Consider the following 71336-nt stretch of genomic DNA (forward strand, 5'->3'; position numbering starts at 1 on the left):
GAAAGCTTCCTAGTGGTGTGGCTGCCTCAGCTTTCATGAGAACATTGGTTGTGTAATGCTTAAATATTTACAGAAGCAATTGCCTTTGTAGTGGCAATAAAGTTCACACATGCCAGCCTTGCTGAACAAGACAAATCTCAAAGCCATGTTAGTTCATCTGGATGAAGATATGTCTGGCAGTTTCCTGTGAGTTGGAAATGGGGTTAGAAGAATAAATAAAACAAATGAAATTGATTTTCTTCATTTATTCTGGATCTAGAAAAAACAGCATTTGAATCCACTTGAACACCCATTTATTTTAAATCCTTTTTATTAAAATGGTCTGAAATAACTTTCAAACACGGAGACCTTCAATCATAATTGCACACAGTTTCGAGAAGAAGCCTCACAAAAAAAAACTAATGATTTCTATAAATGTGTCATTAACAGGCACAATCTGAATTTGTTGGTCACAATTCAGCCATTCTGTATGTGTTTAATCTTCAAAGTGTTAATTATGTGATTTCAACCCAGTAATGATTTTTACAAAAGGAGTTTCCTTTGAATATTCACCATGGAGAACAAAACAGAATTCTATAAATCCAAGCCGGGTCATTAAAAAAGGGAATACAGGTAATTTACTCAATATATTCTCTGAAACCTTTCTGAAACTCCAAAGCACCGAAAGGGTGATTTTCAAAGCTTTTTACTCCAGATTTCCGTGACATTGTTGGGTTGCGAAGGCCTGGAAGAGCCTATTCAGCCATGCTGGAGAAGCAGACACCCCCGCTTTGTTCAAGAAATGGCTGAATGAGATCCTTGAATCACTGAAGTGCTAACTAGCAAAAGGGCTGGATGAAGGCTGAAAGGCCTCCACTCATTCCTAAACCTTCTTATGTTCTTATGAAGTGGTGAAGGCAGGATACAACCTTCTGTAAAAGACAAGTCTTATAAACAATACAGAATTCCAAGCATGAAAGTTGTGATTTGTCATGGCAACCACAAACTTAATAAGCCCTTATTGCGTAACACAATGAGAGTGTTTGTCTTTAAATGAACTAAGGACTGTGAGATACATCCATTAATACTAAAGACATCAATTCATTCAAAAATAAAATAAAACAACACCTTCAAAATCTAAATGAAGCATTAAAATGCTATTCTGATCCTCTCTTGGGACCTGGGGTTTCTGTTGATTTTTATGTAAATGATCAGAATTAAAGCAGTTATAAGACATCTAAATGATTCTAGGCCCATTACCATTCTATACAATGACCAACCTAGAGTTACCCTGGAAAGTTAATTTACCTCTGGCATTTAAACTGTATAGACCTGCTGAATAACAACCCTCTCCTAATATTTGGCTACTGTATATGTGATTTATGTGAACTGCAGTCTAGAATTTCATCAGAACTTCATAATTACACAGTTAATTCAATCCCTTTGGATTGTCATAATATTTTGACAGTATTATTCAGTAATTACCTGCAGATGATTTTTCACTGTCCTACTGCTCATCAACAATATAACTTCTTAAGAAAAAATTAAAACAGGAAACTTCATGAAGACATTTATGTGCATGGTTAGAAAGCTCTAAGGTTTGCAAAACCCTTCAGCTATTAGCTGAATAAAATTAGCCTTAATAATCCACTATAAATGCAGTATTATAAATAACTTGTCTCGGGAGAACAAGATACAATTATTTAAATAAATCTTTCTGCAGACAATGAGGGAAGAATGAAATGAACCTGCGTTAAAGATGGAACACGGTTTTCCTCCTGTTGAGTTTTGGCGACTGAGTGCTAACCCCTTTCCAGTGGTGACCACCTGAATTTCATCTAGGGGTCACCCTGTTATAATCAATGGAGTCAAAAGCTGAAGGTAACATCCTTTCCAAAATCACCATTATCTGTAGTCACCAGTAAATTAAAGACATGCTTCTAACAGCAATATTACTTCCTGTTTTGTATGAAACCAACACCAGTAAAGAAAATTAAGCTCGTCCCAACCCTTCACTTAACAATAAATATAAGAATAAATTTAAAAGTGTTTTCACACACACGCAACTTCCAAACATATTCTGGATGGATTCTTTGAAGGTCCTTCAGATCGTGTATCTGATGATTTCTTCTTACCGTCTCATACGTCATCATTGCTGGTCATTACCTGGTGAGGTTTAAAAGTTGTCATTAAAATAGCAATGGTGTTAATGTCTTATTAATCTTATTCCATCAAACTGTGATGAAAAGCTTAATGTCATGTATTTTGCCCCCTGAATCCCAGAGAATCTTAAATTTCATATGTCTTAAACCTGAGAAATGTACTTACAGAAAACAGCACAAACACCTTTTTCTAGTGTAAAAGTAAAATGAGGTCAATTACAATGGTTAAGAATTCTTAAAAAGACAAACATTTACGGTTTGTCAGGTTAGGGGGACAAACGAGTATAAACAAAATTAAAAAAAACGAATTATTCAGCACAGTTCAAGACGGTTCTTTCAGGAAGTTAATGGAAACAAGAAGTTCATTTTCTTTCAAAAGGTTCAAGCACTAAGTTTCAGATATTTGATGGAGAAAAACACCTGCCAGGCTAGCATAGATTTCTCCATGACCACAGTCTTCCTGTGTACGTGGAATATTAGCTTTTTCGAAGACACTTATAACTCATTAGCACCGCTAATAGCAGCAACAAAATAAACGCTCTTAGATACAGCCTAAACAAAAAATTGAAGCTACTGTATGCAGAACAGTATGGTCAAACAATCTAATCACTGATTTCAAATGTATTGTTGTTTAAAGTTTACCAATGGGACAGCTGCATTTCCCTTTTTAATGCCAATAATATCAGATTAGTTCAATGCTTTTAGAAGTGTGTTCTAATATATTTATAATCATATATTAAACGATACATTCTAATGATATATTTAATTTAAAAAAAATGTAAGATGTTTAAAACTGTAAGGGAGAAAAGATTGCAAATTTAATTATGAGTAACAACAAAGTTGGTGTTTCGTAATGTCAGTACCCTTGTGTCTTAAAAAGAAAGTGGTTAACATTTAAATTAAATGTGAAATTAATGTACATTTCATTTACATTAATGAAATGTAGGTGTAGTAAATTATGGCAATTTTTTTTTATGCAGAGATTGAATTAGACTAAAAAGACACAAGTTTTGTCTATGGTCAAAGAGATTTCTAAAAAATATATTTTTAATTAATTTAATTAAAAATAATTTTGAAAATAATGTACTTTCTATATTTAAGTATATAAAATATCAGGCATTATTGCCAAAACACATAAGAAATTTGTATCATCAAACTGCAAAGCAGCTCTGTAAAGAAACTGAAACTTTCAATACAGAAAGTGCATCAGTGCAAACCAGTTGCTGGGATAAATCTTCACAAATGAAACAGCGTCTTTGTCGCCACACAATTAAGACACCCAACTTCTGTAATATTATTATTGATTTAATTCCACCAAATCAATGAAAAACTCACACACCAAGAAACCATAAAAAGCAATACCTCTGTTAGCGATTAGTCTGATGTCAGCTAAGAAGTGTTATTGCAACTTGTGTAACACAATTTGTAGAGAAGTACCCTGAATAAACAGTCATACAATATCAATGACTCTCCACATAGTACTCCATGAAGAGTGTTGAAAGAATGTGATGAAAGGTCAACGGCAGTTAAAATTTAACAAAGGTGTGCAAATTAGCCAACTAAACAAGACAAGCAAGAAGTACTTTTTAGAAGAAGTGAATTTTAAGGAGTGGTTTTACCACCTGAACACTCATGTTGCTCATTCAAGTACTTCAAGATCTACATTTTTTTTTCAAAGCATCAGAAAGTACTTGTCAGGTCTGCTTTGTCAGGGAACAGTCTGCCCCATGCAGAGCAAGTTTACAAAATTCTGTTGTGTTACACAAGTGTACTTCCTTGACTTGTGAGACGTTTTCAGAGCTACGTCTGTGGTAGACCATTGTCCAAACCATTGTCCCACTCTGTACACACCAGAAAATGCATCTAGAAAAAAAGAGATATGAGCTGTCCTTTAACACACACAAAACTTGTATAACTGTATTCAAACTTGAGAGCTGTGTGTATTAAAGCACCAAAGTGTAAGGGGAAAAAAAAGATTTGTGAGAATATATTTCCAAAACCCAGAATTTTGAAGACATCAGTGGAAGCACAATTTTAAAATCTGAAGATAAATTAAACCAATGCTTCTGGTACCATAGAATCTCATGTATTGTCATTCATTGTTAAAAGTCACTAAATCAGATTCACTCCATTAATGCCCTAACTGAAGCCAAAACACTAATTTCCCATTACGATTTATCTTATTTTACAGTTTTATACCTATTGGAGAACTATATTTACATTTAAATGTCTACTTTAAGGTGTATTCACCTTAAAGTGACCTACTGTTACTGAAAAGCATTTTTCAAAAAATGTAATATGTGCAGTTCCATTTAAATGAGCTCCAGCTGAATTCTGAAAATGACCAATTCTTTATTTCTGGACTCCAATGCAAACTTAATTCTATAAAAGTAATGCTGGATTATAAATACATAAAAGTTTTGATTAAGAGTCTTAGCTAGGGTTCAGTTCTTGTTATTGAAACTCGGACAAAGACATGCCGATACTCTTGCACTGACGCTTTCAATTAGGCAGAAAGGCTTCCACAGACTGAGACTTTAGAAACAGATGCTGAGAAGTGTTAAAAACCAGTTTTAATGTTATTTTAACTATCAGTAAAAAAGGATGTAGTTTAAATACGACTGCTGCATCCTTTCAGTTTTCTTCAGATTTATTTACTCGTACAAATGGCAGAAAAGGAAGGCTCTGCAAAGCAAACGTTTGCAAAAAAAAAAACTCCCTGAGAATGGCCTTCTAAAACAGTTTGGAGAGTTACTAGACAGCCACTCCAGAAAATGAAAAGAAAAAAGGCAAAGACAGTTGTCAGAATGAAAACGGGCAAAAAAGCAAAATAAAACCGTGCCCAAGCAAAAAAGCAGGGTCAACTGGACTGCCGGTTTCTATACCTTGCTTCTGAAGAGGGGCTTCGCCCCTGGTCCACAGTACTCATTGTAGATCAGTTTGAACAGAAAGAGGTGGAAAAGCGTGATGAGAGACGCCACGCTGAACCAGAAGAGGAATGGCAGGCCAGGGTATTGCTTGGCCATGTGATCCTCATGGGCCAGGATAGCTTTCAGGTGCAGGGTGTGCCTCAGGTCCTGCAGGTGGGTCAGGTCTGTGGAGATGTAGAGCAGAGGCGTGATGGGTTGGGTCACCATCACGGGGAAGGTGTGCCCTTTGACCTCAGAGGTCAGCTCCACGGGCTCGTTCATGCAGCCGGCCTCACAGGCAAACAGCTTGACCGGCTTCTCCTGAGGCTTCACTGACACATGCAGGAAGGGCTTGCCTTCGGCGTCAAGCAGCACCGCCAGGTTGATCAGGTCTTTGTTGTAGTGGATGCCTCGCAGGGAATAGCTGTTGTGGAGGACATCAGGGTCCGCCTGGAACTGCAGGTGGTTCTCGGTGAACTGCAGCCCCCCAAAGCTCAGCACCATGCCCTGCATCACCCCGTGAACCCCCGCCGCCACCAGCACCTTACAGCCCCGTTTCTGCAGGGTCAGGTTCCAGAGGTTGACGAGCTGCAGGATCTGGGCGACGCTGGTGACCCGCGCTGGCCACAGGTTCTCAGCGTGCATGGTGGCGTGGCCACTGAAACAGTGGTCAGCGTAATTAAGGCTGGACTCCAGCCTCTCGCGCTCTTCCACAGTGATCCTTTTGTCCAGCAGGGGCGCCGTGGAGGTGGAGAGAACGTAATAAAACGTGGTGTTCACTGTGTCACTGGACGGCGTGTGAGAGTCCATAATCTTTCTCATTTCCACCCCTGTGGTAGAACAAAACGGAAAAAAATTATACTCACTGTAGATGCCTACCATTGACGTAACAATTCATAATATAAACAAAGGCATTTATAAAAAAAAAACAGAAATCCAGTTCTTTTAAATCTACACCAGAGGAAAATTACAAAAATCATTAAACCTTTGCTTTGGCATTTCATTCTTTTACATCACACCGGACTACCCCGGGTAATGAGATGTTGACTTCAGTATGGTTTTCAATTTCAGCTCAGTACTTGTTTCTCAAGAGTACCGGTATTTATTTTGTTTCACCTTTTATTTTATTACTCCTAGCAAAAAGTCTTCCAAATTCACACAAGTACATTTCTAACAATGCAACAAGGTTTTCTAAAGTCCCCTCAAAAGCAGAAAAAGATCAGTTATTGGATAGTATATTAGATTAAATTAAAACAATTTACCATTTAATGCGTTAGAAACACTGTATCAAGTTATGCGTCTCAGAGTTTTTTTTTTCACTAGGTTAAAATGCTGAAGCAGGGATCTAGACGTCTGAAAAAACTATAACTTGGCCCATTTCCTAGAATAGTCACTGAGCCCATGTGATCCAGCACACCAGGGAGAGGTCAAACTGAACACAGTATACAGCCTATTCATATTCCCCTACAAAAGCTTTAAAGTTCTAAAAATTAAAAAGTGGTGGGTTCCTGAATTTTAATATGGTACACCACAGAACTCAAACTTCAAGATGCTTATTGGAAACGACTTCATTACTAACATCACATTTCAATTAAGTTTGTATATATGAGAATATAAATTATGCAGGAGGAATTTGTGAAGCAGATTTAATGAGCGTGTATCTGTTCTCTCTCATGATAAAGTACAACAGAAGCTTTCTTCAACAGACTTGATCCTCTTACCAGATATAAACAGGTCTGTCCAGGCCTGCTGATGGTCCTGGTAGATTTCTTCCACACTCATTCTCAGCAAATCCCCCATCTCCTTCTTAGCCCCGTCCCTCAGCCTGGTGAAGGTTTCTTCCAGCTTGGATGCCTCGATAGGCTCAGAGGTGTGGACCACCGACAGCACGTTCTCCACAAACTCCGTCTTGGCACCCACATGCAGCCGGCCAGCCAGTCTCTTTGTGGCCACTACCACCAGCACGATCTGCTTCTTCTCGGTCAGGACCCTCCCCGAGGAGAGGACGAACTCCTTGTCCTCCACCTTCTCCACGCTAGCCGAGAACTTGCTCCCGAAGGACGGGGAGGGGGCCAAGGTCTCGAAGGTGGCTGTCCTGTCGGAGGGGTTGGTGATGTGTATCCTCTGCAGGTAAACCCTGGGCCGGCTGCGGTGGGCGATGAACTCCTCTCTGACCGTGACGCAGTCCCGGGTGGCCTGGGAAGGCCCCATCAGAGTGCAGCGGGCAGACAGAACAGAGCCTTTACGGAACCAAAGCATAACTGCCTCAGCCTCTGAGCGCTTCGTGGAAGCCTTCAGGCCCACCAAGGGCGAGTACTCCGTCAGATAGACCGGGGCAGAACCAGACTGGGCTGAGGAGATCCACAGTTTGTTGGAATCAATGTCCACCAAGAAGTGTCCATTTCCAACTACAGCAGGTACAACCACCTTACTTTGTGGGGTTATAATAATTCCCTCCCCTTTGTCTGCGACCTGCTTCCATCTCTGAATTTCTGTCTGCAAGCACTGGCCTGTTGCTCCTCCAGGCTCCCCTGAACTGCTGAAGATCCGCAAAATACCATCTGAGCTGAGGTACCAGTATATAATGAAGAACAACAGCAATCCAACAAGAACTCTCCTTGCCCAGCTGCTCGACAAGAGCCCCGGCAGCCCCTTTAGTCTCTGCTGAAGCCACATTATATAATATGTTTAATTCTAAAACTTAATGCAAAACTGATTGCTTTTCTGTTACCAGTTTCTGTCACCCATCGTTTATTTTACAGGCTTCATCTACTCACGGGTATGTACATTTTTCCAACTCCCAGTATTCTTTGGTCAGCCATATAAATATATATTTTATAAATCCAATCTTCAACTAACGTGCAGCATCCTTCCAATGTTCACAGCACAAGGTACCTTGTATATCTACAGCGTTTTTCCCCCCAGTTTCGATATCGAGTTTTCTTGGAGTCGTGTGCAATCTAGTTTACAGTCTTCCGGGTTTCGAACTTGAATATAAAATTTTAGCGCTCTTTTAATATCGGCTTATTTCACGTTCACATTTGTTGAACATTCGCACCAAATCCCATAAATATCGACTGCTTTTTCATAGCGACTTTCATGGTCGGAGTACATTATAAACAAAATATATAAGCAGAGAATTTCTTACATGCTTTACCGCAGCGAACAACTTCCCAAAGTTTTAATTCTGGCACTTTCCGTACTCAGTGCAAATACTTGGTTAGCAGATTAGCTTCGATTAAACTGGAGTTCCTTGCTGGAGCCATACCTCACCTCGTTTTATTCTGCAGAAACGTTTATTTTTGTGTGCGGTGCTGTATTTACGCAGAAAACTGCATACGGATCTGGTGTAAAAAGTCAAGATCTCTCGATTTGCATGATGTAATCGATTTAAGTCCCACTATGTATTTTTTTCCAGCATTTTGCTTCCTCCGATTTTTAAGCTCTCCTTGAATCGCAACCGCCTGTCCGTTTCCCCTTCCTTGTCAACGCGTTGCTGGTTTCTCCATTTTCACCAGGCGCTGCTACTCCTCTTCCCGTCCCAGTTCCGACACTTCTGGCGTGAGTGCCGTAAACCGCGTCCAAAACAACAACCGGAAGTGTCGCAAAACACCCCCTTCCCTTAGTTTTTACAACAATGATCTTGTTTTCACAAGATGGTTTATGACCTTTGCTTCGGTACAACGCAATTCAGTGTGAAGGTGGGGTGTGAATATTATGTAGCAGTGAATGGCAGAGTGGAGGGAAATAATTATTTTGTAATTAATATACAGTAGATAAAAAAATCCCCAGGCCAATTGGAAGATGATCCCTCAGTAATAACAGTTGAAGAGTTACTTGTAACTGTCACAATTTAGCAACATCTATCTTTTCATAAAAGTTTTATAAAGCTGGAAGCCCCAATTTAAAAACAAATTGTGAAAAAAGTTGTAAAGCGTGCATTGATATTAGATAGTTTTGACAATAATATACTGAGTGTATTTTTCATGTAAATTCTGATTATGATTTGGGGAAATATGTAAAACCAATGGGGTGAGGTTCAGTCATCTAGAAATTCACATTTATGCATTAGAAAGCCTGTTGACAAAACAGATCAAATTAATAAGACGAATATAAAAAGCTGAAAAAGTGAGGAGTGTTAATAATGAAACTGGAATGTTTTACAATAATATTTTATATATAAAAAAACGGTTAAAGATTTTTTCAACCGTGATTTGCTAACAAGCAGGAGAAAGTGAGGCTGTTCTGTGGCTGCATTGTATTAATCATACAAAGTTTTAGGATTTACAGCTGCTATTCTAGAAAAAAAGAAATAGTCGCAGACATCTAAGGGTGACTGCATTTAAAAAGTTACAAACTGGAGTTAAAATATTAACTATATTATTCCAGACTCTTTTCCAGATTATTTCTCAGGGGATGAAGCTGTGCACAACTCCCACATGTTTTTTTTTTCCTTGGGCATAGGTTTCTGTCAGGAAAGCCACCCCCCTCTGGTGTGGACAGAGGTGTCGGGGTGGCTAGCGTTGCTGATTCGTGGGATCCCCGGGTGATGCGGTAACTCTCTTGTGGGTGGAGAGGAGTTCCGACCCCACTGGCTCTTAAACAAATCTGGTTCAGAGTGGGACGAAAACAGGGAAATCGGAGGGGGGAAGAACAGCTATTTTGAGGAAGAATAAGGAACCGAAAGTGCGAGCCGTAGGAAATCTGGAAATTGCCTGAAACGAAAGGGTGTAGGAAAGGAAAAAATGAAGACCGGGGTACTAATGCCGTTATGGGGGATTTTATTAACCATACTTTTGGTTAAGGTGAACTGTGAAGAGCTGCAGCCCGTACCAGAAGGTAAAGTAACGCTACCGTTAACCCGAAGAAACGTCTGGGGGTAACAGATTAGTTTGCGTGATTTCATCAGGATATGCACGATTGCATGAACACTTTCTGGAGGATGTTAATGCATTCTCGAAAGCTAAAGAATGCTTTGCAGCTAAAAGGGTATTAATCCTTTTAACTTTTAGGGAGGAATTAACCACTACATTTCCTTGCTGCTTGCACTTTTAAAGCAACTCCCCCGCTCTAACCTCAGTAATTTAAGTAGATTTTTAAAATACTGCCTTCAAAGTTTCTTTAATAAAACGACAAACAAACAAAAAGCACAACAGAATTTCATTTAAATCTTGGCACTTACATTTGACGTGCCATGTATACGTGCCTTCAGGCACGATCTTAATGGATATTTGGTATTTCAGTCAGTAGTATGGAGCCGTCAAACGTTTCTGGACTTCTTAAGAAAACTCTGTAAAAGTGCTACTGTTGTTGATCTAGATAATATAGTAGGTAATCTAGTTAATATCGTGCACAACGTTGGTGGAAAAAGCCCATGGAATATTTAGTTTTCTCGAGATTTCTGTAGCTGCTGACGTGGATGTCTGCCTGTACAGCTGAGAAATGAATACATTTTAAGCTAAGGTTGAAACGTGATCGTTTTTCTAGAAGACGATGTGTTCCAGTCAGTGTGGACTGCGCGGTGGGTTGGGTGTGAGTGGGGGCGTTTTGTGTCTGTAAACCGGGACGAAAGGTTTGCCACTGTCCGCCAGCAGCCCGGTTCTGATTTCCTCTTGCAGCAGTCGGTACATTCCAGCTGTGCGTCCGCACGCAGGGCTTTGTAGGGGGCACTATTGCTAAAGGCACTCATTTACTACCTTGAAACAGTCTGATTTATAGTTGATGAGCTGTACATGTGAGATTTTCACAATAGCAGACCTCTCTTTTGGAAAAACGCAATATTCCCTAATGAAAGAGAACACATACCGCATTTGCGTTCATACAGATTCTTCAAGGGAAATGCATGTATGCGCAGGGGAGTGAGAAGTAATGTTGCCACAAGTGACACTATAAAGTATTAAAGAAATATCTCAACACTATATCCAAAGGTATGCCGATCCGTTTTGATAAATAAGGATGAGAGGGTAGTGCGACTTGAGCGGTTTATGAACTGACCAGGTGGCTTACGAACCCCTGACCTTTCAGTTCGGTTCTTGGTGGTGGTTTGGTGAAGTATTTCACAGTGTGGTGGCATTTCGGGAGCCTCCTTGGTCTGCCTGCAATCTTGCCTCCGTGTGTCTGTACCTGTTGCCAATAGAGGTTTGCAAAGGTTCTGCAGCTCTGCTGCAAGAGGATCTTATCTTCCTCTGCATTCTGGACTGGAGTTACTTCGACATCCAGTACTTTTCTAAAGGATAAAAGACCATTCTTGGGGCATCCCAGGGAATTGGCTTGCATGCTATGACTGGGGCTTTGTACTAGATCCCCACGAGGCCATTGCTAAGATTTCTTTCCTGAATTCAGTCGGAGATTCATTCCTTCTTAGTTTCCGTTCCTACACAAATGCTGTGTTGAAGACACACCTGTATGCCCTATTCAATGATTTGAATAAGCAATGAGATGCTGAAAATGTTTTATTATGTGTTCTCCTTATTATCCCTTAAGTGATTCAAAAATGTATAATGTTTACGGGTAGAGTTTTTTATGTGAATACTGTAAATGCATCCACATTTGTTTTGTTTTTAACTTCTTTTCAGAAAATCTTTTAGTCTTGACTGTTGCCACCAAAGAGACAGATGGATTTCAACGTTTCATGAGATCAGCCAAGTTCTTCAACTACACTATCAAGGTACAGATGAACCATACGCGCTCCATTTACATTAACATTCTAAATGTGAAGCATCAGGTTTTCAGATTGTAATTAAAACAATTAGGTTTTATTGCAGAAAAGGCTGTTTCTTTTACTCTGAAGGAAAGTCTTGATGTTAAAAAAATAACGATATATACTGTAGATGTTTTTTTAGGGGATTTTATTTTTCAAGTCTTCATCCCTGAATCCACAATAATGTGAGATGATAATTATTTTAGTATACTACAGCCTGTGCAACCAAAAGGGTAGTAACAGAAACTAAATAGAATGATGCATTAGATAAATGTTGTGTAGTTTTTGAATTAGGGGGCCTTTAGTTTGAAAAGTGTTCTTTGGAAACGCAAAGGGTTTTTGTTTCATTTCGAAGGTGCTAGGAAGAGGAGAGAAATGGAGAGGTGGGGGCTACCTGACTCCACCAGGAGGGGGCCAGAAGGTGCGGCTCCTTAAATCTGCTCTTGAGAAGATGGAAAAGGAAGATCAGATCATCCTGTTCATTGACAGGTAGAAATTAAGCCTGTTTTTTTTATAAGCTCCCAGATTTTCACCTCACGGCACGATTAGCATGCTATCCTATCCCTAATTGGTATGCAAAGTATCAAACCTGATTGCAGTGTTGCTTGGTTAGGGATAAGCATAAAATATAAGGAGTGTAATCATCAGTATCAACCAGTTTATTTAAAGCCACTAATGCAAAGGACATCTTTTTCAGATTACAAGATGCTAACATGTCATACAGTCTTTCAGCATCATCAATATACCCATAAGAAAGTTTTAAGTTGACACGATGTAAACAGTTTGATTTCTTAGTGGTAAATGCATGAGATCAATGGGAGGGTCACAGTCTTGACTCAGTGGAATGATGTTTCTCCACATGTGGGCAGCTATGATGTGGCCTTTGCATCGGGTCCAAAAGAGCTGCTGAAGAAGTTCCACCAGACTCGGCACAAGGTGGTGTTTTCTGCGGAGACCCTCATCTGGCCTGACCGCCACCTCGAGGACAAGTACCCCTACTTCAGAGAGGGCAAGAGATTCCTTGGTTCAGGAGGCAAGTGTCCGGTTTTGCTCTTTAAAGATTTCCCATGCGTTTGAGCGAAAGCCATTGACCGGATTCTGGAAAGGAAGCTGAGGAATGTTCTGAATTTGAATTAATTTGCTCATAAGCTCAAATCAGAGTTTGACGTTCCTCTTATATCATGTACTTTCATTACTAGTTGAACTTTGCAGTGTGTTAATAATTGTGGCACTTTTACAGCAAAGCTCAGAGCCCATCAGTAAATGTCTGTCTTTTCAGGCTTCATTGGCTATGTGCCCAACATTAAAAAGATGGTTGAAGACTGGAGTGGAAAAGACGATGACAGTGACCAGCTTTTTTACACCCAGATTTACATCAACCCAGAGAAAAGGGTATGAAGAGCCTGCAGTTACATTAATTTTTAGTGTTAAATTAAGTTTTACCGAATGATTTTCAATGCTGTGTCTTCTAAACATGTCTGAATGTAGTTTATGAAAATATATCATATGTATTATCATATTTACTAGCTTTTCTCTCAGCATTTTTTCTGTCTTCACTTTAATTTTGAGTTTGTTATTCTTTTTGTAAAAATTGATTGTGTAGTAAATTATTGTTTTACTTTTTTCCCCAGAAAAATATAAACATTACTTTAGACAGCAAGTGCAGAATATTCCAGAACCTCCATGGAGCTTTAGGTAAGGCTGTTGTAAAGGTCTTTAACACGTTGTTTTGTCTTTGGTAAAAGCATTGCACAGATATAATTTAAAATGGCAACACTTCAGTTTAGGTATCGAACATGAGTATAAACTATCTATTAAAAAGTTATGAACTATACTATTAACAATTAGGAATTGTGAATAACAAGCTAATGTCTTCAAATCACCCTGTTAAGATTCATGTTGTTGTCAAGATAAGGGTGTTACTAACATTTAATTAATCTTCAGTAGATTTGCAGTAGATTCTCATTTTTGTTTCTGTTACTCAATTCATGTATAGAACATATTTAATTTACAAAACATTTATAAATGACATTTACAAGCCTAATCTGCAATGTGAAAAAAACATGATAAAAAAGATTTGGTAGAATTTACACTTCCTTGTGACGTTGAAAAGCATTTGAAAAAGTGGAACATTTACTAGATTTCCCATTTATTGATCCAGCTCTTTAGGAAAAAGATGTAGTTGATCCTAAGAATATATCCCTATTGTGTGGTTGGGTACAAAGTCTGACATAAAAAATAGTAAGAGGGCTGAACACATAAGCAGTTTAATAGAAGTTATCTAAGTTTTGTGTGCTAGACATGCTTATACAGTATCAGAAAAGAGCAGTTTCCTCATGGGAAACTCAAGGTTCTGCTACTTTCATTTGCTTTGTTTACTTTGGGTTTGGGCACTCCAGAGTTCCTGGGGAATGTCCGGAAACTGTCTTAAGACAAGGCATCTTCATTGAGTTATTTTTTTTGTCCCTTTTCGAACGCTGGTTTTAAGACCCTCACAGAAAAGGAAAAGCCGCATTTGTTATGACAAAGATCTGAACACCTTCATTTTTTTGCTGTGAGCCTGACTAGACTGAGCCAGCAGTCACTACTTTCCTGGAAAGCTGCCCAGCAGTGCTGCTGGCTGGGGCTGTGCTTGTGCTTGGAATTTATGAGTTTGCTGAGAGATGTGTGTAGACACACGTAGCCTTGGTGCTCAGTAGGAACCTGCTCCAGCACAGGCGTTGCCTTTCAACTTCCTTTTTACTAGCGAACAGATACTTATTATCGGTTATTGAGGAGGGAGGAAGAAACAGCTGCCTGGGACTGACATTAATTAACTTGGAGCCCACTGAGATCTTACAACTCAAGACTCTAATTGCCTTCTGTTAGCGACTAATTTCATACATCTTAGAAGTAATGAAAACTGGATTCCTGGACCCAAAATGATAGGCCTAGTGTTTTCTGCCTGAAATTAAAAAAAATAATAATTCTATTTTTTGTGGCACATGGTCAGATTTGCTGGTGCAAATTGTCTAACAATATGTCTATTATTGTCTCGCAGTATATAAATTACATAGTTCCAAAGAAGTTTCTGTGACCTATTGCTTAAGTGGCGATTGACTTGAACAAGGTATTTTTCGTAGTATAGTTTTAGGTTCAAAGACATTAGAGTAAATACAGTGAATTACAAATACTGCTTGAAAATAATCCCTTGTAGACATGCTTGTAGCTGTTGGAACAAAAGCAAAGCAGATTTTATTTTTTGTTCAAGCATTTTTAATTGATCTAGGGAAAATAAACTTGTATCCAAATATGCATGCTTATGAAAGCAGAAACAGGTATTAAACAGGGATATCAGTTAGTGTCATGCAAACCTATGTCTATAAATACATGAATTGGTAGTGGTGAGTTTGAAAAGAAGGTACTGTCATTAAATCACTTGTTTGTGCACTTAAGGATTTGTACATTTACTATCGCTGTATTTCCTCAACTTTTACTGGATGTTGTCTTTGTTCTAAAATTCCAGAGAACTTTTAACCTGAAATAACAAAACAAAGCTCTAGAAAGAAAAGCAGAACGTGTGGAATGGCCTTAGGTGTTCTTGGGTATTTAATCACATGGCAGCTTTTCTCAATCACAGCACAATAGGTATCAGCCCCTAATTATGAACCACTCCCTTCTTCGTTTCCTTGACTGCTGAGGCTGCCCCTCCTTAAATTGTGCTTTGGTCTTTTTGATGATTCCTTGGTTGTGCCGACACATGTTTACTTTGTCTTTTTAATATTATAGCATATAATGTGTAACATTTACCTTTTCCACTACCTTGTGACATTTAAGAAGACAAAATCAAAGGCATTGAACACAGTTCCACTATCCTTTTGCTTTCTTCCATGTACCTGTTTTACGTCCAGATGAAGTAGTATTGAAGTTTGAGGACGGTCGTGTTCGGGCCAGGAACGTCGCGTATGATACACTGCCTGTTGTTGTCCATGGCAACGGTCCTACAAAGGTACAGCTCAGAAGTATTAATCCCAACCTCAATCACAGTTCTGCTGTAGATATAAACTATAAAAACGATTTTGTTTCCTTCACAAAGTTGACTACTTCTTTGTTTTAAATTGTCAGTCATAAAACAGTAACACCTAATTTTCAATTGTTGCTGACACTGTGATGAAAATGAAGGTGGCAATGGCACAACTTTCTTTGCTTTGGCAGACACTTCTAAATACAGTACCTTGTTTCTGCTGAATAGTGAAAAAAAACAGTTTAGTATCTGTGATTTTATGCTGCTGCTCAGTAAACTAGAAATTCAATCCACTCACTCTGTCATTTATTGATAATAAAGGTCTTACTTTTCTGAACTGTTACCTGTGTTACTTAGCTCCAGCTAAACTACCTTGGTAATTACATCCCACGAGTGTGGACCTTTGAAACTGGCTGTACTGTGTGTGATGAGGACCAGAAACTTCTCTCTGGCCTCAAGGTAGGCATTACTAGGTCAAATAAATATTTTTATTGTGTTTCCAAAACATTCCTTGTACTGTGTACTGGCTAATGCCTAAGTATTTTTAGTGGTTCTTTTATACCTTATCAACAGAATAGTTTTACAGAAATATTATATGTAACTATTTGGCTTAAAAGAAAATTCTTTTGATTTAAAAAAGTATGAATGGATGTAAAAATTGAATTAGTTTTCATATATTTTTTAGTAACAATTTTAATTCTTAAAAGTTGATTTTTTTATAATAAAGGACTGAATAGCTTTGGGGTTTTGGTGATCTTTTCTGTAAATGTGGGAACCCAGTACTGCATGCTGCAGTCTGTTTCATATTCACAGCTTAGAAACTGCCTCATTGTTGATTAAAGCATCTGAAATTTCCATTGCAGTTATTTATTTCTCTTTCATACAGGAGAGCGAATACCCCATGGTCTTAGTAGGGATCTTCATTCAGCAACCAACTCCCTTTGTGACGGTGTTCTTTGAGCGTCTGTTGAATCTCCAATACCCCAAAGACAGGCTTAAGCTCTTCATATACAATCATGTGAGTGTACATGCAGTTTTCTACTGGAGTAACAATGTCAGATATCTTCATGACCAGAGAATTATATATATTTGCAGTCATGTGGTAAAATTCAAAATCTGTGTCAGCCTTAAGATGTGTAACTATAGTAGTACTGTATATATAATACATAAAATAATAATAATAACTGATTTTTAAATATATTAATAAGTGTTAAACTAATAACTTTCTTAACATATTTGCCATTTTATTAAGACAAATCACAAAGGCACATTTTTCTATGTATGGAAGGGTATCTGGTAAATGGTAAAGGATTCACAAATTACTGCTCAAGAATTGTCCTCCTCAGATTAGTCCCCCCAACCTTTTTTGTAAAAAGAAACCAATGCTCTTCAGACTTTATTTTCTTAGATATTAAGGTTTTTCCATATTTTTCTATACAATGTAACAATGTTATCAGTCTTCATCAATATAAGGCAGGAGTTATCAACACTGAGTCCAGTGTTTTGTTGTAAAGAAAAAAACAACAACTAAATCTTAATTGAATTAGTTTAACACTTCTTCCATAACATAAATAAATATAGAAAACCTGCTGGATTCCTAACCCCCAGTAAAGAATCGAGAACCCAGGGTCCAAATGAGTGTGATTGTAACTGCTGTCAGAGCTGAAGAGGTGCCAGGAGAGGAAAGTCCAGAGCCCTCTAGTGTCTAATTAGTGCAAACACAGCTTTTCTTAGCCTGGCGTCTTACAGTGTGAGCAGCAGTGCCCTTGGTAAGGCCTTTCTTACAGTCATCTTTAGTGGCAATACATTTATGGGATTGATTTTCATCTGTTGCATGATCTAAGATGTTACTGTTTGGACTAGGATCACAGAAATTAACCCATGCGAGAAGTGATCATGCTTTTCTCATTAGGAGTGAAAATACTCAGTTATCTGCTCTCAGGCAGCACCTTTTATTGTTTTCTGGTTTGTGGTTTAGGAGCCTCATCATGAAAAGCAAGTCAAGTCATTCCTGGAGAATCATGGGACAGAGTATCGCGCTGTGAAAGTCATTGGTCCAGAGGAAGAGCTGGACAGCGCAGCACCACGGAATTTGGGAATGTACGTTTAGTGTCAGACGATCAGTCATGAAAACATTAAATAGTTCCTAAAAGCTAAGTGATATATTGTGAGTTCAATGCCAATTATGACTTGAATCCTAAAAATATCTGTAAAATTTTGATCTTATTTTGTCTGTTTTCTAGTTGTTCTAAAAATGTGTAAAAAACTTTAAAAACAGACAGGTCTATTAAGAGCAACAAACATCTATTTGTCATCTTAAGTTCATGTCATGGTCATCCATATGGTGTGTATTTTGGTGTAATTTAGCTTTAGCTATAAAGCTTAGATGCTTAGCTAGACTTTTTTCTTCTATTAACCAGACACCTACTGTGACACCTGTATGTGCTTTCTGTGTACTGAGGTGCTCAGTCCTTAATGGGTCTTCGTGATTTCTTCCAGAGATGTGTGCCGGCAGGACACGGACTGCGAGTATTACTTCAGTGTGGACGTGGAAGTTGTTGTAAAAAATGCAAACACCCTCAAAATTCTAATTGAACAGAACAAGTAAATGTTATTTTCTCTATTTCACATGTAACCTTAATCTGAGACTCCATTCAGTTCATACTGTATGTGTATATATAGAACATAATCCCTCTTTTGGTAATTTTAGTTGGATGTCATATAAAAGCATTAATTTGTTAAGAGAACATCTGGCATCCATAAAGAGTAATTGGCTACATGTTGCACCCACTGCCCTTTACAAGTCTGCCTGTGGGTAAGAAATGATGGGTTTAGACAGTTAAATGGATGAGTGTGGATAGAGGCGATACACAAATTATATCAAAATAAATGCAACTGAGCAATCTTTGTTGTTTGTAACGCAGTGTATTTGCACCCTTTTCCCCCTGAAGGCCCATAATAACCCCGTTGATGACCAGACATGGGAAGCTGTGGTCTAATTTCTGGGGTGCTCTTAGCGCAGAAGGGTATTATGCCAGGTCTGAGGACTATGTGGACATTGTTCAAGGAAGGAGGGTGTAAGTTTAACCATTTAAATTATCTTCCTATTATCTGGTAAAAAAAATAAAAATACAGTATATTTATTATGCAGAGTGCAAATGTCTGCCAAATTGAACAAAAGGCCAGTTTCAATGTCAGATAATATTGTCAGTTCTGTAGGGGGTGCTTTGATTTAATTTTTTCATGTGGTCGGGAGGTTGTAGTAGTATACATTTCTCAATTAGAATGACATAAAGATGGCAGGATTCCTATTCTTTGTCTTAAATATCATTTGATGAATAATACAACAGTACTGACTGCTGTACTGCATTTCTCTGGTCATGTGTTTCCTGCTGCAGAGGGGTCTGGAATGTGCCCTACATCTCCAGCATCTACCTCATCAAAGGCAGTGTTCTGAAGTCAGAGCTCCTGGCCAAGGACCTCTTCAGTTCTCCCCATCTGGACCCTGATATGGCCTTCTGCCACAATGTGCGAAACCAGGTCTGTACTTCCAAGAGGTTTGTCTTAAGGTTGCTGCAGATGTACAGAAAGAATTGCTATGAGAAAGACACCCATCTTGGGATCAGTGGGAAATATAACTAGCAGTCAGACTACCTGGTCTTAATTAGGCCTTAAAAGGCCCTGTTGTCAAGCCTGTCAGCTTTCTCATTTAAAAGATCTAATTTCCTGTTCACTTTGTCACTGTTTTAAACAAAATGATTTTTGCTTTAAGAAAATGGCTGGGAGCTGGTACATGTGTTTAATGATAACTTCATGAATATGATGTGCAGAGATATACAGACCTGAGAAGAAAATGGAATAAAGCATGTCCTTACACATGTTTGATATTTGCCTCTCATCGTTCGCTCAAACATTTTCCCTCAGGGAGGCTTCATGTATGTTACCAACAGACAGGAGTTTGGACACATCCTTTCCACTGAAAACTACCAGACCTCTCACCTACACAATGACCTTTGGCAGATCTTTGAAAATCCTGTGGTAAGAGCAAAGGAACTTTCAGCACTGTTGTTGCTGATGTAGTGCTCTTAGATACTTAAAAAAGCAGAAACATAAGTGAAAGTGAAAGTGAAAAGTGAAAGCAGGTGCAGTTTTTACTGTATTCATAAAATGCTGAAATTTGGGTGAAGGATTGTTGAGTCATAGTTTGACCTCTCAACACATTCCTACAGATAGACACTTTATCACCAGTGCTTACACCAATTTGCTCTGATGTTTCTAACTTCTACTCTATATTATACACTTTTACAAAGATTACACAGGTTTTCTGGTAGGCCAATGCCCAAGTGTATATGTTTCTTAACTGCTCTTTGCTTTCACATTATAGGAAGGAATAACACTGAAGATCTGTGTCTGATAAAATCTTAAAAGTGAAACTTAATGTCCCTGTCTGTAAATCGGTTTCCTTAGTCTGACCTTCTCTGATTGTTTGACAGGATTGGGAAGAAAGATACATTCATGTGAATTACAGCAGGATGATGAAAGACAAATTAATAGAAACAGTGAGTATCTGTTCCACCCTGTTTATCTAGACTCCTGGGTTTAGATTATCCTGCATAAGCTGTATTTGGCCTCCATTAATGAAATATAGTTCATTTTTCATTTCAATCGGACTGTTGTTTTCCTTAATTGCTTGCTATGGTTGGAAGAACCCCTGTTTTCAAAATCACAACATGACAGGTGTTTATTTTTTAATCTGGGGATCATTAGCACATGGAACAAAAAGGAGTACTCATGTTAAATTAATAAAATTACAATAAAAAAAGTACTGATCTCATCATAACTAACATGTACAGCAGACAGTAGGGTTCACTATCGCAGGCATTGAATCCCAAACTGAAACATTTCTCTGTTTAACAGCCATGTCCAGATGTTTACTGGTTTCCAATCATAAGTGATGTTGGCTGTAATCATCTTGTTGAAGAAATGGAACATTTTGGACAGTGGTCACATGGCTCCAATGAGGTAAGTTGACTGGTAATGTAAGCCTAATACATGGACAGTATCAAATCCTATGTCTCAGTAGAAGCACATCCTGAGTGTGTTTTTTCACAGATGCTGTATTCTCAAAGATTTTCAATATATTTTCAATGATGGTGCAGATTTTATACATTTGTTTGTTTAACCATTAAAAAATTGAATATAAAATAGGATATTGTTTAATTGTTATATCTAAACAATTAGAGGTAAACTGAAAATCTAAAAATGACTGTAGAAAAACCTTCAGAAGCTTTTGAAAGGACTCTTAAATGATAAGTATGAATCTGTGGTTCAGTAGATCAGTAAATTTTGTTCAGAAGGTAGCACGCAGCCTAATCACTATTGTATTTTTTTATCTGTCCCTTTCCAGGATACTAGGATCCAAGGGGGTTATGAAAATGTGCCCACAATAGACATTCACATGAATCAGGTTGGCTACGAGAGGGAGTGGCACAAGTTCTTGCTAGAGTACATTGCTCCAGTTACAGAGAAAATGTACCCAGGCTATTACACCAAGGTAAGCCACCCTGAACACTGAAAATATAGTAATGGTGTGTGATAATATTCTTTGTATTCATATATTTTTTTATTAAATTCATACTTCATACAGAAATAATAGTTCGTAGTTCAGCTTTAACATTCTTGTGTGTATTTACTCAGTTTCCTTTGCAGAGAAAGAAGATCCACTCAACCAATTATTGTAATGCATCTCTGCAGTAAGTGCTTGGAGTCCCAGAAAGTTTTTAAAAAATCACTTGTATATTCTGAATCTCGGTTGAGGAGAAACCGAGGTCTTGATTAAAAAAAAAAATGCTTATACTTTTCAGTTTCACTATACTACGGAAAAAGTATGTGTTTTTCTGAATTTCTAATCATTCTGCTTCAGTCTTAGAAGGAAAACCCAGCATCCCAAGAAGTGTTAGATAATTCTGAGTTGTAAATCCAAAAATCATTTTTGTTTTACAGAACATCAAGCTGTACTAAACAAATCATTTTGCAACAAGATGCTGCCAAAGTACACTAGAGCAGTAATATATCAAACTAGCAATTCTCAGTCCTCCTCCTGGACAGGTTTCATTCTGATTCCCACTATGCCCAAAGTCTTAATCATTTATTTGAGCCAAATATTGCCTTAATTGTTTTAAATACAACAGGTCCAAAGTATTTGATCATCGAAATCGTGTGTTCACGATATAAAACCCTCAGATATTTGTGAGACTGAACAGAGTCAGTCCATGAAACCTTAAATACACGATTTCGTTACTTTAAAATGCAAGACTGAATCACCTGCTTTGTCTTGCGTTTTAGATTTTACAAAGTTATAAGAAATAAGAAAAACTGGTTTGATTGAAGAAAAACATGCATGGCATTATCAGACAGTCATGACCAGGGTGTTTTTCTGGTCCTGAACACCTGTGGATGTAGCAATATTGTGCTTGTTGCTGACCTCCATTTCTTCTTTTGGACAGTGTACCTCTTATCTCAACTTTGTGGTGAGGTACAAACCTGACGAGCAGCCACTGCTCGAGCCCCACCATGATGCTTCCACTTTTACAATTAACATAGCTCTGAACAGCAAAGACACTGACTATCAGGTAATTGAGTACACAGCTGTACCAACGCAGAGCACGTGGAAAGCCAGGGTCCTAATCTAGTGTCCAAAGATGCAGGAGGAGGTGTCCTGTCAGTTCTGTCTGTCTTTTTCTTTTCTGGGAATGCCAGTCTTGGAACCTTTGCTGGTGTGTTTTAGGTAAGGGCCAAAGCCGTCATGGCTGCCTTGCTTTCAGCTTGAATGCTGCATGTCTCCTTTTGCATTATGCTGCTGTTGTCTCTCTTTGCAGGCTCAATTTGAACTGGCGTTTGTAGTTAGGTATAAACCAGATGAACAGCCATTTTTAAAGCCTCATCACGATGCGTCCACTTTTACTATTAATATTGCTCTGAACCAAGTTGGGATTGATTACGAGGTGAGTTTGAAGCTCTGTGGTTGCCATGAGTCCATTTATCCTTTGCAAGCCCATATTCCCACAGCGAACAAGGCCGTCTCGCAGAAGTCCTGTGCGAAGAATTGACGCGGTTTGCTCTGTGCGATATGGACATAGGAGCTATGAATTTTTAGATATAATTAAGAAAATAACCCCAAGAATAGGATTGGTGTACGCAACTGGAAAAAAGAGAAAAGTTATTTACTGAAGGTGACCTGGATAGGTTTAACTACATTGGCTGCAGCATGTTTTATTAATACGTTATTGTCTGTGCTGTTTGTATATCACATTCACCACCTTAGTTAATGCTTTGGAACTCCTGTGCTTCAGTAGATCAACTCTAAGAAACATTAATGATATTAGTTCGGGTGGGTCGCTGCGTCAGCATGCGTAGGCTGCAAAGGAACAAGTAATAGGTTTATTCCATGCTGAAAAGAGAAGAAAGAAAACACGACGTTTCGGCCGTGGAGCCTTCTGCAGGTGTCAAGACACCTGAAGAAGGTTTCAAGACTTCAGGTGACACCTGAAGAAGGCTCCACGGCTGAAAGGTTATGTTTTCTTTCTCCTCTTTTCAGCATGGAATAAACCTATTACTTGTTCCAATAATGATATTAGCAATGCATCTAATATTTGCACTATACAGATTTTTTCTCTCTCAGCATTTCATCTTGTCCTGCTTTGCATGTTGGGTATATGAGGAATAAAACAAGCCTTATATTCTTAGATGTGATGTTCTTATGCGTTGTTTAGTAATACCCTGCATCAACTGCAAAGAAGACAAAATAAGGCTTCAGTGGGTTACTCCACATGTTTTTTATCTTTAGAGAGTAGAGTCTGAATTCAGCTGTAAAGTAATTGGTTAGGAGATGTTTTTTCATCTTGCCCTAGCCTTGCAACAACTTTTAAAGCAAAAGTGGTTTGCAATTTTAAGCATGCTTTAAAATGAAAGAGAAACAATGAAACTACATGATATGTGAAAATAGGGATAATTGAGCCGACAGTACTTTTTAATGACGTTCAAAATGAAACTCGGATAGCTTTTTATGACCGTCACATTGGCACCAGCAGACAGTTTCCACTGAGTTTATATCCACTCTCTCTGTAGTCACACCCATAGAAAATTATGCGTTCAAGTGCTATTTTACTTCATTCTCATGACGGATAATTCAAGGCTGCTCATATTCTAATTGGTGTTTGTGGGTTAGAACGCTGTGATGGCTGTTCCTTTAACCTTGTGGGCCAGTAGCTTACTTTTACCATTTTGTTCTTTTTGCGAAGGGTGGTGGCTGCCGGTTTCTCCGATACAACTGCTCTATCCAGGCCCCACGAAAGGGGTGGGCCCTGATGCACCCAGGACGCCTCACACACTACCACGAAGGCCTGCCCACCACCAAAGGCACAAGATACATTGCGGTGTCATTTGTTGACCCTTAAATGAACAGAAATCAAGTTTATGTATTTTTTTAATTGTCTGATGTTATGTGTTTTAATGATACTGGTACAGAGTTAGATTGAGGAATAGCGATATTCTGATGTAAAGAAACCAGATTACTAGAAACTGTTCTCCCGAGGAGATGGGGAGAGACAGGCCACTTGTTTGACCTCTATTCCACAAAATGGGTCAGACAACTGAGTGAGGCAATGTGCTTCCATTAAGAGACAGTACATAAAATACTAGTAAACCAATGAATATATCTCGATCTTTTCAGGTGGAGGCTGTGGAAAAATAGTCTGCAGTCCTTAAATAAGAGCTGTCTGCCAAAAAGTTTCAATATCATTTATATATGCTAACACCATATAAAGCCTTAAAACAGATTTACCAAAAAATTCAACTTTAAAAACAGTGTACATGTTTACATGGATTTTACTTTTGTTTACTGTCACAACTCTATTGGTGAATGAAATCTGAATTCTATATATAAAAAAACTGATTAATTTGATGACTGCCAACATGAAATATTCAGAACTGTTAAAATAACTAATTGGTTTCTGGAAATGATGCCCTTCTGTATTGTGTTAAACGTGTATTATTTTTAGACCAACCACACATTATTATCATGAATTTAACATATTTTAACCATCTGGACTTGGAGAAAGTGTTAAGAAAGTAAAATGTTAGCCTTATGTGTATTATAAGATACAACATCACATTCTTCTGGAGTGAAAAGAGGACATTTACTGTAAGACAAACTTCTTAATTTTTTAATTTTAAAAACAAGGTACTGGCCTTCCTTTTTTGAAAAAAAAAATGCAAATATAAATTTCTTTTAACTACTGAACAAAGGTTAATTTGCAAATCCTTGCCATTGTTGGGTAACATGCGCTGAATTGAACAAATGATTGTTTTGAAAGTGCTCTTAATTTATTTTTGGGGAAAAGGAAGTGTGTTCATTTTATGTCTTAACAATACTGGAAATTGGATTACACAAGTAATATGAGAACTATGCAGCATTTGACTTCATGACTTTCTGGAAGTTAATGGACTTTCTGGAAGCCACATGTTAATAAACAATATTAATATAATATCAATAATCAGTATTCAATAAAACAGTAAATCAAAAATTGCTGGCCATTTATACAATACCTGTAATGCATATTGTTGTGTTGTATGTCACATCACAAATATGATACATTGAATTTATCAGACCTATTGTTAAAATTTGGAATTTTGCTGATTCATTTTAAACTGTAACTGTAAAATCATGTGGCTTGTAAGTCTCTCATTTTGCCCTACAGCTCAGAGCAAATTGGCAGGAAAAAGGAAAATTAAAAAAGGACTCTATGAAGTTTGCAAGTGTTCTTTTTATGCATTCAATCTGTCAATAATTCAAAGTTCAAGAAGCCTTGTTGAACAGTATAAAAACGAAAGATAAACTACATGAAAACCCTCACAATTTACTGGTATTTGTCTCTGGTCAGGGCGAGGATGGTAGACCTCCAAGGAAAACTAGATGGCTGTTGTGCTGGTAAAATAGTAGGTGACAGTTGTCCCTCTGGAACTGAATTTCCACACCAATGCCCCTGACAGAGAGGTGTGTGCAGTACTGCCAGGACTGTACATAGTGCTGTTGGGGGTCCCTATAGCCTATGGACGGCTCTGCTGTAGGAGACATTAATGTGAAGTCCTGGCTACTCGATCATCTAATGAAATCCCAAAGAACCTGTCATACGGCACTTTTCTCAGCGTACCCCATGGCACACTGGTGCACTGCTGGCTTTGTTTAAGAAACAGTAAAATTTCAATGTGCCAATTTCACACTAGTGTAAATCATTTTCTGCACAATGGTAATGATGCCCTTGATGAAGCCACAAAAATGTTTTGCAAATGGCACCTGCAGCAGAATTCTTAAGTCATATGGTGGTAGGCACCAGGTTAAACACAGGGGTGTGTTAGCTCTGGTGTTTTGGTGATCTTCATTCTGGGCTTTCCATAACCTGATCTCCTTAAAGCCCCCCTTAATTCAATTGGTGAAGTAATAACTCACTTCTCCAGCTGATCTGTTGTGTGGTATGGCTGTTGGCACATAATGGCTGTCACAGCACCTAGGTGAGTGCTGAACGGTAGTTTGTATGTAAGCTGTTAGTATGAGCTTAAAAACACAATAAATTATACATCTTAAACCTTAATGGCCTGATTTTGTAGTTGAGTTTGTTTAAACATAAAACAAGAAGAATTGCCACTATTGTAGGTCATCATTCACATCTGACTCTGTCAAGACAAATTCTTAACAAGTGTCCACCTCGATTCTGCATTACATTTTTTTTCCTAGCTCCTCACTCAAGCCGAGACTGAGTTCATAGAGTTCTTCTACTGGGAGGACCTTGAACTCTCAACAGGCCATAAAGAATTAAATATGATACAGATAATAGCTAAATATGAGGCTGCAATCAGCACAAAATTGCACAGATCGCGATGAATTTGCAGACATGGTGTTTTTTTTTACAATTTGAGCAAATAAATGCACAGTTATTACAATACATACGAGGTTACACATCAGCTCAGTATAGAGGACTGTTTATTGCCGAATAAGTTCTCAATTAAAACAAGAGTAATTCATCAGAAAAAGAGACGTCCAAACCCTCCCTCACCAGCGCTCTTTGTCGCTTTTATTGAACGTACTAGCCTCCTTTTGGTGTCGCAGTTGATGACGTATCGGGCGTTAATGGCTGACAGGGAGTGAGAGTGAGGGACTGAAGGTGAAGGAGGCATGATACATGTGAAATTTCAGCTATAATTGGAAGGGCCCAAGGGATCTCTTTCGGACTTAAAGTAAAAAAAGTGGAACCAACGAAAGAGTCGGGAAAAAGTGCTTCGCCTCGCCCGCAGAGGAGCTGGTCCCTCGATCGAACCAAGTATCTACGCCAGTTGTGGGAAAGTGACCCAGCCGTAACAATATAACGATCTTCTACCAGAAAGGTTATCCAGATTAGATTTAGTTCGGCAGAGCATAACGCAAAGCTCAAAATGCAAGACCTGTGATCCACGCCTTACCCTTAAAGGTACAGTAAGAAATACAAGTTATTTCTAATATGTATAAACAAACCACGGTATTGCATAGTTGGGTCACGTAGCTGTTTAAATAGATGTTTGATTAGTTCCATGTATACAGTAATATATAGTTACTATTCGTTAAAACCTCCACCCTGCAGGATAATTAAAGGCCTAGTGCTTTCCATAGTTTTTTAGCCACTTGCTCGGCCTTTCACGATGTTACAGTGGAACAAATAACAGCTTTTGTATTGGTTGAAACAGCAGAACCTATCGGGCACCGGTGCATATGTACAGTAACTGCTTCTGTTTAACACCGCTCTCCTGGGTAACAGGTTCAGTAATTGCCCAAGTTAAATGAAATGTTGAAATGGTTATATTTTTGTTCACGATGATATCCTGCTGCCTTACATTGGTTTTTCTAAATTTTAAACAAATAGGAGCATCCTTAAGTCGAGTGCAAGGTGGATTCAAGCGAGGGCCTCAGATTTTTACTTTTTTTTCTTTTAGCAAGATCAGGGAAATGTATTGCTTGACAAGTATTTCTGATCACCTCTAAGAGTAATGTGAACTAGACGACGTTACAGCATCTACTGTAGAGTACTGCTGTGTTAAGGAAGCAGACAAGGAATCTCTTTTATTGCAGATGATACCGTGAAGTTTCACGTTAAGGTTTAAATAAACGAATCATATTTTGATATATACTATTTCTATAGAATATGAGAATTTTTATTGGGTGGGGGGTGGTTTTCAGTACGTTTTTTAAGCTTCTTGGTTGCATTTTCTAGCTGTTATTAAATGCATTTTAATTGGAAAATGTTAAGTTCTATCTGTACTGTCTCTCTAGGGGGTGGTTGTGCACTGTTTATTATTTATTATGATTTTTTGTGCAGTTCTCTTTTTTAAATACATTTTGTGAATGTATAATGGTGAAGCTGTAGTTTATTGTTTTGAGAGAATTTGCTAGGTCTTTAAAATACTCAATAAATTCATCTTGAAAAGTGCACTGTGGAATGCAGGAATATAATAAGCGCTTTTTTTCCATGGTAACTAGGGAGTTTCCAGTTGTCTCTGGGCTGACTTGCCCATCGGTGACTGCAATCAGGGAATGTGGGTGAAAGGTTGCATGGGGCTGAATATTATTAGCTGTGAACTGAGGGAAGTTTAACCCTTCAAACAGCAAGCAGAGAGAGCAGGTTGTGGTCTGTACTAACAGAATATGAGTGTGTGCATTTAACCACGTGAGAAGTAGATAACAATAAGCATCTATTTCCTTCCTTGTCCTTGCAAGAAAATAACATTTTGTGCATCATTAGTGGGTTATGCTCTAAAAGCAGTTTTTTATATTTTAATCTTTATCATCATTATCATCATGCTTACACATCTTAGTAGGAGGCCATGATTGGTAAAGGCCAGGACACCAACACCCCTACTAACTACTAACACCCCTACTCTTTTCAAGAAACACCCTGGGAGTTTTAATGATCACGGAGAGTCAGGACTTCGGCTTTTTGTGTAATCTTTTCGTCTTTCTTTGGCTGATCTTTAGATACCCATTAGCTTTGTGTGGGCTAGAAAATTAACAATGAGAAGGACATGCCGGATGTTTTGTATCTGCATTCCTTCGTGTTTGGGAGTCTCGGCCATGTTTGGAGTCTCGTCCACAAAGCTGTGCCCTATGCACCGATATTGAACAGAACCTGTGCATTCTGTAGCTTCATATTGTTTCCCCAGAGATGTGTGTGGTGTCTCTGAGGAGGTGTGTCTGCAGTCACTTGCACAAGAGGGCAGACAATTGGATGTTTATTTGACCCAGCCTAGTGCATGTCAGAAAGAGAGGCCCGGGCAAGTTATGCTGTCTGAGTGGTCCTGCCATTCTTACAGAACTTTCACCTCCCCTCCTGGCAGGAAAGAAAGTCACGCGCAGCACTTATCCTTGCTCTCCGTCTCTCTGTCGGGCTGCTGGATTTAAACTTGGTAATGCTGCCTTGCAAGGCTAGGTTAAGAGAAGTGATGATTGGTGCGCTCAGCAGCCGTGCAGATGCATGTGGAGCAGGCACACAGGACTGCAAAGACAGGACCAGGGTTGGGGGAAAGGCTATGGTTGATTCACCGGTTCTCTGGAAGAAGCAAAAGGCCTGACAAGGTGAGAGGCTCGTTGGTAAATGATCCTGATAGTGATAAGAGTTTGTCGGGATATTTGTGTTTCCAAGAGTTTGCAAGATTTTGCACCAGACTCTAATAATTCAAACACAGCTTTTTGTGCCTGCCTTGAGGTTCTGAATACAAAACTGTATAACTGTCCATCAGATGTTTAGTATAATAGCAGGTGACTTTTTGACATGCTTTGATCCACATTCTCTGCATTGTTGTTGGTTCACACATGTCATGATCAATTACTTTGTCGTAATTGATTGATTACTTTGTTGCATGCATCATACTGAGTTTCGTCTTTATCTGGTGGTGGCGGCTCTGAACCACTGTAAAGGAGAACCATGAATTTGAGTCTTGGGGAATGTCAGTCATACAAAGGCTGTGTGATTGGACTCCCTGCAGCAGGAAGTGAGCTGGACATTTCCCAAGAACCCTTTCAAGGTGACTCTCTCACAGATAGTGTGGGCCTGCAGTCCATCCCTATAAAGAACAGTCTGGCTCTCACGATAACAGAGATGAAAGTCAGGGAAACGTTTGTTTATTCATTCAGCAATAGAAAAGATTAGTTGAGACCTTTTGTTTAATGAGATCGGGGATTTTGATCATGGCCCTGCTGCACTACTGTTGCCAAAGGAAGACTTACTCTGAGTTCAAGTCAAGTAAAATCAGTTGTATGTGAACTTTACATTTATTTATGTGTCCTTATATGGATTTAAGTATACAGAAAAAAAATATTCTTGACATGTTTATAAAGTACTATGAAGAAATACACCCAAGAATTATTCAAAGAGTATTAAGGGGTACTTTCTCTAAAAGCAACAGTCATCTTCTTTGGGGGAAAAAAAGGGTTTTGAGAATCAAAGAATATTCTCATCATGAGAAACATAATAAATTTGATAAACTGTGTGGTTAATACACAAAATACTGTAAATGCTTGCTAAAATATCTCTAAAGCAAATCCTTTTAAAGTACAGGAAATAACAGTGAATGCCACCTGAGAACCATGACAAGCTGTACCAAGAATATTCTTAAGATATTTTTCTGACTATTGTTATTTCATTTTTCAGTTCTGTAGAACTTTTGAGCACACCAAGTATTTTGTAGTATCACCACCACGCATGATACTACAAAATGGATGTTTTTAGTACGAATGTTTTCTACCTGCAGGTTAGTTATATTGTAGTATAACAGAGCTTCAGCCAAGTGATTTCTTGTCTTTAGTGAAAAGAGTTTTTATGCCTGGTTTACCGGAGAAAATCTCATTTATGCTGAATTTTGGGCTCTTCTGTGAAATATTAGACTTTTGTGTGTCACCAGTGATCTTTGCTTATCGCTTTCTTACGCCTCATAAAGAGTCGTTGCCTTTATGAGAAAGAGACTATGGCAGTATTACTGTATTGTATTGAAGTAGCAGTTGTTTAAATTTTAATAGTGTTACCTAAGCAACGACCGGATTTTGTGACCTACAAATGAACTTCATCAGAGTTAACTTCATTATAATTACATTGCCATGCTTGCTTGTATTTGTGAACACATTTTCCAGGAATAAAATCTAGGCTGAATCTCCTAATTTGTGTCAAGGTTATTCAGATGGCACAGATATCTCTTTGGAAATTTAGAGAAACTTCGAACAGCTTGCATAATTAATTCTAGCTCAAGGTCGGAGGCCTTAAAATTCTCCCAGTGCAAGTATCCGCTGACTAATTTCTGTTTTGTGTTAATATTATTCTTTTAGTATTGTAAGAAATGTTTGACAGTAAAATTCCTTCCTTTTTATGAAATAATTACTCTTCCGAAATGCAGTCTGAGACTGCAGTTCATCTTCAGCTACTGAGTGAAGTATTCTGTTGTGTGCTCTTGCTGTATGAGACCACACAACTGTTTTTGGACAAGCCCTTAATCACCTTTCCTGAGTTTCTACTAAAAAAACTAGATGGCAGAGTTTTAGTTATGTTAAAAAGTCAAATCCATTGGAAGAGGACCAAGAGTGCAGACACAGGAATGAACCAGTTTTGGTTTCTTTGTTTTACAGCGCGATGTCTCTGATTTTCTCTCGTACCAACACTGCGATCAGCAAGAAGGACAAGAGACTAATGGCGGAGGTGAATGCCTCGCCTCTCAAGCACTTCGTCACCGCCAAGAAGAAAATCAACGGTATCTTTGAGCAGCTGGGTGCCTACATCAAGGAGAGCTCGGCCTTCCTTGAAGGTAAGCATCTTCTACTGCCCATCGCAATATTCCAGTGAGGCTTCACAGGTGGCCTGAATGCCTGTTTCATTGGTGGTCACGTAGACAGTTGTTTTCTGAAACAAGGTAATCACACAGTTAATTTGTTAACCTAAATATTTGCATCTATGCAGTGGCCTTTTCCTTTAATTTTCATGTTTTTGTTTCATTGCTTTCAGTAAATGCATATTTCTTTTCCACTTTTTTTCCCAGTGTTTTGAGTTTGAGTTGAGCATTGAGTACTCAAAAAGTAAGAATTGGGGGAATTTTAAATTGGAATGGTACTGAACCGTTTGAACTCTCCTTTTGAAGCCTGGCATGCAACTCTTAACTCTGATTGCAGTTGTCCACTTTTTTTTTTGTATTGTGATTTTCTTGGAAATGAATTTTTCTGCAGAGACATACAAGAATGAGGATTTGGACCCTATTGCCACAGAGGAGCAGGTGATGGAGGTGAAAGGTTATCTGTCCAAGGTTGCAGGGATCGGCGAGGTTTTGGCCAGGAGACACATGAAAGTGGCCTTTTTTGGGAGGTAAAGCACAGTGTATATTTCACAGGGCAATATTGCTGTGTTTTATTGAAATTCGGATTAGGTTATTCATATGGGGGATCTCGGTTTCTCATATGGATGTAAAAACGCTTGATTATTGCCCACAGTATTTCACGTCCTGTACACTGCAATCCTGCTGCATCAAAACCTTCTGATACAGTAGATAAAACATAGGGTATCATTTTAGGAGTACAAACTACTTAGACCGAAACTCCGAAAGAGGTGAAAACTCCTGTGACCTTTCTCTAAACTATTAAAGCCAGCTTTCATTATTTCTGTGTTTGTTTTGTCTTTGAAAAAGCTGAGTATTTTCTCATAAATGTTTTTAGAAATATTATAAGGAGATTATATTTCTATATATTTATAAGGAGATCTCTAGCTAAAATTCTTTAATAAAATGAGAAAATGCATTAAATACAGTAACTTGGTCAGGTTCCCCCTTTAATTTTATAGTTAACGAGGAGAGTACATTCTGGAAATGGACAAATTTTTACTTTGAACTTAAATGTTTGGAAATTTTAAACTGAAGGCTTTTACTTCCAAGACATTTAATGTTTAAACAGGCTGTCAAAGCAATAATTTCTGTCCTGGCCGAATGGATGTGCTGATCAGGTAATTTAATCTTGTCTGGTTGAATCACCCCTACCCCCGCCTGCGTGACACGTCTGTATTGCCCTCCCGACAGGACGAGCAACGGGAAGAGCTCAGTGATCAATGCGATGCTCTGGGACAAGGTCCTGCCCTCGGGCATCGGGCACACCACCAACTGCTTCCTGCGAGTGGAGGGCACCGATGGCAACGACTCCTACCTGCTGACTGAGGGCTCGGAGGAGAGGAAGAGTGTCAATGTAAGCTACAGCAAGGGCGTCCTGTTGAGCAGTGATTCCTACTCTCCGAGGAAGTAGTCTTTCCTCTCATAGTCACGGACACAGGAGTGTGGCTCAACCACGCAAAAATATTTATTTAAAACTAGATCAATATCTATAAAAATAGATCATCTGTATATAGTTACACTATTGTGTTCTAAAAAGTGCTATAGGGAGTGAATGTAATACATGTTATACTCTGTAGTTTATCAGTTAATTTGATTAAAAAAATTATTATGCATTTCGGTTCACTTACTTTGTATGTTGGTTCACTTATAACCCAACACTTAGTTTATATTTAAGAATGTAAAAAGATACGTTTGATTTCACAATGAGCAATAACACCCAGGCTGGTAAAAACATCATGCACAAAAATGTCCACCAAGTATAACTTAATTAAATTGATTCTGGCATACGTGAATTTCAAATGGATGTCACACCCTAAGACTGAAGAAGCTGCTAAAGGGAACAGGAGATATTGGCATGGGAGCAAATAGTGGCAGTTGAATAAAATGATTAAAACCTTGACATGGTCTGAGATGGACCGTTTGTGGTAATATGTATGGATGCATGTGACCCCTTCATAACATTTCTGGAGGGTATGTTTTACCTTTTAAATATAAAGGGTAAGAGAACCTGTTGCCCTGTGTCTTTTAGGGACACCTGCCCCGCCTCAGGCCAGCTAATGAGTTTGCCATACCCTGACATGGAAATACTGTACATAGCTAAGATTGTTCTAGGTAAAACAAAAAGGGTCAGTTCAACTTTTTCAGCAGTATATTTGGAAACATATGCCTCAAAACAGTTTTACGGTGACAGTTATTTTCACAGCACATACTGCGAAAAGAAGAAAAGGACGTCCTAAGCCCGATGGCATGAATGTTTGTGTTTAAGGAATCTGATTTAAGATTAAGAAGATTCTGAAGTGACTGGTTTGCACACCCCTGATCGGAGTGCCTTTCTGTGCGAGTGCCCAGTTAGTGAGTGCCCGTCTTCTCTCTGCTTGCCTGTCAGACGGTGAACCAGCTGGCTCATGCCCTCCACCAGGACGAACACCTGGACGCGGGCAGTCTGGTGTGTGTCATGTGGCCCAAGGCCAAGTGCGCCCTGCTGCGTGATGACCTGGTGCTCGTGGACAGGTAGGGTCTCGTTGCTTAGAAGCGGCAATGTTGCCATTTCTGAGCATCATTTGAAAAATCTGTTTGTTTTGTACACACAGAAAGTTACATAGAAAAACATTCGTGCAGCTGGTCTGCGTTTTTTTTCCCGGCCTGGATTGCCTTCAGTTTGGGTTCAGTCTAGTTGCTTAGCCTGTGTTTGCTGTGTGCTGGGCCTGATGCTCTATTCTCTCATCCCAAATGCGTGTTTCCAGCCCTGGGATTGATGTCACCACCGAGCTGGACAGCTGGATTGACAAGTTCTGCCTGGACGCCGATGTGTTTGTGTTGGTGGCCAATTCCGAGTCAACACTGATGCAGACGGTGAGAAGGACATGTGGGATCTAATACAAACAGATTGTGACGCTGGAAAAAGATGGAAGATAAAAACGTCCTGTTTTTGTTTCCCCAATATTAAGTCCCTGAGGTACAGTGATTATGATAAGGCTAACTATAGTCTGCTGATGTCAAAGAGAAATCAGATTGATAAATGGCATATCGTTTATTAGTCAGCCAAAGAAAGAGCTGCTGACACTGAGAATATATAGTCTAAGAGATTACTTCATAGTATTATATAACAAAAATGAACATTAGACAGATTTGTTAAATATTGTTCCACTGATCTTATCTGGTACTCTGCTGATGTATTATTACCCTCTCCACCATACACCACTATGTTTCAATTCCACCTTAAAGCCTTTCTTCTGTGGTCTAACTTTAGGAAAAGCAGTTTTTCCACAAAGTGAATGAGCGCCTTTCCCGACCAAATATCTTCATACTGAATAACCGCTGGGACGCCTCGGCCTCTGAGCCCGAGTACATGGAGGAGGTAAGGAGAAGGCAGCGCATGACGTCAGTGCTCACACTGTGCCTGCTGTTAAGGCACATTTAAACTTCTTTCTACCTACAAGCCATATTGTTTTCTAACTCATTCTGCATGTCCTGTGCTAAGTTATATGCGAGACAGATAACTTTTGCGAGATTAGAGGAACTGTAGAACTATATTTCGTTCATGTGTACTTTGTATTTGATTGGTTTTCTTGTGAAAATATCATCAGGGGTACAAAACCAGAGATGAGGCGATCAGACTTAAGTTCAAGGTCGAAGAAGGTCTTGTTTCTGAAGCCTGTGTCACTGGGCTGCAGGCACTGAGCTGTGGTTTTCATGGCCTGGGGTAGGACGAGCGAGATGGTCAGGCCAGGAGGTGGTGGTGGGGGTGAGTTCAGTCTCTCCGTGCTGTCGTGTAGGTACGCCATCAGCACATGGACCGCTGCACCAGCTTCCTGGTGGACGAGCTGGCCGTGGTGGACCGTGCTCAGGCCAGCGACCGCATCTTCTTCGTGTCGGCCAAGGAGGTCCTGCAGGCCCGTATCCAGAAGGCCCAGGGGATGCCAGAAGGAGGTAGATTGTTCAGTGCCTCGCTGTGCGGCGTCATAAATCACTAGCGTGGAAATCAATACGTCAAATCGGATCAGAACTTAGCGTGCTTGAAGTAATGATTTGGAAAGGACTACTTGGACGTTCTTGAATCGTTAGTTCTGTTTTATGTTAGGCTTGCTTTTCCACCAGCAGGTGAGGCAGACACCTTATTAATGGGGGGAATAATCCGATATCATACGTCATGTAATAATACAATATTGGTGATGACTAATCCCACTGTGTTTTACATTGTTTAATAGGAGGAGCGCTGGCTGAAGGGTTTCAAGCAAGAATGTTTGAGTTTCAGAACTTTGAGAGGCGGTTTGAGGTAAGCGAGCACTGTCGTTTCCTGATGTTGATAACGTCTGAAACGCCACTGCCGTGCAGTTTCTCAGAGGACGGTTTCGGCTTGCTCTTTTGAAGGAGTGCATCTCCCAGTCTGCAGTGAAGACCAAGTTTGAGCAACACACAGTGAGGGCCAAGCAGATATCGGAAACGCTGCGGCAGATCATGGATTCAGTTCACATCGCTGCACAAGAGCAAAGGTGGGCACGTTCCCCATTGTACTGCATCACGGGCACGTGTCACGCTATTTTTTTTAGGATTTGCTTGTTAGATATAAAACGTCTTTGCATTTGAGAGTATTAAAAAAAACAACTAAAACTAAATTAGTGTGTAAAACAAACTTGAATTTTTTACTTACTAATTAGGCCCACGTTTATCCCTAAATCCCTTAGAAAAGTAATGTATGTTTAAAGCAAGGTTTTTGAAACCTGTTCTGGAAGTGCTCAAGCTAGGGTTAGGGTTTGAACAGCACCTAGAGATGGTGTGATGCATTTGCTGTGCTTTAGGATGCATTTGAAATGCAGGAAAAGTGTTGTTTTGTTGTTTCCTTGAAAACGAACTTTGGCCCAATTTGGCAGTTTTTGCTAAGGCATGCATCTGTCAAAAATCAAAAGTTCGAAAACTCGCTTTCTACATGCTAAACTCTCTTATTTCTTGCATTTAAAACCAGACAGAATGATACATTTAGCTAACCTTTAGAGTTAATGTAATCCTAACCTGTACAAGGAATAAAACCTCCCAATTTTGCAGTTTGCGCCTGTCAATCAAAAAGGTCAAAAATCCAGTTTGAAAACTCACTTTTGGCTTATTTTATACACCTTTTAAGCAGCAGGTTACAAAAAATAGAAATAATGGAAAATTAAAAAAAGCTTCACAGTAGATACATTTAAAATACTGTAAAAAAACACTACTTTCAACGTTTTGTTTTCTGAACACTGTTTTAAGTGCCTAAATGTTTTGAATATGGGGCTAGTATGTTTAGAAAGTTAAAATATGGATTGATTCTGCATTGGCATCGACTTTAATTTTCCAAAATAATGTTTACTTGAAGAACCATTTATTTTTCAACAGGGAGTGTCATTAAGGTACAAGGTAGCTTTTATGTAGTTTTTTGAAGTGACTTGAAGGCTTTTCAAGTGACGTGACCAATGAGTCTTGCTGTCTTTGTGGCTTTAGGGTTCACTGCATGGAGACCAGAGAAGAGAGACAGGACAGGTTGGAGTTCATTGATAAGCAGCTGGATTTGCTGACCCTGGACTGTAAGAGTAAGATTAAGCAGATCACGGAGGAGGTGGAGAGGCAGGTAGGATATCTCAGTAGCCTTCAGAGATATACATATCCTCTACGTGAGATTTGCCACTTTTACTATAATCTGTTCCATGCTCCTATTTCAGTTCATGATATTTATATCTGTTTTGCTTAAAGGTGTCCAACGCGATGGCTGAAGAGATCCGGCGTCTGTATGTGTTGGTGGACGATTTCCACATGGATTTTCACCCTTCCCAAGTGGTTCTTAAGGTTTATAAGAATGTAAGTGCCCTGTGTTGTCCCACTGTTATTCTACTCCAGTTGTTGTTAGCAGTGCATTTTATATCACGTTTTGCTGGAGAATTAAAAGAGCGTGTGATCATGTGAGAAAATGAAACTTTACATCTTTAAATAGTGTAACCTATGCTTTTGTTTTACAGTATCCTCTGCTTGCTTTGCTGATAAGAGAACTGTTGCACTTGTGACTGTACATCATCTCATCTTTGTTCCATCTACAGATTTAAAGTCACAAAGAAAATGTAGCAGTGCTCCAGATTAGATGTTTTTGCATATGAAGATGTCATATTCTCACGCAGTTCTTCATTTGCTTGCATTTATTTTTACATTTTTATAAAAATTGATCTTTTCATACTGTAATTTTAGGATCGCATTGGAAAATGAACTGTTATCTTCACCCAACTCATGTAAAACAATATTGTGCCAGAAGTGTGGGGTTTTCCAATCTCCAGTATTCTTCGTCAGAATGGAAAGAAGGTTAAGATTAAAATGTGACATCTCCCACTGGCCTTGAAAATAATAGCACGACTTGTAATGGGGCTTTTCTTTTAGAGTTTTTTTGGGTGAGTTCTTCAAAAATGTTGAAAGTGAGTGCAGTGTGTTTTACCCTCTCCTCTTGGCCTGTCCCAGGAGCTCCACAAACACATCGAGGAGGGCCTGGGTAGGAATATGTCAGAGAGGTGCTCCAATGCCATCACCACTGCCCTACAGACCACCCAGACGGAGATGATTGGTCAGTCCCGCAGTCGGCCTTGCTGACTCTCCTCTCTTCATTACAGTGAAACCATATCTTCCATTAAAGCATATTAGATCCTGCTAATGCATTGTAGGTTATCATTTTTTAAATGAAGACCATCAATACATGGTGGCTTATGTTGTCTTGCATGTATTATGAAGAAATGACTTGTGTATTTATTGTAGTGGAAAATAAAAATGCTACCACAAAATGTAAAATGTTAAATTTAGGTTCCATGGGGTATTCAGAGGTTCTTACCAATTGAAGTGATTAATGCAAATTAGATTTCCAAGGTTGCTACGTAGTTAAACTTGTTAAGGTTTACAACTCCAGATGCTACTGTTTGAATCTAGGCCATGTTACCAGCCAAGCGCCTCAAGAGGCAGTGCACATCTGCCAGGGCTTCACCAGGATAGTGTTGGGATTAGTGGACCAGTAAGCTGCCAGGCACATAATGTCCTGATATGAAGTCAGTGAGGACTGGGCTATGGACTGGCCTGTCCTGTGTGGCCCTGTGAATCTTACAATGTGTCAAATGACCAATAATTCTGTAAGGGGGTGTGTTGTAGGAGCGTGTTCGGTACAATTCAGTTCAGGTTTTATCATCATCTGGGGGAGATTAGTTTTACAGCACAACAAGGAAGACAAACTTTACCAACAGAGAAGATAGTACAGTAGCATTACAGGAGATAAGAGAGTTATATAATTTACATCTTGTTCTCTTGTAAGTATTACTTGATTAGTAGTTGAGAGTCAGATCTTTACATTATGGGCGAGTCAGTTTTTTAACAAAATTAAGCTTGGGTATACAGAAGTAACTCTGCTGTTTTCTGCCCTGCTCTGACAGAGGGCTTGAAGCCCTTGCTGCCAGTCACAGTGCGGGAACAGGTAGACAAACTGGTCCCAAGGCAGTGCTTCAGCCTGAGTTACGACCTCAACTGTGACAAGCTCTGCAGTGACTTCCAGGAAGACGTTGGCTTCCACTTCTCCTTGGGTTGGACCATGCTGGTCAACCGCTTTCTGGGGCCCAAGAACACCCGCAGAGCACTCCTTGGATACAACGACCAGGTAAGGCCATGCTGCTTCGCGATTCTCTGCTCAGTACTTCCCATGTGTTCTCCAGTATCATGGCTTTGCTGTTAAAAAGCAACCATTTCAACATTCATCTTCATTGTGTATCTAACATCTGTACATCTGAGATCTCACCAGCTAAGTTTTCCTTTTTAGTCTAGAAGGAAAGAGAATCTTAACCTGGTAACAGGAACATAAAGCAGTCTAATGGGTTTACGTCTTGAGTGTTTGTTCTGTCGGTGAGCCCTTTCTGACAGAGCTATGAAGGTGGATCGCTCAGGTGTTCAGGTGTGTGTAAAAATCTTCTCTCCTGGCTTCACAGGTGCCGCGTCCCTTGGCCATCACCCCTGTCAGCACCAGCATGCCCCCCTTTCCTCAGGGCTCCCTGACTCAGGAGGAACTCATGGTCTCAATGGTGACCGGACTGGCATCATTGACCTCCAGAACATCAATGGGCATTATCGTCGTAGGAGGAGTGGTAAGTAGTCAAACGAGTGCCAGCAACACTCGTAGTAAGTTGGAGCAGCTGTCCTTAGGATTTAGAACCTGGACTGCTCCAAGAAAATACCATCTGTTATCCAGGTTAACTGGGGGAGAAGGGAATTTACAGAGACAGGAGGCTTTCTTCAGAACCCCAACCCAGTCTGCTTTCACCTTTATCTATTAGAGCTTCTTGATTTTAAGTTTTCAGTTCCAGGCTGAACTGTGTTCAGAAGTAGTCCATACAAACCCAGTCACCGAACAGACTTTCACGTGTCTGGAGACTGATGGTGACCTCGTCGTGCGTTTCCATGTGCCTCAGATTTGGAAAGCGGTGGGCTGGCGGCTGATCGCTCTGTCCGTGGGGCTGTACGGGCTCCTGTACATCTACGAGAGGCTTACGTGGACAAACAAGGCCAAGGAACGAGCATTTAAGCGTCAGTTTGTTGACTATGCCAGCGAGAAGCTGCAGCTCATTGTCAGCTACACCGGCTCCAACTGCAGCCACCAAGTCCAGCAGTGAGTTATCTGTATTCCCTTACTGTGTTTAATTTTCTTTAAAGAAGCAGCTCAGCAGTTCTCTCAGTAAATAAAGCCAAGAAGTAAGAATTTATAGGCTTTCCATTGCACTATTTTTATTTAATCTAGTTGTTAATTGAGTTCTAACTGGAGGTTACTAAGCATGACACTTGGATTTCAACCAACAGAAGATGTGCTAGGACCTGTTTAATATCCAAAATGGGATTTTTTTACAAAAACAAATCTAAAATATTGCTGCATATTCATCATGAAACAGTAGTCTTTCCAAGATGGTAAAGGGCTGATGCTGCCCTCTAGTGGAAGGAGACTGCTTTGTAAAAAATCAGTGTTAACTGGTCCAAGGTCTTATCCAGCCATTTCTTGTAAGAATCCAGGGTACCAGCTGTAACAATGGCTACAAGAGGCTATTGATTCGCATCTAAGTGATTATGCATAATGTTTTTGTGATAGAAAGTACATAAGATAAAACAAGTGAGGTGCTACCAAAGAGTCTACATCGATTACCTGAATGACTGTTCTCCAGCTGTGAGCAGCGCCACACTAATCGCATGTTGTTGTGCCACGTAGGGAGCTGGCGGGCACGTTCGCACAGCTGTGCCAGCAGGTAGACGTGACTCGCCAGAACCTTGAAGATGAGATCAAAGAGATGAACGCGAAGATCGAGCTGCTGGACTCCCTGCAGAGCAAGGCCAAGCTGCTGCGGTAAGGACAGCACGCGGGCTCGGCCAGACGGGCTCTCACTGGGCCCTCTGCTTCCACTGACGGCCTCTACTGTGAGGCTATATGATGCTTTTTTCACAGAGGGGTGCCCTGGTCCCATACTGTGATTTTTTGTTAATAATAATAACAACAGTAATTCCTTATGCTAATATAGCGCTTTTCTAGACACTCCACTCAAAGCACTTTACAAGTAATGGGGACCCCCCTCCCCCGCCCCCACCTGGGTGATGTGACAGCAGCCATAGTGCGCCAGTACGCTCACCACACACCAGATATCAGTGTGGAGGAGAACAGAGTGATGAAGCCAGTTCAGAGATTATTAGGAGGCCATGGTTGGTAAACGGCAGGAGAAAATTTGGCCAGGACACCAGAATAACACCCCTACATTTTAAAGAAGTGCCCTGGGATTTTTAATGACTACAGAGAGTCAGGACCTCGGTTTTACGTTTTATCTGAAGGACAGCCCCTTTTTTTGTAGTATAGTGTCCCCATCACTATACTGGGGCATTAGGACACCGGGTGAGCGCCCCCTATTGGTCCCATTTAGGTACTGTCCAGACTCAGACATGCTTAGCTTCAGTGGGTTGCCAGTTGCGAGTTGCAGGTTGATACAGCTGCCGATGTTCTACTTTGTTAATAGCTAATTATCTCAGTGATCAACAAAACATCCTGATCATTTGCTGATGGTTGATTAGAGTAAAGTTTAAAACCTTCAGGATTCAGCCCATCATTACGAGAATTTAATAACTCTCCTCTTTTTGTTTTTGCGGTTCTCTATAAAAATCTGCAGTTATTTGCAATCATATTGTTGAGACATAATCTGTTGAGCATTTAATCTCTTTGTAATAGTATCTTAATGTTTGTATTTGTTTTTGCTGTCCTGGATATTTAATTACAAAAGAAAACTAAAGCACATATAACCATCGAATATTCTGAAATCCATAGGCTTTTGAAAGCGGCGGATTCAGTATTGTTTAAGCCATGAACAGCTTGGCTATTCTTTTTACTACACAATCTTTAAAGCAAAGTGTTTAAAGTAGTATTAAATTCTTGAGTGAAATGGAGAAACAGTGGTTAAAATGCTGCTTTAAGGCGCCTACATCCTTGGTTTGATTCTGGTTTGTAGTGTCTTTTGTGTGAAGTTTGTATGTTCTCCCCATATTCACTTGAGTTTTCTTTACGTGTTCCAGTTTCTCATCAAATTGTACTGGTTAGGGTTAACTGGTGTCTCTAAATTGTCAGTGTGCTTGTGTGTGTGCCCTGCAATTGACTGGTGTCCTTTCTAAGGTGTAGCCGTGCTGGAAGAATGGTTGAATGTTATTCAGGTCTTGGCAGTAACAGCAGCTGTACCTGTCTTGGTGTGCATGACTTGGATTCTTTGATGCTGTCTTAACCTCCTAAGTGTTGTTTTACTTACCATTCTTTTTTGGATTTCAGGAACAAAGCAGGCTGGCTGGACAGCGAGTTGAACATGTTCACCCAGCAGTACCTGCAGCAGGGTCGATAGAGCCAAGTGAGAGAGAGAGAGAGCCCAGAGAGATTCGACTGGAATAGCTAGGCTTTGTACCAAAATCTTCGTAAAATGGGCCAGGAACCTTCACACTGGCCAGAAGGTGGACTGCAAATGATTCACTTTCTAGCTTGGACAATTTATGAGATTCGTCTGGTCATTAATTTTTGGCATTTGATATTTTTGTTTCATGCTTTTATAAGTTGATAAATAAGTAATATCAATTACATGTGTTGCCATTGGAGAGAGATATTTCTTAAGTAACTTGTTTATTTGCTGGGTCTTTTAAGTATTGTTTGTAATTTATAATTAAACTGCCTTTTTAAGTATTGTAGGTGCCACCTTGTGGATAAAGGTAACTTAAAAGCACTAGATTATCCTATATAGCCATGCATATTTCGAGTCTAATGTTTGGTTTTGGAAGTAATATTTCTGTTTGTTATATGTCTGCACAGTTTGGCTGAATTCAGTCCTGCTAAAAGAGTGCATGTCTTGACTGTACATAATTAATTTAATGTCAGGCCTAATGGTTGCAAAGCACTATGCTTTTGAAAAGTCTGATTATTTTTGTAGAATGTGCCTACAAGTCCCAGGTCTTTAGCTGTAAAAATGTATTTACAATCTGTGTGGAAAGTACAATGTAATATTATCATAATTGTTTTCCATTTATATCTGATTTATTGAACTTGAAATGCAAACCAGTGTCCCCCCTCTACATCCCTTCTGTTCCACAGTGGAGTCCGAGCCTCTTTGTTTATGCAGTCACCAAGTGAAGCAAAACAATGTTCTCATTCTGCCTCACTTCACTACACAGAAAAAGAGAAAAGCTTATTTCAGTCTGCATTAAAATAGCAAATGAATTGGTGAACCTAATATGAGCCAAGACAATAATTTGAGAGAGTAATATTTAAAAGGCAGCTGCCGGAAAGGACGTTAATAAAAACAAGATGACTCAGACCTTTTTGACTTTTGCATAGGATGCACTTAAGCAAACTTAAAATATTCTTTATTTCACAATGATATTTCACATATGTTGGTTAAGGTACATGATACATTTTTATAGTGGTAGTTTAATTTTAGCTTTTGCACTTCAGAGATCACAGAAAACAGGCTTTATTACCAGGAGAGACAGAATAAAAAAGAAGATATAGGTGGGACTTTTCCTGTAGTGCTGATGAGCCGTGCAGTAAATTGTGTCCAAGAAGAAAGGATTTGTGCTTTATTAAAGAAGTCTCTGAAATTGTTTTTATGTGGAATTGTAAAAGAAAGTTAAGTATGAAGAATGGTAACACTAATTTACGGCTGTAGGAAGACAAGTTGTATTTTTACTTCATCGTGTTGAGGGTGCTTAGTTTTACCAGTACATTCACTGGACTAGCTCTGATGAATGGAGTCGCATTGTGTGATGTGATATCCTTGATGCTGGTCTGAGAGAATTATCTCAAGGGATTTATCTTTTGTGAACTGCTTTCAGTTTTAAAAGCAAGGAAATGTATGCACCTGGAGGTATTGAGAGGAGGAACTGGGAAATGTTTGAAATATGGTAGCTCTTAAGATTTGTAGAACACTTGACAAAGGTATCGGCACAATTCTGGCTCTTTTTAAAATACTCCGAAAGCTGTATCAATTTCTACATTTAGCAGAAGTTTTTTTTCAGTCAGAGAGACGGATCCCAAGAAGACATTCAAGCAGGTGTCTTTATTTCTTTATATTTTCTTTCATTTGACACTGGAGTGTGGTTGGTGCCAACTGATTTGAGTGACTCCGAAGAAAGCTTCAGGAGCACAAAATGCACTTTATGTTTTGCTGCTTGATTTAAACAATTTCCTTGTAATTGTATCTTATTTTATGTTTTTTTTGTATTCTTGTATCCGATGCCGCATTCTTTCTTGAGTGACCAAGCTAGGTAAAGTAAATTATTTACTACCTAAGGAGTGTTAAGGTACAGTGTGGTCTTTCTTATGGTAGATGTGCATGCAGTGGCTGTAGTACTCCTTTGCAGTTCTAATTGTAAAAGGAACATCTAATAAAAATAAGCACGATTACTTTGTATGTGTTCTTCAGTCCTTGTTGATCATCGTGTCGGGATAAGACTTCTCTGCTTTCAGCTATGGGTGATTCCTCTTTTGAGAGCTCAGGGAAACCAGGGGAAAGTACCTTTCAGTGGTGGGTGAAAAAGCCACTTGCCCTTCAAGTAGAAAATAACTACAGCTGTGCTTTCATCAATGAACAGCACTGCATTTGTTTTGTCCTCACTAAGTTACATGTTTCAAATCGATTCCAATGCAACCCTGGTCCTCTCAGTTAGAAAATGTAAATTGATTTTTTTTTTAAACTATGTATTTTATTTCTTTTTATTCAGTCTGATCTCCCATCAATCTCAATTATTTGAAGTTTTCTTTATTAGAAACTTGCAAAAGAATCTGTTTTCTTAAGGTGATTTTCCATTTCTGCAACATTGCAGAAGCTAAGATTATAGTTCAGATTGGAAGAGAGTAATGTTGTGACACTCTTCATTATCCGTCCCTTAACAGTCTTCTAAGTGATTTATCTAGAGCCCAGAGAGAGGCCAACAAGCTCTTGAGACCATGTGGCCGCGATCTCCAGTCCTTCTTGCAGATGCAAATAGCAAAAATGAAAAGCAAGGGGTGATCTCCAACTTCCAGAAAATAATTCTCTATTTCCTCATTCCTTCTTTCCAAAGAGATTCGTATCACTCAGACAACAGTCTGAATCAGTGCAGTACTTCTGTCAATGCAAAGCTGTTTCAGCACCAATTGATATCAAGGATAATTTTAGCATGAAAATATGAGACTGTTTTCTCAATAATTACCACTTGTAATTAACCAGCAGTAATTACAAATGCACTTAAACCATTACTATTAGATTAATTTCTCACATTCAAAATTCCAGTCAATTTGCAACTCAGAGATGTGGTGTGTTTTAGGAAATAGAGGAGGGTTAGAACAATCGATCTTGATAAAAGTTATAAGGTTAAAGATTTTTATTGTTGAACCAATGTTGGGTTTCGTCTCTTTTGTCCAAATGGTATCGGTTTTGTTATTTTGGGAATAAGGAATTATTTTGTGACCCTTTGCGTTTGAGTGTGTCCTTGCTTTTGGTTTATGTGATACAAATGGAACGTGGCACCTTTTTATTTTCAGATTGTATCGGACTGTGGATGAGAAGACCACCGGACAACAGACTTTTCTGTATCTGTATGCAGGTTTGGTAGCAAATGACCAACCAAAAGCTTACCAGATTTTGTGCCTTTTTTTTACCCAGAACACTATCCTAGAATTTGTATTTAAGGTGATGCAGGATCAAGTAGGCCTGGCTTCAGGTAGGTGACACCACGATCAGCTGGTTCTTGCTTGGTTGATAAGTTCTGTGCCAGAGGGACTTCGTGCTCAATCCTTAGCTCAGGGTCCATGGTTTAGTAAATGTAGCTTTTAGAGATTAAGCCCCTTTTCCTTTGGCACCAAAATTAGGCTTTGAGGAGATCTTTTGGTCAGTAGTCTTGGGTATTCATCAAATTCGTGCCCCTAAGTCACACTCCTTAATATTTACTTTCTTCTCTGATCCAGCGTAGGTAATTAAATATGATGGTTAATGAAATTTAGCCTCCAGTCTGCCAACCTTCCCAATATTTTTTGAATGTATTTGTGAATTAATATTCTCTGCTGTACTTTATGATAATGAGTCCTAACACATGACACCTGTCATGGGCTGTAAATTATAATATAATACTTAATTAAAGCAAAAGTAATTAAAGGGATTTTAATTAGAAACAGGAAAAGGATGCCAAAAGCAGAAAAATGTAGGACTGTTTTTTATAAAGAATACTTTTTTGATTGAGTTGCTTAATGGAAAAATTAATCTTATTTCAATAAAGCATTTGTACATTTTATGGGCAAAGTTAGGCAATAAAGTCAGGGTTAAATGAAGTACTTAAATGAACATCTCACAAAGTTTATAAAACTTGCACTTTTTCTTTGGTGATTTAAAAATGCTAAATCCAGCACATCAAGAGTAATAACTGGATTATAAACTGTGCCCTAAATGTTCCTCATGGGATGAAGTGACTGTCTTGATTTTAATCATGTTATTAGATTTTCCTGGTTGCGAGTTGAGAACACCTTAAGCTAAAAATGATGACACAAAGTATTGAGAACATTTGCATACTGCAATATGTGATGTTGATAAGCAATTCTGGTTCTACAGAATGGTATCTTCCTTTGAGGGGACATACCTAGCAAGGAGGGCACCCCATAAGTGAAGAACAAAACAAGACGTAACCTGTAGTGCTTGGATGCATTTTCTTTATGGATAATGAATGGTCTTTTAAATAATTATATACAGAGCACACTGGGAAAACACTGGCCCTGCTACAGTTGTTTTTGTGCAGCTAATTCTCTGCCAGCTCTAGGAGGTTCTGACCCACAATCCCTCTTTGAAAACGTGTTGTGGTCTGTTGGGTGGTGCCACCCCTGGTTGAACTGTTACAGCTGCAAAAACAAAAATAGCGTTGCTTCGTAATACAATTAATTAATCTAACCCCATTTACAGGATGAGTCAGATGATCCAATCGGTCAGAATGCCTTCCTCCTAGTTCATTTCCAATTCTCTGTGATGCGATTCTTAAGATTGTTTGGGCGAGCAAGAGGAGGATAGTTTGTGCGAGAGGAATTTCGGCCAATAACAAGCCGTCGTGCTTTGTACTGAAAATCTGAGAATCAGCCCTGACCTTTTCGGTAGTTTCCTATAGTCCTGGGCCTAATTAGTGTACTTTTCCTTGGAACCCGTTGCTTAACAGAAAAATAAGTCAGAGGCTTGAATGGTTTTTGCTTAGCTCAAATGCTCATCTAATTGTTTTTCTGTAGTTTTTTTTTAATTGAACTGTGTGTCAAAGCACATCATGGCGGATCACCATTTATCACCAGAGAAGAAAAAAAATGTTTTGCAGCATGCCATAACCCTAATTATCGTGCTGCCCATTACCTGAAATGCTGCCATTTATAACTGTGATGTTTTACTGTTCAAGCAGTAATTAAGTCGGTAACGAACTGCAGACCGCTGGGCCTTACCCTTCTCCCCGAGCTCATTTGCATGTTAATTATCATTAGTGGTAGGGGAAACAAGTCCTAAACAGCTTAATTAGTAGCTTAATCATTTTTTACATGAAATTTTCTCCCTGTTTTAATACTTTTTTGGCCGCAGGAATTTATTAAGTCAGATTATCGTAGGGTACCTTAGTTGCAGTTGTCGCTTGAAGCTCAGGGGTTGGAATTACTAAAGGAAGTCATGTTTCTAAAAGTGGCTAGAATAGTTTTCTTTCTCTTCCTCCATATATATGTACAGTACATGTAAGCCTATATTTTGAGTTACTTCTGTGGTTATAAGTAGAAGACAATACTTCATATTTTAGTAACGAAAGACCAGACAACTGAACTTCAAACTATTGATTAAGCAATATGATGGAGTTCTGTTATTGAATTAACCTGGAAACTTGATTTGGAAGATCTGTGAAAACTTAACTACGTTATCTTAAAATTAGAATTGCAATTTACAAAATGTACTCATCTATTTGCAGTGAGGTCAGTTGCTAGATTAAAGTATTGTAATACACGCGCATGTTACCAGAGTCAGTGTAGATAACGCGAGTGAAGATATTAAGCTCTCTACCATACGCGTCTTCATATACTAAATAACAGTGTGGATTAGAAAACGTTGAATAACGGTACCGTGGATCAAGCTGTTATATAAAAAAAAATCTTTGCATTTTTATGCAATTTGCTATAGTCTTTAGTCCTTTAATTTTTAGTGTGGACGCACGCTTTCTCTTCATGTATTATTATATCAGACCCAAGAAACGCGTTTTTTAATATGGTTAGAGACATCATACTCGACCGAAAATATGTGACAAACGAATGCCATGTTTTCTTTCACCAAAAGAGGGCGACAAAACACCGTCTCTGTGGGACTAGTGACCTTCAAAGCTTTTTAAAAACGCGGTGTAACCGATGTTTTTCAGCTTTGCCAGCTGGTCTCGTCTGGTATTGAACTTTCTAGTACCGCTTTCAGTGGCTTGTACTTTTTTATTTGCTGAGAAAAATCCTATTTATAATTCAGCACTGCCGAAAACACAAAGCAGAACTTTTTAAGGAAGGAGGCAGAACAAAAGGTGTTTTAAAAATAAAAGCAGCAGGTTTAGACTAGGACTACCTCAGTGTTTATTTGACTATGGCAGTGAACCTTTACAGTGCGGCTTGTGGAGACTTTACAGGAATCTTTGCGGCCTAACAGTTATGTTTTCTCAAGAAGCCTAACAAAATTTCAGAAAAGGAGAATGAAACTCCTTCACAAATGTATTACTGCAGGTGCCAGTGCACAGTAAATAGTTCCCTACGTAGCCTTGATGAATTTACAAAAGCATTCTACAGATTCTGCTGGTCAATACCATACTTACCACTCTGATAGGTTGCACACTACTTACTTTAATCAGTTTTTATAATTCATGTTATAAATATATATAAAGCATAGGTGATCATTCCTGGTCTCTGAAAAAAGACAGCTCTACAGATCTTACTTAACCACTTAAAATATCAGCTTTCAGAGACACGGTGTGAAATTTGAAATATGGAATTTTGCACACACTTTTTGCACAGTTTAGTAAGTTAAATACTCAATTAACTCTGCAGTCCTTGAGAGCTACCGGATGTTGGCATTTTCATTTCAGACAATCCCCAAAGTGCTCATTTTGAACAAATCGTCAGCTTCAGTGGTTTTTCTAAGTGTATAGAAGCTGACGGTTTTGGAATGAAACCTGCTGGACTCTGGCTCTCTAGAGCCAATAACCAAGTAATCTGTGTATCTCTTTGCCAATTTAAGATACAAGCAACATGTTCAGGCTGTTGAGCTTTCAAAATAATAGAATGTACCAATTATAAACGATACAGTAAAAAGCACTCAAGTATCAGGGATATAATTAAATACAAACAAATCAAAAAGTGAATGCCTTTTTCTAGGGCAGAAAACAAGAAAAAACACTCTCAAAATTACAACAAAGATCATTATGCTCCCAGGTAACACTTTTTTATGGGATGTTTTTTTTTCTCTGTGGTCTGTGGACAAGACTACAGCAGATCTATGCAAAGGGACTGAGCTCAGACAGTTTCAGAGAACTACTCTTTGCCCTTAACTCATCACATTTGGAAAATATCCAGGTTATTGTAGATGTTCTAAAACTTTCTGGAGATTACAAACCGGGCGTTAACCAACACAAGCTTTGCTCTCCTACTGTATATATTAAAGCAGGCGATGTCTCTATCACATCAATAACTGCACATCAGTGACACCGACAGATTTTTCAGTCACCATTGATGTCCATCGACTGCCAGGGGAAATCTTCAATTCACATTAAAAAACTAACACTATTCTAACTAGATCTCATTTCCTATAGGGGAAACACACAAATATATTCCAAAAAACGTTGCACCAAGTGTTTTACGTACAGATGATATCCCTTAATTATTGCCACTGTCCTAGAAATAGAGGTAGTCTAAAGTTGTTTTAGCTTTATAGTATGTAATGTGAATAGTATATCTAGTATAAGAAAAAAAAGTTCAACCTAGCTGAATATCCATAAATTCAATTTATTCTATAAAATGCAGTTATCTATAAAGACAAAATTTCAAATTTTAAAAATATTTCGTGGAATTATATATTTTCTGCGCTAAATGACGACGTTCAAGGTACGCAAACGCAAGCAAATATTACTGCCAATACTGGTGTGGCTCTTATGGTTTCACAAACACCTACATTAATTTACAGATGAATGTCTGGTACTCGTTAGATTTCTGAAAACACCAATGAGACAATCGCTATTAAACATCCCAAAAGCACTTATAACAAAACTGCGTTGTCCAAAGAAGTTCATATTTTTTTTTCTTTTACATAATGTAAGCTAAACCACAAAACTCAGTAGTTTATTAGACAGCCAAGCTCGAGGACTTGATTAATTCCTACCCGGAGGATTTCTGAAGTCATGGGGAAAAACAAACTATTTTTCTAATTAAATAAAGGCGGCGCGAGTGGCCATTGAGGTCCCCCCAGAAGATTGTCCCATCAGGCACGAGACAGGGTGACTAATGATTTTATTTTTATCATTAAATAGAATTATAGGCTGTTACTTAAAGCTTCTGGGAGCCTAATTGAAAGATAACCATTTCTTCTTAATTTGCTTTTCGCTACTTAAGGATTAACATTGGATTTCTGAAGTGAGAAATGGAATTATACATTTTATTAAGTAAATTAAGATTTGACTTATAAGATAAAGCACCGTAATCGTCCTGCTCAGTACAAAGCTTTTGCTGTGTTTGGCGTCGTAGTGAATTACACTGTTGTTAAATTCAACACCTTTTTGCCCTTTTTCTTATAAGTTCAGTTCCTACAAAGCTACAAGCTCCAAACGATCCAACACTGAAAAATAGTTTGGAAGTAGCTGTTTTAAAAATGGAGATCGGTGTTTTTTTTTTAGACATTTTAGGTGGTGTTTATTTTTAAGCAATATTGTAATCTTAAGTGCAATAGGTTACGTGAATATAAGACAAACCAAATATGGTCTGATATGTTTTAACATTACAATAAATGGCTTTACAGTAACATCTGGAGAGAGATAAGAAAAATTACACACGTTTTAATGATTAAAGAAATATATTGGCATATTCAGCCTAGCCAGTGAAGTGTATATTTTCTACCATGTAAGGAATTTTTGTATCAATGAATTTGTTACACCTGTAAATCACTCTTAACTTTATCCTGTTAGGATGCAACAACAAGAAAAACATAAATTCACGCAGTTACTGTGAGATAAGTTTACTGTTTCGACGTAAAACGTCACAACTATGGCAAAATCCATAAACACGAACCCAGTGTCTTAATGCATATTATCACAATATCACTGCTTTTAAAGGGGTCTCCAGTCCAGGTCCTTGATAGCAGTTGTGTCTCTTTCAATCTTCAGCACCTGAAGAGGTGAGAGACGTCTTTGGTTTTGGAATGAAAACCTTTTACCAGGACTGGAGGCTCATGGTGCAGGATAGTAATTCATATCTCAGAAGGAAGACTGTTGAGGCTTATTTTGATGTTTTGAGGAGAATGGAAAGTAATCTCACATACTATTCATAATAAGGGAGCATATGCATATCACAAATTGACAATTGACAGCATTGACAATGCTGAAGCATAGGATAGAATTTGAAAAGAGAGATGAAACCAATTACCACGAGCTGGAGCTGCTGGTTTTGTCAAACTGGCTTGATGGTGTCTTTGGACAGAGGAAAAAAAAACACTGAGGAAACAAAATGTGGTTAATTGTGTACCCTGATTTCCCCCACAACTTCGCAAAAGCGCATGATCTTTATGTTATGTCTTGGTATTTCGCTTTCGTGGCTTTAGGGCCACGATTATCTGGAGGCTTTGTCATGGTCATTCACACTGTCGCAGGAAACCTCTACTGCCTTATCATGAGAGGACCGCGTGGTTGACTGCTGTGTGGAGGTAAGATCTGTGTTTTCATTTGGTTCTTTTCACCAGAATCCATAGCATATCAACAATGGCAAATGGCTTATGAACCCTTTTGCAAATCAGTGCCCTTTTTCTACCTTGTTACTCTGAGTAAAAATTGTCACCTACCCTGATATGCCTTTTAGTTAAGGAGCAGTGATGTGACATGCCTCAGTAGTGCGTTAGTTGACCAAGTACCTGGTCTGGAGTGCTCTAGTGCTCTGTGGTCTCAGTCATGTGTTGAACAGTATCCTCTTTTCTTACTCTGTCTGTACTTCTCAGTCTCTCTTTCACATACTGTATATAGTATGCAAAGGAACAAGTGATAGGTTTATTCCATGCTGAAAAAAAGAAGAAAGAGAACACAACGTTTCACCTGAAGAAGGCTCCACGGCCGAAACGTTGTGTTCTCTTTCTTCTTTTTTTCAGCATGGAATAAACCTATTACTTGTTCCTTTGCAGCCTACGCATGCTGAAGCAGCTACCCACCTGTATATAGTATGTCTGTGTTTATTTAAAATCCCAGCTTCTCTAAACCTTTTCAAAATCCCATTTAAAAGATTAGCCTCATTCACAGCTGTTTAGGGGAATTCTGTATGTGGACCACAGCATAGTTGCTGACAGGGATGATAAAATAGGCAATAACATCCTATCCTGCATTCCACCTGAGAAGTATTTGTTAGGTTTGACCTTTTGTATGCTCATGTGCTGTACCTGTGTCTGTGTAGCTGCTGCAAATAAAATCCTCTTAACTCAAGGAACTGTTCTTAACTGGTGTACATATAACAGTCTCACTAAATGGATGGCCTGATTTTTTCTGAAGGTCGCTTGTGTTACTGCCACTGCACAGTACAGTATGTTACATGAAGTTATACAATGTGTATATATGATGTTGATGTTTCAAGCTTATGAAATTACTAAAGTTTGAGGTTTTAAGTATTCCCATTAATATTATTGACTAAAATATAAATAAATTGCATCAGGGCCAAACATATTCAGTGCGAGGCAGAGAGGGATTCAAAATAAGAAATGCATTCTTACGTCGCCAACATAGCTCAGTACATATTCGGCCAAGGAAAAGAAAGAAAATCTCCCCGGTGACTCCATTTATAAGTAAACCAGTGAAAAGATCATTTTGGAAAATAACAGAGACACAGGGACTCAGCAGTTTTATCCCACTGTCTGTTTGTGTATTGTGTTTCTCTAAGACAAGTAAAAAAGAAAAGCCCTTTTTATTTCAAAGTGGCCGTGGTGTTAAGCCTCATAGTGTGTTCCTTCATTTTCCCCCTGAAAGATGATACGGCTGGTTTAACATCAAGCCGCAGAAAATGCAGAGTGGAAAGATGTTTAGCATTCCTGGATCCTCTCAGGTATTGCCATTAACACTCTAAATGTGTTTACTTTAACAGTAGTTCAAGGCAAATTGCACATAATGGCTGCAGAAGGACACAAGTTGCACAGAAAGGGGGATTTAAGAGGCATTTGAGATAGGATTTTTTAGAATTTGCTACTTTGAAGTGTACAGTACCAGCTGCACGTGTTCACTTGTCAGTGGATAAAAAGCTATATGGGTAATAAAATGAATCCTGTCAATTTAATTTGCGTTTATATGTGATTTGTTACATCTGTAACGGCTGGAGAAACAGTACAGATGTCAAGTTGCGCACATGAGAAAGTAATACTTTTACAGAAGCCCAGGTTGCCTCCTTCACACTCTCTTTTCAGGGGTGAGTCATAGCAAAGGCTTCGTTTCTGGACACCAACAGGTGTGTGTTTCCCTTCCAGCCACTAAACCTGACATGGCCTAATTCTGAACAAATGTCACCTTTAACTTTTCTCCCACAAAACCAAGTGCTCTTGGCAGTCAGTCCTTCACGCACAGCAGTGCAATTCACTGTATTTACTCCGGAATCGCAGACACACTTATGGTGTTTCAGTTTGTTTGCAGTCCAAATTAAGCCTCTTAAAAGCCTAATTGTGGTTCAGACAAGAGCGCATCCTGATGTTGTAAATATGAGATGGGTCGTGTGGTTGACCACACTCCAACTGGGAACTACTGCATCGTCTGTCAGCTACTGTACTCTCTCCAGTTACAGAACTAGGAAAAATCTACATAATGTTGCAGGCTAAATGATATTCTCTTTTGTTGTAATCTTAACCTGTAGCCTAAGGAAAATATAGTTTTCGAGATGTATCAGGGTAGATATCATAAAAAAAGAAATGGTTCATGTTTTATTATTGATTTAAATAATTAATGGAGGTTTCTCATATTTCGATTGAACCATTTTATTTCTGTTAATGATTCATATCCAATGCAGATGTAGACCTAGAGCCTTTCTTTGATTTTCTGGGTCAGTCAGCTTCCCTTATCACTTTGCAAGAGTGAACATGTTGTATGTTCTTTGATTGTCCTCTTTCCTGCTCTCTCTATAAGTACAGTATGTATTACCATTATAACTATAATGCGTACAATGTGTTCCTAAAACTGTTCAAGAAGACAGGACACTAGGAAGTTTGGTTTGGATCTGTAGGCTGCCTGAGTTGTTAACTGCCCAGATGCAGCTGTGTCAATAAATCTGGACGGTGCTCCTCTTAAATTATGAAGAAGTGCTGAGAACCACATTTCAGCATGTGACAGGATGCCAACCCCCTGCTTTTCACTCCACACCTTGGCCTTGTTTTCAAATAGCTGTGTGACTTATCAGTTTTTAAACTGGCTAAATGTATTTTTAAGAGTTCCATTACTTATGCAGTTCCAAACTTTTCCTGCACTCTGAGAATATAGAGGCTGGTGGAAAGAGATCTGGGTGGCTACAGAGGGCCAGTCGATCATATTATTAAAACGGTGCGCATTTCTTTAGTTGAAAAACATTTAATCATCATTGCAGTCTTAACAGAATAGTTTACAAGGCATCTGTGCACTTGTTACTCACTTTTCACATCATTATGAATGGCCTTTGCTTTCGTTGCTTCGTTCTGTGGTTCTTGAGTTTGCTCTGTGAAATACAGTAGAGTAAATGCTGGGCAAGTTAATTCATAAAAAGGCAAATTCCTGGCTTAAAAACCCTTTAGTGCAAGTGTTAAAAAAATAATTATTAAAACGTAGACTGGAATTTCGAAAGATGACCAGGAAAGTAACCTTCAGCCCCCCTGAATAGGGCAATCTGGATTGCTTATGGAATAAAAAGAAACGGAGCTGTCAGGATTTTTAGTGCCAGTTGCTGTTGTGCTGATGTCATACAGTATTGGCTACAGTGTGTGCTGGGTGGATTGTGTGTGTGGGCATAGGGGACAAAGTGCTCTTTATGTGGTGTTCTGTGCTCCAAGGCAGAAACATTGTTCAGCAGTAAAACATTCTGTAACGAAAACCACATGTTCAAAAGCAAAGAACTTACTTTACGTTTCATAGCTGAGCTGCTTCACTTTCTGGGAACAGAAGCCTTAGACTACAGCCCTGCTTTCTTGTTCATTGCTGTCTGTTTCACATGTTCTTAGGAGGAAAAAAAAGGAGAAATGAATAACAGATCTGCTGAAGCAACATTGCATGAAAACCTTTTGCTCTGTGTGTTCTGATCACTGATGAAAACTGAGATGAAACATTTTACTGGACAAAATTTCTACACATGCAAATAATAAATACATTCCATCTACAAATAATGATCTTTTGTTGACTAGAGGGTAAATTGCTTTGTCTTTAATCATCTAAGATACAAGAATGAAAACACGTGGCTGTCATGTTCCTGAACGCCGAGCGCCAAATTATATTACTGGAAACATTGACTTAAAAGCCCAACTTCAATGGCTGTCTCTTAAAAATTGTGATCCGGTTTTTCTTGATCATTTTTGCACTTGGTTTGTTAAGCAATTGAAGTGATAAACTGTGTGTCTTTCGGGAACTATTTTAAATACAAAACAGCCTAGAAAGAATTCTGTGACACAGAGAGATGAACAGCTTTTAACCACATCAATGCATGCAACTGAACTTTATACACTATATCATAATTTTAACTGAACAACTACCGAAAACAGACTAACTGCAGTATTAGTATTAAATTAAATTAGTATTGCCCCATCATCACCACACCTTTATTCTTTACAGAAGCCTAATATAATGAGAATTCCTTGTGTACATTGCTTTGATCTCTCTTGTCTGTGCCTTCATTTGGAGTCTGGAGCCACCTGTGAGAAGATGTGTCAAGGATTTTCTATCGGACAACCTCAACACATTTGATGTTTAAATAAGAGAGCAGGAGAGGGAAGGTATATTCTTGAAAAGTGTTTCCTAATGTTTTTCAGACCTTTTTTGAGAATGACTGAAACTTTCTCACTGGTGTTTTGTTCCTTATGTGTGAGAAGAAGGCAAAATTTATGGTCTTTACACAGCGGGAAACAGATGATGGTAAAATGAATGCATATGTATAATCCGTAGCTTTAAAATGAGCCGAGAGATGTAGGAACTGAGTTCTTTAAGTTCATATTTAGCTCTCATTAGATCCCTGATCTTCTGTCTTTTTTTCCTTAGCCTGAAACATTTACAGTTTCCCTTGATGTGAAGCACTTAAAATTATGGTGATTGCATAAAACATAATACCATGTCTGGAAACAGAAACTTATACTGTGGCAAGGGACTTAGCCCTTAACCACTGTGCAAGTTTCTCAGTTCTCATATTTTGGTGGCATCTTGCTGTGATCTAGCTGCTTGCATGAGGTGTTGAAGAGAACAATATTGCAACTCAATGATTCTTACCAGTTTAACTGTCTTTCAGTTCGCAACACAAACTATAGTCCTGGCGGTGCTGGCTCTCTTCTCTTAAGCCTCCCAATTAAACCCCAGCTCTGCAGGAGGGCAACCTAATTAAAGCGACAACATGCCTGTTAGCGATGTATGGAGTCACAGTCAAATAGGTAACAAAGTTTAGATCTTTCGCCTTGAGCAGCGTATGAACCTGTGACCTTGTAGCCCTATAGTGTCTGTGTTACTGAGCAAACTGCCTGCTTTTGCTCGAGCAGGGGGCTAAACAGTTTTTAATTTCCTTTTTTCCTCCCTTTCTTCCAATGTAACAGGCCCTCAGAAGGACATCTGTTCACAGCAAGAGTTCAGAGGGGCACCTCCACCCACAGATGCCTGCAGTAAAAATGACTGCAGAGCTATTTTTAATCAATTACATTGCTTTTAAAAGTTAGTGCTGCCAGTTGAAAAGCAAGCGTGTGCTTGCAGTGTATGCACGGCGGTGTGGTTGTGTGTATGTGAGCGCGCATTATGTGTGCATGTGGGTTTGTGTGTCCCGTTGGGTTTGGACTTCAGAAAGAAAAATAATTTTGAGGCGAGGGGGATTTCTTTACATAGTTTGGGTTCCCCACTGTTGCAGCACAGACCAGTGCATTGAGTTTCTTTGTGTAAAGTGGTCCATGGTGGAGTTCTTAAAATTGAAGCCAGATTAACTGATAACTGCTACTGGAAAAACAGGGGAGTGTGTAAGTCAAGAGTAAGAAATACCAGCCTGCCAGCTGGTACTACAGTTACTTCTCCTGTGGGTTTTTGGGGCTTTGACTGTATCTGTGGCCTTTCAACATTCAGACAGCTACTTATACACTAATACTTGACATTTTATTTAAACCTGCAGTGACAGCTGAGTAAACATCTTAAAGAGTGTGGGTGCCTTACATTTAGGTATAGTATTTTTCCCTGCATTTGTTAAATATTAGCCTACAATCACCTGAAGCGGCTACTGTCACTTATGTCCTTTTAAAAACACCCAATACAAGGTGTTCATAAAGCAGTCATTTGACATTTTGTTTAAAGATATCTGCCATTTTTTTTAATATCCTGAAACATTTGCAGTATTTGAAATCAAGTGTCACACTACATCAATGTGTATAAAAGGCTCTTCTGGGCTTCCCTGTTAAAGACACTTGCCTGAGTGCAGGTTGAGCTCAGTGTTCCCAGGTCTGAACCTGGGTCGTGTCACTAGCTGACTGTGACTGAGATCCCCAAGCGTTCAGTTGGCTGTGCACCCCTGAGGATAGGATAGGGTGGGGTGTCTTGGCCTTGGTGCTCTCAGCAGCACAAAGACCCTTGAATTCCATGTGCTCACAGGAATGCAAATCCAAGAGTCGCTGTGCTGTGTTTGGGAGGGAGGTGCCTCCCCTCTAATAGGAGGCAGTGTTACCTGTGATGCCACTACCTCCAGTAGGAGGCAGTGTTGCCTGTGATGTGATATAAGATTAGTGGCCTACGCTTCCTAAATCTCTCTGCAAGTAGCCATGGACTTTGTGGATGTGAAAACCATACAATTGGCTATTCAGATTTGGATGCATAAATAAAAAATAATCAAAAAAGTGTTAAAATCTTAAAAACAACCCCATGTTAGTCTTCAAGCCTTAAGATGCAATATTCATTCTGCAAAAGCTGTGTGGAAAGTAGGCCAAAACATTACCACTTTTGAAAACATAATACATATATTCACCTTTATCCTTTAACCTCTCATTACTCGATGCACATGCTGTAGAAATACTTTTCCCTATACATTTAACTATTAGTATACAAGTTCACATAATGAAGATCTTAAAACTGCCCTATATTGTAATAAGTTGAACAAATAGGTCATGATATCTTCAGTCATTTGTGTGTGCCTACAAACATGCATGTGCAATATACTTCTAATAACTCCATGAGCTGTAATTGTTGAACAAGTGCTGTTCAGAGTCAGAAGTCACAGATCGAAGTCAGGATGGATGGTCATTCCAGAACTACTGACAAAATGCGTTCCCTTTGGAATATTTACATTTTTGTCTTTTATTGAATTTAGCCAATATATTATTAAATTTGGGGACGCTGGGGCTGGCAGCAACTGGAACTGGTTAGAAAAAAAGGCAGGAAAGGACGAAAGCAATTAGAAATCGGCCATTAAAAGTGGAGCGGGAGCACTGATATTCTAGCTGTCGAGAAAGGATATTTTATTTTCATTTCTTTGTCCACCACCTGCCAATATGTGAATGCACTCAGAGGCAGATTTATTTTAATTTAAAATTTTAAGATCAACCAGGCTTGGAGTGCTGCAAAATGGAGAAATGATTCCAGATGTGGTTTTTAATATAATAAATAATATTTTAATTTCAAATGGAGCTTTTCATCCCATTTGAAATAAGCTCTGAATGTAATAATTTGCAAAAGTATATAGGGCACTGTAGAGAAGGTGTGTTTCAGTTTAAGGCCATAGTATACCTTTGTTTTATTTTATCTTCATCTTTCATTGTTGAATTGTTTTCAGTCAGAGGATATTCTATTTGTTTCATTTCTATATAGAAAGTCTATGTAGAAGTATTTCAGTTGAGTGAACCTGACCTTCACTGTGGATAGAAAGAGTAGCAACAGTAATAATCAATTTCAAAGCCTCTGTTATCCAGAGCTTGAAAGACAGTCCTTTAACATTGGTCCTTCAGACAAGACAAAGAAGCGAATGCTTAACACAACTGCTTATTTGGTTTCTAGTAGCCCAATGATCCAAGCCTGTTTCCTGAAGGATCCCATGGAGACAGTTACAGTTAAAGCCAAGGAATATGCTTCACAGTCTACGTATACATAACGTCTGTCTAAAGAAGTGTCTCCTGTTTTCTGAGCTTAATTTCCATCTGTGTGCCTTAGCCCTTGTGTCATTGCCTAGCTTGAAGAAGACCCCTGATTTGACTGTGTTATTGAGCTTCAAGATCACGAATACCTGAATCAAGGCTCCATTTGATCTTCTCTGTTCTAAGCAAGACATGTTCAGTTCCCCTATCCTAAATATGACATTCCATTCAGATTGGGATTTAGTTTGCTTGCATGAATAGGAGCAATATATGTTATATTAGGTGGTAGCTAAAACCTAATACAATATTCAATATAAAGTCTTACTACTCCAATGTGTAAGTTTAGCATCCTTTGCCTTAATCTCTACTATTAATGATATAACCAAACATGTTTCAGTAGCATTGGCCCTTTAGGCTGTTAAGATATTCTTGGCCTAGTGTTTTTTAACTTGTGTTCCTGGTAGTACAGTATGTCCAAGAATGCAGCTGGAATCCTGGGTCTGACTAGATAATCAAGTGTAACTAGTAGTATTGTCACTCTGGGTTGCACACTGAATTGGTTAATAGTTGCAACAAACCTTCTGCTAGCAAGCCCATTTCACAACATAGCCCCTGTGGAAACAAACCTGCATGTAACAGAGTTAGTTTTCATTACTGGAGACAACTGTAGTGCTCATGTCTGTTTCAAGACTGATAATGCTATTGTCAGCCTGAAAAGTACACTTCAAAATCTTGCTTACTCTTTTGCTCAAAGTAATTACATTGCTAAATTTATTTGCTGAAAAAAATACTTAAACAACTCTTCCTTTTGATTGTGGGCTGTGGGATATATACAGTATGCTGATCTATTATGCAGCAAAATTCAAAATGGGAGTTTCTCATTTTTTTCCGTCTTTGTTCTCCTAGTTTTTATGAGCCATTGCTGTTTGAAAGAATGGCAGAATTTTTCATGGAATCCCAACATGCTATCAGCTGTTTTGCATTACCTTTAAAAGTGGAGGATTTTACAGACATGTTTGTAATCACATAATTATCATAGAAGCTCCAGTCGTGAACTGGCCTGTAGATGCTAAAGCAGTTTGTTGCAAACTGATTGTTAGGTAGTGTAGCTCTGCTAAGCAGCTGTGTTCCCTCTTCTGGATCAAAACTCAAACCTACTTTCATGTTTCGCTGGATCTCTAAAGGCTACAGAAGTGACCTTATATCATCATCTTGTTTCAACGGTGTGAGTGATTTTTCTCTTGATGCTTTTGAATGCACTGATTCTAACCTAAAGTGCCTTCAGAGGATTTTTATGAATGTTTAATTTATCGACTCTTAAAAATGAGAAGTCACTTGTCTAAATATCCTTTTTAAACTTACAGGGGGATATGCCTGTCATTAGGTAGCAATTCTTGACTTGTACCAATCTTGAGCATTATCATAAGCATTTTCCCCAAAATTAAATCCTGTGTTGTCTCTTTCTGGCCTTGATAGACCCTGAAGCCCTGAGCCCTTTCCTTCTCAGTTTTTACCTTTCTGCTTGGCAGTGACATACCTCCAGCCACTCTCTGTCCAATATAAACACCAAGAGATCTTCAGTGTTATTGCACTCTCCACCCTCCCAGCCCCCCTCCATCTCAGCTCAGCATCCATACTCCGAATCGCCTATCCCCAATCTAATTTATGGAATATTTGCAAGGTAACCGTATATGTCGGCAGCGACGATAACATCTCCAGGCCCCCATGACAGACAGGAACTCGGCAGCGCACAGTTAATAACATCAACTCCTCAAGAACCCCTGCGCTGGCAGGGGCAGAGGGAGAGAGTGAGTAAGAAAGACCAGTGTGCGGGGGTAATTGGGACCATGTGAGCTTCCCCAGAAGAGGATTAGAAGAGAAACGGAACTCTCCCAGCCTGCAGATCACTTTCAATTAGATGCGCCCAAGGCAAGCAGGAGGGACTTGGTGAAAGATTGGAACAAGAAGAGGGGTGAACTGTGTTTCCATCGCTCTGCCCTGGCCCGACTGGCTGGGGTCATGTTTAAGTGGTGTTAATGGAAGGCAACGAGCTGCACTGCTCACCATTCCAACGTAAATCAAACTGATGGCATGTGAATAGGAGAAATTGTGTGTAAGGCCAGAAATGTCACTTACTGTACATTCAGCATAGGAGACCCTGTTTGTTTCAGGGGGAGGCTGGGCTCTTATGGATACTCCTTCACGTCGGAGTGACTCCACGTGTTGGCAATCTGTGTAATCGATGATGGCACGCAGGCCTTTCCAGCTTTCTTTATCAATTTTATCCTAAGCAAATGTGAATCCGACACTTTCCCTAATGTGTCCACGTTCCCTTTCATTACATGTGTGAGCTGTTTCTGTTGTTTTGTGCATGACACTGATGAACACGTTATAATGAATGTCAGTTGCTGCTTTAGATACAACAGAGGTCCACCTTAGTATGGAAACCAACTGTACATAAACTGCACTAGTTAATCACTTAAAAAAAACTTGCTATCACATATTTCTCTTGCGGACAGACAGTGTTGTGATGACAAGGAACAACAAAATATAGTCCATGCATCCAACGTGAAACTCCGGCTGCTGTTAAGATGCTTTGCTTTGGACCAAACAAGGAATTTAAAGGGGGATTAAAATCCAACCTGTAATGTATGACTGTGATTCAATTATGGAAGGTGCTTTGGAATAGTTACTCCAAAAAGGAGCATCTTTCCTACTCCACTGATGGCTGTAGACGTGACATGTTGGCATTTGCACCATTCTGACATAATGGTAGTTAGAAAAATCTGTGCAAACAGTAAATTGCAACTCCAAATCATGACTAACAAGCTGTTCTAACCGGTTTTACAGCTGATTGCCCAACAGAGATGCACTCACCAGGTACAGTACAATAAGAACAATATGTTTGTTTATAAAAAGTTTAGAATTGGTTATCACCAATCGTAACGCCCGCTAGAATCACTTAATCTTCCACTTGAAAAGACAGGTGCTATGCGAAAGTTTAGCATTGCCACTAAGATATTTTATTTGGTTTCCTCCTGACATTAATCAGTGTTGCGTGCTCACAACAAATAGGACAAATTAAATCATGTCTGGCTTTGCAAGTCTTTCATGCCGACAGATGCACAGTTATAGTGTCTGACAAGAATGATTGATACAAGTGGAACACTCCTATGGATGTTGTAAACAGAGCCCTACAAAGAATCACTTCATCCTCCAAACTAATCTTGTAGGCATCTTTGTTCAGGGCACTGTGAGGACCCCTTTGGTGTGGTCATTTTTATTGGCCAGCGATCATTTTTAGGGCAGTGTTTATTTTTGTAATCTTGATGTTTTTTTCTTGTTCCTTCCAAAATGATAGAAATCTTACTGTTTTCTTTAAGGCATCATTTAGTGTAACTGCGTGTTTGCAATTTGGGTTGCACAGTCCATGCTTATCAGGATTATGTATTAAAACCTGAAATGTCAGATGCAGATTTCTCTTAAAATGAGGGTGCCTAATTTTCACCTAAAAGTCCTCACAGAATGCAGAGCAACCAGACCTAATTTTGCTTCTTTATTAACATTTCAATTACAAAATCTAGTTGAATCTCTGACAACGTTTGTCTCCTCTGTTCTTTTACTTACTAATCCATTTCACCCTTTTTGGCCTTCAGAGTAAAGTTGTTTTCTTTTTGTTTTCCATTTCAGCAACCCAACTAGTTTTCTTTGCCACAAGATTTTAATTTCTTCTGGTACATTTGTGAAGCATTTTAAATGTTTTCAGTTGTAGCTTTGGCTTCAATCTCTTTATGTAGCTCCTAGCTACTGTCTGGACTGTATACAAAGCCTCATTTTCCTCTTTCTGATGCAGGCTCATGTGCAGAAGGTAGTACTTCAGGTGCATTTGAAATACCTTGCAGCTTGGTAGATTTCCATTGCATTTTTAATTGCCCTCTCTTCTTTTTCCATTTCCATTTAACTCAATTGAAGCCAATGGCAGATCTATTGTTTCTCATACGTTATTTTTTTTATTCTGCCAATGAAGTGGTATAGTGGCTGATGCTCATAAAGGAAGAAACCTGTGTTTGAAACAGTGTTTGAAAATGCAATGCCATATGAGGTATTAATTCAATCTGTATGCATAGACAGAAGTATTCAATGTACTTTTTAAATACATGATAAAATATCGTTACAGGAAAATGGGCTTAATTATTAATGTTACTGTTCATGGGCATTCGTAATGTCGACATTTTCTCCCTCAATAATGGACCGAAATGAAGGTATCAAGGGTTGGAAATCCTGATACATTACAACAACTGTGGTGACGTCAGAATTTGTATTAGCAGGGTTCATTTGTCAATATGAAATGTCAAAGACAATGTGTTTGGGCATATTTTTTGTACCCCGTTGGAGTCCAAATGAGAGCTGTTGTTTGGAACTGTGAGCAGACCAGGTTAAGGGCCTTATTCACTGCCTGCCCCAGTGAGGTAATTATGGGTTTTTGTTTAGAGTCTCTTGACTCCCTCCCTCTGTCTCTCTTTCTCCTCTCTCTCTCTTCCAGAACTCTGTTCTTCACAACAGCAGGCCCCCTCTGGGAAGAGGTGCCCGAGAAGCTGACTAGGCCATACATCTCTGTCAAAATCTCTATGAATAAATTAACCTTTTAAAGATTAGTGCTCTCTAATACCGCAGGGTTTTTTAAACAGAACAAACACTGAAAAATGTTTTGTCAAAGCCTCTCTAAAGTTGTTGTCAGCTGTGCAGCAGAAACTTTAAAAGATGCGATGTCCGCTTTTGCAAAGGTCTGGCTTTGTCAGGCTGCCTAGCATTGTGGCTGATCACACTGTACCTTGGAAAGTGCTGGTATTATTACAGCAGGAAAGGTGCTTTTTCAGTAGGGGGGAATACATAATTTATTCCAAAGAATGCTGAATATAAAGGATTTCCAGAAGCTAGTTCGGATACATGCTCTGAGTACATACTTGTACTATGTCAGATGTCAGAGGTCAATGATAACTTCCTATGAAAAATAATTATAGACTTGGACTATACCATAATCCTTAATATGTAGTACAGCGCCATAGCTGCTAACCTGTCCTTGAAATAAAATCCTTTAAACTAATTTTAGTTTCAATTCATTAACTGTGCAATTCAGTTTTTACAAAAATTAAATTTAATTGGACGCCTTTTCCCACTGCTTTTAGAAACTAGAGGAGTTTAATGAACAGAAATTTATATACAGCAACAACATTGTAGCTGTGAAAATATGGAAGAAGGGGATGCACATTTATTTTGATTAAGCATAAACAGGAGGTGAGGAAATACACAAATACGGGTGAGTAATTGCCAGACAATGGCAGTTTCTGTGTATCCGTGCAAGAGAAAGCATCAGATGTTATGGATAATTACAAATTTTCAGTTGCACCAGTTTATATAGTTTCCTACAATATGATTCAACATAACGCCGGGACGTTCTCCAATTTTATAAACACTGTAATTCTTGTGGCTCCTTCTGGAAAATCCTCTTGGGATGAAATATCCCCCCAAAGTGGAGAGTTTGGGTTTGTAGTGGCTAAGGACATTATTCAGGCCGAGAACACGATCTGGAATTGATCCAGCACCTCTAGGCCTTGAAATGAATATTTGACTAAAGCTCAGATTATGGCCCTCAAAAGGTCATCGCATCTACTTGTAAACTGTTTTTAGTTTACTTATTTCTTTTTCAATGCAATTTTAAAAATGCTAGCATCTCAATGAAATAGTTACTGAACACACAAATCTCATCATCCAGGCAGTTGGTTCATGCACTGTTTTATGAGTGTAAATAATTAACTTAGGTGTATTCAGCAAAGTATTGTGTTTCATTTATTTTGTTTGTTACATTATCTAGCCATACATATGTCGATGTATGTGTAACTGTGTGGACTTGGAATCTTCAAGCTTTTCTTAAAATAAAGCACTTCCATGTTGGTAACTGAACTAAGAATATCCACCTTCATTTTGAAGCAAGTAATTATAAAGAACAGGTCTTAAGTCCCAATTCCTGCATGAAAAACAAACGATTCAATGTTACACTGAAAGAATATGATGTACTTTCTTTGCCACTGGTATAGAGTTACACTAACAGGGCAAGTGAAGGAGTCTCTTGGACTTCCTGTCTCATAAACTCTGTGCCAGTACAGGCAGTCAAGTTTCGTTTTTCCTCTTTGTCACATTTTTGGTTTTCAAAAAGGTAGAAGTGGGACTTCTCAATAATAATAATCTTGAACGTCCCATTTTCAACATGCTTGGTCAAGCTTGTTTCCATTTAACTAACTGGTAAGCGGGTCTGTGAAGAAGTAAGCCGGGTTGTGAGTAACTGTGTGACACATGTGGCTGTGTGTGAAACCCCTTTTCAGGGCTAGAAGCAGCCCTGCCACCTTCGACAAGAAAAAACTCCTTTAAAATCTTGCTAACTACAGAAGAAGATGAGTGCCAGTGCAAAGTGTTGTTGGAATATGTGCAAATGTTCTGATTGGCCTCAGTTTTTTGTATTGCTGCCCCCGTTTTGCAGGTCCCAGTGAATAGATGGGGTTGTAAATAGTCCCAGTAAATAGAAAAACAGGGTGAGGCCCATTTTTACCCTAATGGAGGAGCAGGTGACCAGAGAAGGCAATGCAGAATAGCAACATTTGTACAGGTGAGGGAACAGAAAGTGTTGTTCTGGAATGTTTTATGCATAAGCAGAAACTTTATATTTTACCATATATACTGTATATTTGTTGTGGCTAGCTGCTTTTGCACACAGTTGTTTTTTTTAATTTAAATTAGATCAAGACGTTATCAGGTCATTTGCCAAAAGAAACAAGCAATTGTCATGTATTTTAAAACCTGGAACCCCTGTACCACAACATCAGATCACCTTAAATACTAAAGACAGAAGGCTTTTTAAAAGAAATGACAATTAATTTTTTGACTGTAGTTATTCATTGTTTTTCATTATTATTGTTAAACTGGCCTTTCAGAAGCCTCTGAGGGTACTCCACTAAAAGAAAAAGGAGTGTTCTGACTTAGTCTCTTCCAAATATAATCATCTTTCTCCATGGTTAAAGTTCAGATGCCTGTTGACTTCCAGAGGGGAAATCTGTTCGATTTGGGCTGCCCTAGAGACCAGTGTGCCCTGGCAATGAAATCAGTTCTGGGTCACACTGGATGCTGTGGAAGGAGACATCCCTTTTTCTTCCAGTAGGTGGCGCCATAACCCATGGCATCCACACCAACTCCCTATCGCCCTCTCTGCCTTGCCTGTCCATTGCACACACCCAAGCAGCACTGAGCATATGGAAATGCTTGATTTGATATAGTGTCGTTTTACATTGCAAAAATGAGTGTATGTATTTTTTTTTTGTTTCAAACCCACAGAGCGAGAAATGTGATCTGGGGTTACTACCAGTGTTTAAAATAAAAAGCAGACTTCTTATTAAACCATTATCTGCCAATACAAGGGGATTGGAGATGGGGGTCGAGTGAAGTATTGTAAACCATAAGGTATTCCTCATCCTCTGTCCTCATATCACTGGTCTGAATTAGATTAAATGAAACAAGGCTCTATTTCTATCCTGCACTCCCATCCTTTAAAGGAGAACTGCAGTCCCAATTTCTCCGACCGGTTATTTAATCTTGGTAACAAAATAATTAATTGACAGTATTGCAGAAAGTTCCAAATTCCAAATTAAGCACAATATCGTGCACTTTGTGATGGAAAGTCGCCATGTTGTCAAAAATCATTGTGATGCGAACCAGCTCTTCCTGCTCACTAGTTACCTGAATGACGAATGTAATGTGATGTACAAGGTTGTGCAGCAGACATCACTGCAGAAATATTCCAATGTCATCTGCATGCAGAGTTAACGAGTAAGTAGTATTTGCTGGCAAAACCGTCTTGAAAATTAGAGCAATATTTCTATTGGCTTAAAAGAGACGTATTCACAAGCCTGCTTGTGTACAGTGTAATAGGGCTGCTTACCTCACCGGAATATTTGTAGCCTCATTCTGAATCTCAGAATAAGACGCTGCACATGCAGTACTGCGCATACAGCAATTTCTATTTCAATTTTGAGATGTCAATTGGACGTGTTACTGTCTACATTTTACTTTCATTTTAGTCTGAAATGCAGTCATCAATGCTGATTCTTTCTAATCCCAAAATATAAAAATAACATTGCAGTTCCTCTTGAACAGACTCATTAGATTCCACTACTGCACAGGCCCATAGGGAAAGTGGACTCAACCTGGGAAACCCACAAGTTGTCAGAAATAATCTCAGTAATATTCAGTCACTTTTGTGAACACACAAAAGTCTGGAACAGGGATGCTCTTGGATTTGATCCCTTACAGGAGTTGACCAAGTAGCACACATTTTCAAAAGGAGATCACAAGGTGTATTTTTCTTTCTGGTGAGGGTTATCACAATGCTGTTCTTCCCCCAGAAAAGTGGTGTTTTATTTCCTTTTTCACAAAAGTAAAGATTTTTTTATGAGATTGTTCTAACAAGTATAGTGTATCTGAAAATGTTTTTTTTATTGTTATTTTACAAATGGTGTTTCTAATAAGTGTAAAGACCATTTATTTTAGGGCTCAAGTTTAATTAAAGATTAATTGTACATAAAGCCAATATGTCTGACAATATTGTCTATATATTCACCAGACAGAGACCACATCTCCCAGCTTGGTGTTTCTGCAGAGAATGCAGCACTTTATAATTAAACTTTGTCATGCTTTTTCTAACTGTACCCTGTGGAAAAAGCACTGACCAATGACACTCCTGCCCTTGCTATATTTTTTCTTGTTTATAATTTCCTATATTTAACAGCTGTCTGTCTTAGTCCGCTGGATTGATACACAGATCTCTTTGACGCATTTTCCCCTGCGTCTAACAAGATAAATGCGTCTGACTGTGGAAGCCGCAGTGTTTCTGTGCAAAACGTGAAATTTTGACAGAGAGGGAAATCTATTTGTTAAGGCATTAATAGATTAATTTGATTAAAATGTTTATGCAGGCCAGCTTCACCAGCTAAAAATACCTGACAAAGAACTCTATTCATATTGTCCGCAGTACATCACACTGGTTCTGTTTCACAGAAAAAACACGTGTTCTATTACTTTTCCTAATGCAAAGGTATTAAAAATTACCAGTCGTATATTAAATTCTGGATTCAGGGAAAACCTCACAAGGGGACAAGTGCAGAGAGCTGGAACACACAAAGATAATTTAACAGCTTTGTTATGACATATAAGACAAAAGCGCCATTGACTACTAGTAAAGTAACTGTTTATTTTCTTTAGAAAAAAAGGATTGGGTTCTTGCTAGTCTTAAGAGCTTAATGTCGCCCCTTTGAGTTTGACACACTGAACTATTTCACTGTTATGTCACTGATAAAATATATGAAGGATTTTATAGGCTTTGGTTTACACTGAATGGGCCATATAAATCTGATAAACCTGGAATATCTCGGCTTTTAAATGAAAAAGACTTTCAATATCACCAACAGCGTAGAGAAAAGCTCTAGGCAGGCAAGCATGACAGCTCGGTTGTTAAGTTCAATTCAATCATCTTTTTTTGTCCAAAGTTATTTTGCAGTAATTCCTCACCTGAATATCCTGTGTGTTTTGACATGTCCCTCTGTCTTGAGCAATATGGAGAATGTTAAGTTGTGAGACTTTGACAAGTGTTGGGAGGAGATGCACACGGCTTTGTTTTTCACCCCTGCCTGGGTAGGAACAGGGCGCAAGAGAGAGGAGTCCAGACTGGATTGGGATCATCCTGGGCAGGACACTGTTATTATACCCAAGCAGTCTGACCAATGTTTTTTATAAAAACGGAAACCTCTCCAGGTTTTTCTAGTGAAACTTTGGTCTTGATTTGGACTTTTCTGGTTAAATATAAAGGATTCAATTTAAACAAATATCCTGTTTCCACTGTAAGGGACTGTTGAATAGGAAGCAAAAGGGGCCAAACCAGAGAAGAGACTGCTGTGAGATGGGCACAGAGGTATGTTGTTATGATGTAGACCATCAAAAACTGAAAATAATCGTGCCAGTTGCAATTTCCTGAAATGCACTGAGAGTTTTACCGAGCAAGGCTAGGAAATGTGCAGAGCCTTCGATGGGAAGTCCTTTACACCCTGAATGTCTTTGCTGCAGCTGGTGACTTCACTCCTGAAAATCCAGCCAAACAGTCACTGACTCTGGCTGTTAGCTACTGTGCTTCCTTCTCAGGAGGCTGAGGCAGGGCTGTAGCAAAACAAAAAGAAAACAAGTCAAGCCATTTTACTAACACAGTAGAAGTTAAAACTCCTACACTTAGCTGGAAGTATAGATGACTTGTTTAATTGAGGGAGCATTTGGCTTTGTGATCCAGAAATCTAGCTGTTTATTTCTCACCTTGGCCTTAATTATAATTAAACATTTTTTGCATATTGTTTTATAGAATAAGAGAGGAGGAAGGTTCTTCACTACTTCATCTCCATGGTAGAAATGGTAATCAGTAGAGCGAATACCATGAGTCAAACTAGGCAAGAAATCCTATGCAGAGGTGTGGTACAAAACTCATTTACCTATTCATAAATATTTACAAATACCATTTTAAAATGTTTATTTTCTATTGCCACATTCTGCAGTGCTTAGTGCACCTGATGCTCCTTACCAGTTACTGCCTCATGCATTTCTAGGTAAGGGAGCACGATCTGTAGCTTTCCTTGTAGAAAACAAGGCCAAGATCACTTTTAACAAAATAAATGGACCTGTCTCGGTACAGCAAAGCAGTTTCTCAGTTTTGCCATGATGTAGCTAGTGAGACACAAGTGCTACACAAAAACGACAAATGTTCGCTGCTTCCTTCACCTCCAAGTTGGGGTCGGTTTCCTAATCTTTGGCTTGTTGAGACCTCAAACGGCTGTCACCTTGCTTGTCACGCTCTGCTGCCCACAGCCGATTGGCTAGAGGCAGATTTATTTCTGCCTGTCACAGCCAATAGCGTGCCAGCGTCGCTCATGCCACTGTTTAGTTACAGTGACAAACATGCTGATTAGAGAGGCCGCGTGATGGATGGTTATTTGGTGAAGAGTAACAGAGTTTTTATCGGGTCATAATAGGAGTGACACTGAACAGCTGCTCAGAGCTGCAATTGTGGAGTACTGCCTCCATAGGTCATATTTGAAAGGTCAGGAGTTAACAAACAATTTTTTTCTGTCCTACAGTTTATAGGAAAAAGGCTTGTTTTGATTCATATTGGTAGATATGCTGTCATCGTGTTACTAAGTTAAATTGCTTGGTCCCATCTTCATTTGAGTGGAGCTATGAAACCAAGCACTAGGCCACACATTACACCTATTTCTGCTTCTCTGTGGTTTTAAAAATGTGGGTAATAAATGATGAGAAGAGCAGTTGTAGCTTTGATATCCTCCACTCCAGGCCAGAAGCCAGGAACATGCCCGAAACACATTGTGTTTAACTCAGCCCAGGTAGACTGCACCAGTTGCTACTGGGTGCTGAGCCAGTTCCAGTTCATCCATTGACAGCTCATCTGAAAATATCCTCTTGTGTGGCAAATCTACAATTTAAGATCAGGTGTTAGCTTTTAAGGAGGCCATGACA

The 71336-nt window shown here is 39.0% G+C and overlaps 3 protein-coding genes across 9 annotated transcripts; 2 read left to right on the forward strand and 1 right to left on the reverse strand.

Annotated features, from left to right (window-relative positions):
• Positions 1–230: 230 nt before the first annotated feature.
• Positions 231–8604, reverse strand: kiaa2013 (KIAA2013 ortholog). Of its 2 annotated transcripts, none has more exons than XM_015337077.2 (3): positions 6772–8604; positions 5027–5880; positions 231–2145 (listed from the first exon to the last, which is right to left on the reverse strand). In XM_015337077.2, exons 1-3 carry the CDS (start codon positions 7724–7726, stop codon positions 2119–2121), a joined length of 1836 nt encoding a protein of 611 aa, XP_015192563.1. In that variant the 5' UTR covers positions 7727–8604; the 3' UTR covers positions 231–2118. The 2 variants fall into 2 exon arrangements, with proteins under 2 accessions (XP_015192563.1, XP_006642029.2); XM_006641966.3 differs by lacking the exon at positions 231–2145 and adding an exon at positions 3434–4004.
• An 86-nt stretch (positions 8605–8690) lies between these two features.
• Positions 8691–25562, forward strand: plod1a (procollagen-lysine, 2-oxoglutarate 5-dioxygenase 1a). Of its 5 annotated transcripts, XM_069184024.1 has the most exons (21): positions 8691–8751; positions 9515–9889; positions 11626–11717; positions 12106–12239; positions 12620–12783; positions 13030–13142; positions 13382–13445; positions 15641–15738; positions 16111–16212; positions 16640–16771; positions 17732–17853; positions 18253–18357; positions 18705–18830; positions 19152–19293; positions 19678–19791; positions 20247–20312; positions 20671–20775; positions 21161–21307; positions 22260–22385; positions 22632–22757; positions 24054–25562. In XM_069184024.1, exons 2-21 carry the CDS (start codon positions 9796–9798, stop codon positions 24207–24209), a joined length of 2328 nt encoding a protein of 775 aa, XP_069040125.1. In that variant the 5' UTR covers positions 8691–8751; positions 9515–9795; the 3' UTR covers positions 24210–25562. The 5 variants fall into 5 exon arrangements, 4 of the variants coding, with proteins under 4 accessions (XP_069040125.1, XP_015192562.1, XP_015192560.1 ...); XR_001477076.2 differs by lacking the exon at positions 24054–25562 and having other exon boundaries at positions 22260–22540; positions 22632–22718; XM_015337076.2 differs by lacking the exon at positions 22632–22757.
• Positions 25563–26911: 1349 nt separating this feature from the next.
• mfn2 (mitofusin 2) lies at positions 26912–44629 on the forward strand. 2 transcript variants are annotated; one of them, XM_006641963.3, is made up of 18 exons: positions 26912–27275; positions 31451–31626; positions 32042–32177; positions 32881–33043; positions 34076–34200; positions 34434–34542; positions 34940–35047; positions 35466–35619; positions 35898–35965; positions 36061–36182; positions 37159–37285; positions 37408–37512; positions 38158–38260; positions 39111–39331; positions 39657–39812; positions 40137–40333; positions 40922–41056; positions 42512–44629. In XM_006641963.3, the coding sequence occupies exons 2-18, from the start codon at positions 31455–31457 to the stop codon at positions 42579–42581; spliced, it is 2271 nt and encodes a 756-aa protein (XP_006642026.1). In that variant the 5' UTR covers positions 26912–27275; positions 31451–31454; the 3' UTR covers positions 42582–44629. The 2 variants fall into 2 exon arrangements, with proteins under 2 accessions (XP_006642026.1, XP_015192748.1); XM_015337262.2 differs by lacking the exon at positions 26912–27275 and adding an exon at positions 29279–29410.
• The last annotated feature ends 26707 nt before the right edge of the window (positions 44630–71336 follow it).

Source organism: Lepisosteus oculatus, chromosome 25, assembly GCF_040954835.1.
Source record: "Lepisosteus oculatus isolate fLepOcu1 chromosome 25, fLepOcu1.hap2, whole genome shotgun sequence".
NCBI lineage: Eukaryota > Metazoa > Chordata > Actinopteri > Semionotiformes > Lepisosteidae > Lepisosteus > Lepisosteus oculatus.

Excerpts from the sequence above, each read along its gene's own strand:
- kiaa2013 (XM_006641966.3), bottom strand. The coding sequence starts at position 7,726 with ATGTGGCTTCAGCAGAGACTAAAGGGGCTGCCGGGGCTCTTGTCGAGC. Across the intron at positions 5,881-6,771 it reads GACAGACCTGTTTATATCTG|GGGTGGAAATGAGAAAGATT; the intron begins GTAAGAGGATCA and ends GTTCTACCACAG. Across the intron at positions 4,005-5,026 it reads AGCCCCTCTTCAGAAGCAAG|ATGCATTTTCTGGTGTGTAC; the intron begins GTATAGAAACCG and ends CTTTTTTTCTAG.
- plod1a (XM_069184024.1), top strand. The coding sequence starts at position 9,796 with ATGAAGACCGGGGTACTAATGCCGTTATGGGGGATTTTATTAACCATA. Across the intron at positions 19,294-19,677 it reads GCCACAATGTGCGAAACCAG|GGAGGCTTCATGTATGTTAC; the intron begins GTCTGTACTTCC and ends ATTTTCCCTCAG. Across the intron at positions 22,758-24,053 it reads AAGTTGGGATTGATTACGAG|GGTGGTGGCTGCCGGTTTCT; the intron begins GTGAGTTTGAAG and ends CTTTTTGCGAAG.
- mfn2 (XM_006641963.3), top strand. The coding sequence starts at position 31,455 with ATGTCTCTGATTTTCTCTCGTACCAACACTGCGATCAGCAAGAAGGAC. Across the intron at positions 35,620-35,897 it reads CCAGGGGATGCCAGAAGGAG|GAGGAGCGCTGGCTGAAGGG; the intron begins GTAGATTGTTCA and ends ATTGTTTAATAG. Across the intron at positions 38,261-39,110 it reads CACCCAGACGGAGATGATTG|AGGGCTTGAAGCCCTTGCTG; the intron begins GTCAGTCCCGCA and ends CTGCTCTGACAG.